The sequence below is a fragment of the Cucurbita pepo genome, chromosome 9, assembly GCF_057944985.1.
Source record: "Cucurbita pepo subsp. pepo isolate OVF chromosome 9, ASM5794498v1, whole genome shotgun sequence".
NCBI lineage: Eukaryota > Viridiplantae > Streptophyta > Magnoliopsida > Cucurbitales > Cucurbitaceae > Cucurbita > Cucurbita pepo.
The window spans coordinates 11,267,703-11,339,791 of NC_141806.1; the positions used below are offsets into that span (position 1 = coordinate 11,267,703).

Here is a 72,089-nt window from a genome sequence, read left to right on the forward strand (position 1 = left end):
GGCCGAAATGCACAGGGCCCGCGTTCGTCCGTGGGCCGGTTCAAAGGCCGAAACCCAACCCGACTCTGCATCTTCTTCGCCCGAATCCTCACGAAAATCCTAATCTGATGTGCCGCCACTATCGACGACACAATCCCTTCCGTTTCCGACGACGGTCACGTGGCGTCCTCCTCCTTTGCTTCCGACGGTTTGTTTTCTTCGACGCAATGATTGTGACGTCGACACTAACTTCCACTCGACTCTTCCTCTAAAACAGCAACACAATCGATTTCGAGAACTCGCCGAACAAGAAAATTATCCAGCGAGCCAACCCACAAGTTTGGAGAGCAAAAGTCTTTTTCAAGGAAGGAGAAAGGTTGAATATAGGAACATAAAAGATTTCATAACATTTCCATTAAGGTAATAACTTACTTGTTGGAAATCTCACCTTTTCTGGCCCGAATAAATGCATAGAATAATATCTTGTCATTTATAGAAATAAAAATAAAATTCTTAACCAATTAAGACAAAAATGGAAAATCTGAATCGTTGCAAAATGCATGAGGTCCCTATAGTTTTCATCTTAAATCATTATTATGACACGACCCTATACATCATTCACATATTACTCGTAACATTTAGGGTTGTGTGTTGGAAAACTCTTCATCATATTGCAACGTTCTCGTACATGCACATCATCTTAATATATAGTATCATCATATTGAGTCATATCTTCATCATACATCTTATGGCATCATGCATCATCATATCATCATATAATCATCATCTTCATATCATCCTATCATCTTGTCATCATGTCATCATATCGTCAACATCATCATAATAATATAACATCACATCATATTAACTCACATCATCATAACATTATCATCATACATCATACCTCATCATATCATAAAAATTCACATCATCATCATCATAGTACATAAGCATAAATGACACGTGCAAGGGTCACTTGGCACGTGTCGTCATACATAAAGTAATTCTTCTGCCCGAGCCGATAGTAAGACCACTTACTTGGTTGGCCTTAGCCGACGTTCTCCCTAAACTCAAATACTTGATTTCGTCCCTAATTATCGTCGAGGTGTTTTGCCTTATTAGAATATTCGCTCAATAATTTTAGTGACCGTTTCTAATTTAATTTAATTCAAACTAATGAAATAGGTTTATACTAACCTTAATGGTCTTAAATAAGGTCAAATTCAACTATGGGAGGGTCCAATACGTAAAGAACAATGTCCAAAAAGTCGAACCAAGTCGAATAAGCCATATTTGAGCGGAGTCGAGGGAACCGCCAACTAAAAAAAGGACATGTGTCAGTGAGGGGGAGCTGAAGCATTCGCGGGCCACAATTTGGGTTGAGGCACGGGTTCGGGGTCAGTCACACGGGCGTGCGGGTTGGGATGTTGGGTTGTGCATGGTTGTCGGGCCGAGGCTACGATGGGCCAAGTGAAGGGTTGCTGTAGGTGAGTAGCTAACCGTGGGATTTTGGGCTTGTGTGGTGGGCTGCTGCAGATGGGTATCCGAATCCGACTCGAAGTGCTGTCTTCTTCGCCTAACTTCATCGAAAAAACCTGGTGGCAATTCTCTCTCTTTCTGAGAGTTTTTATGCCTCTTTCCATCGTTCTTCCCTCCAGATCTCGGTTTCTTTGAGGCTCTGACTGCCTTCCCTTCACCTTCGCGAGTTTTCTAACATTATCATTCCTCCATAACCAACACCTTCGCCGACGATGTTTTAAACGGTAAAGCAGCCACAATATACGTTTGTAGACTTCCACTCCGTGTGCCACTCTAGTCCATTGATACTCCTTTGTTCGCCGATGATCTTTGTAGACTTCCACTCAATATGCGGTCAAAGGTTCAAGCTCTTCTCCTAGCTCGTTTAGAAATTTTTAAATAATGGAGGCTGGAATAGCTCGGTTGGTTAGAGCGTGTGGCTGTTAACCACAAGGTCGAAGGTTCAACCCCTTCTTCTAGCGTAATCAATATAGTTTTATCAAGTAGCTCTTCTAGCGTACTCATTAATCGCAAGGTCAAAGGTTCAAGCTCTTCTCCTAGCTCGTTTAGAAATTTTTAAATATTGGAGGCTGGAATAGCTCAGTTGGTTAGAGCGTGTGGCTGTTAATCACAAGGTTGAAGGTTCAACCCCTTCTTCTAGCGTAATCAATATAGTTTTATCAAGTAGCTCGAATAGCTTAGTTGGTAAGGTCGAAGGTTCAAATCCTTTTTCTAGCATTAATATGTTTTGAATTCAACAATTCATGGATGAATTATCGAATAGCTTAGTTGGTAAGGTCGAAGGTTCAAATCCTTTTTCTAGCATTAATATGTTTTGAATTCAACAATTCATGGATGAATTATATAATAGTCTATCAAAGAAAGACCACTACGTCTGGATTTAGAATGTGTGGCAGGAGTGTGTGGTTGTTAATTACTAGGTCGAATATTCAAACCCTTCTTCTAGCATCAATTTATTTGTTAGAGGGTGTGGTTGTTAACCATAAGTGTGAAGGTTTAAACCCTTCTTCTAGCGTTCATTTGTTTTGAAGACCCCAATTCTAGCGTGTTATATCATAGTCTATCAAAGAAAGACGACTAGGTCATCGACTACCCTTTGAAAGTGTTGAAGGGCGGCTAAACATACCATAGTTATATCGTTTCATAAACATATCATGGCCACTTACATGCTTGGCCTAGCCGGCGTTCTCCCTAAACTCGAGTACATTTGAATTATGTCCCTCAAAGTTGTTTGAAGTCGGGAGTCTTTTTTTTTTTTAAATAGGACCTTATAATGACCTTAAGTGCCTTAAACAACGTCAATTTCAACTTTGGGATGGTCAAAACCGTGGAATTTGGTAAAAATTCTTATACTCAGTCGTGAAGCTAAGTTTTAAGCTATTAGAGCCGTCGAACCGAAGCCAAAGTGAAGTCGAGCCGAATGAACTATGTAACCCAAAGGAGTCGGCGTCTGCATGCGTGCTGGGAATGAGCTAATGCGTGCGCTAGTTGTCACAATCGCACTTTTGATGGCAACGGACTTGTGATTGTGCGACACTCACTTTCCAACGACAAGTGAGCTAAGCCAATTCGTTCTTGCGTCACTTACGGCCAAGCGATGTATGCTCGAGCCTCTGGCCTCGGTTTTAAGAGAAGGTTTTAGAAAGCGAGGGCAGAGAGAGATTTTCGAAAGAGAGATTTTTGAAAGAGACGTTATATAAGCAAGGAAGAGAGAAATAACAACAGCTTACACATGACTTTGACCATCTAGGATTTGGACCCTCAACGTCAATTCAAGCACACCAAATGTCCCCAGTAAATTCTCATGTCGGGAGTTAATGATTGATAAGGCAACCATAATCCTTAACCAAACGATCCAAGCTTTTGTTAAAGCAAGAACTCTTGAATCAAAGGAATTAATACCTCATACAAAATACGTATCAGCCAAGAGACTAAACTATAATTAGATTACCTTTTAAGATCAAAGATTTAGAAGCAAGATTTGGAACATTGCTTTAAATTAAGTCACTTCAAAATCGAACTTGATCAAGCATTGATTGAATGACTCAAATGCAATCAACCACAAGAATTACATGAAACTTCGAAATAGCAAAGACGATGCTCGTATTTCTAAGGGTGAAAGTCTCAATTTGTGAACAAGGCTTGGTTGAATGGCTCAATGCAATCTACCACAAGAATTACATGAATCTTATAAATGACAAAGATGATGCTCGAATTTCTAAGGGTGAAAGTCTCTATTTGAGATCTCAATTTCATTCCTTTGATTTCTAGGTAATAATTTGTTGGTATTTATAGTCTCACCACAAAAGAAACTTTTAATTCTTCAAATGTTCACTAAAAAAGTTAGTGGACATGATTTAGTCTCGATCCCCTTAAATGTACACAGATGAAGTCAATTTGACAAATAAAAACAATAAATAAAGTTTTGTAACAACTCATGAAATGATGCTTGCAACTTCATCCACTAACCGTGCAAATATTCACTTATGGAGCTCCAAATAGTCATTCCACAATTGAATCAGCTTGTAACACATGAAATGATGGTTGAACTGAGCCTACCCAATTTTGTAGATGAAGAATGAATGCTTGTTGAATCTTGTTGGCCTTAGATCATGTAATAGGTTCGGTTGGAATATTTGGAACACCGTGATCCTTATCATCTTCCCCATTTCAAAAGGTTTCGTCCTCAAATTAGAAAAATCACCACCTATATAAAAAGAACTCAAGTAAGCAACATTGAAGTAGAATATACTGAAAATTCTCCGGGAAGATCAATTTTATATGCATTGTTATTAATTCTCTCAAGGACTTGAAAGGGTCATCACCACTTGGATGTAATTTTTTCTTCCTTTGAGATGAGTTCGCTCCTTGCGAAAATGTATCCGAACTCACTCACCGGGATGAAAAAGGATTTCCTTTCGTCCTTTGTTAATTCTTGAAGCAACTTTGAAATTTTGTTTCTCAATTCTCTCCTTCACCTATTTGTGCAATGTTTCTGATCAAATCTGTATTACTTGTGGTTGTGTCACTATTTCTTTGCTTCATAATTCATGTTGATTCCAATGAATCTGAAATGAAATAATCGAAAGGCCACTAATCCTTTTTTTAGCATTCAAAAGAAGTAATTGATTGAGCAATTGACAGATGATCCAGGGGTTCGGTTCCGTAGGAACTTTTTATCTTCGGATTTCGAAAAGAATTAGTAAACCCATAAACAACTTTAGGAGAACAATGAATGGTACTATGAATTGCTCTATTATATGCAAATTCTACAAATGATAAAAATTTGTCCCAAGACTTAATATTTTTAGAAATAATAACCCTAAGCAATGCTACTAATGTTCTATTAACCACCTTTGTTTGTCCATCTATTTTAGGATGACATGGAGTTGAAAACAACTATTTGGTACCCAATTTACCCCACAATACTTTCCAATAGTGACTTAAAAATTTATCATCCCTGTCACTAACCATTATTCTAGAGATTCCATGTAATCTTGTACTTTCCTAGAGAACAAGTTAACATGTTTTGCATCATCCGTCTTATTGCATGCAATAAAATGAGCCAATTTACTAAATTTGTCTGCCACAACAAAAATACTATCTTTACCTTTTTTTAGTGTGCCGCAACCCAATAACAAAATCCATGGATATATTAGTCCAAGGTACATTCAAGGAGCATACAATTCATTTGGTTTAATGTAGATTTAGCTTCTTTGTATTTAAAACATTAGCTACAAAACTTATGAACATCGTGTTTCATCTTTAGTCAAAAGAAGTGTTCATGCAACATATTATAAGTTTTATTAATCCCAAAATCTCTCATTAAGCCACTACCACGTGCTTCTTTTACAAGCAAATCTCTTATAAAGCATTTAGGAATACATAACAAACACATAATAACCATCCATAGCTTTTTTTTTAATTTTTTAATTTTTTATTTTTTATAAGACAATATGCATAAATAGTTATAAAGTCTTGGTCATCTCTATATAATTCTTTAATATGCTCAAATCTAAGAGGAGTAAAAAGATGGAACGTTTTAGATAATGCATCAACTACCACATTATCCTTACCTTTCTTATATTTGATAACATACGAAAATATTTCAATAAACTCCACCCAATTTGCATGCCTACGGTTCAGTTTGCTTTGATCCTTAAGATACTTCAAGCTTTCATAATGATCACAAATTCTCTAGGCCATAAGTAGTGTTGCCACACCGACAATGTGCAAACTAAAGCAAACAATTCTTTATCATAAATAGGATAGTTCAATGCTGTCACATTTAGTTTTTCACTAAAATATATTAGTTTTCCATCTTGCATCAAAACATCACCTATGCCCAAACCACTTGCATCACACTCAATTTCAAAAGTTTTATCAAAGTTAGGTAAGACAAGTAATGATGGTTAATTTCTTTTCAAGCTTATTGAATGCATTCTCTTACATATCCCCCATTTAAAAATAATATTCTTTTTCACTAAGTCATTCAATGATGCACTAAAATATTTTATAAATCTCATGTTCCACGTGCTCATGCAAAGTCTTTAAATAAAATAAAATATCATCAAAATACACAACAACATGTTTTCCCAACTATTCTCTCAAAATAGGATTCATTAACCCCATAAATATACTACAAGCATTGATTAACCCAAAAGTCATAACAAGCCATTCATACCATCCAAACTTAGTTTTGAAAGTTGTTTGATCTTAGCATTGATCAACCCCAATATATAACTCAGAACCAGCCGTCCAACTCCCCCAAAGGTGGGGGAAGTGACAAACTTGGAGGTAGAGGAGGGGAATACGAGTCCTCCAACGGAGAGGTAGAACTCCATAGCGGAGACCTCAAAACCAGAAATATCACAATAAAAGTCAAGGTCCCTCGTCTTGCTTCATATACAAGGAGGCTCACTGAGAAACCAAGTGCCCACAAAAGGCGACACTCTATGCCTTCCAAATAAAATTTGGAATGAAATCAGAAGCTAAGTATGAGACAGTGAAAGTTGAAATACCGCTAGTCGAAAACGTGGAAAACCCCTTGCATGGTGGCCCTAAAGTATTTATTTGTCATCTAGAAGAGAGTGAATGAGATAGAAAAGGTAGTGGAATGCGGTCTTATGTATTTTAAGGCCTTGGTCAACCATAGAGTAACCAAGAACACTATTGTCGACTCTAAAGCCACCCACAACTTTATGTCAGAGACCAAAGTGAAAACACTTGAACATCCTATGACATTGAGATATACTGAACGGATGAAAGTTGCCAATTCAGCAGTCCTACCTGTTTGAAGGGTTGCAAAGAGAACTCTAATCAAGATAAAGAGTTGGATGGATAAATTGATTTTGTGATTGTCAAGATGGACGACTTCGACATCATGTTAGGGATGGATTTTCTGCTTGAGCACAAAGTCATTCCCATGCCCTTAGCAAAATTTTAGTAGTAACGGAGTCCAACCCGACAGTCATTCAGGCTATCACCCGTCAGCCAAAAGTGGTGAAGATGATGTAGGCGCTACAGTTGAGAAGGGATCTCTAGTAAACCATGCATCCTAAGATTGTGAGCTGCAATCAGAAGCCTACCCCTAGTGCCCAAACCTAGGTAGCCTTGATGAGCTAGTTTAATGAGTCGAGTTCGAGTTTTAAGTCGTTTAGATGACTTAAAAACCTAATTAACCTCCATGACACCTAGGGATGACTAAGGTAACTTACCAAGCCTAACTAGAGTGTGAATAGTCTTCTTTAGTAGGGATGTGAATGTTTTTAGATTCACCTCAATACCACTCTCGCAAATACATTAATACTAAAGAATTCTTAATATATTTTTATTTGGCTTGGGTCAACTCGAAGGTTTTGCTCACGAACCCGAAACCGAACCGATTCAGTTCGGGTTCAGAAAAATGAACCCAACCCTACCTAAAATGCTTATCCAACCCAACCCGACCCTTATAATTCGGATTGGGTTGGTCCGAGTTGTCGGATTATCGAGTTGAATGTACACCCCTATTCTTTAGTACACCATTAGTGTTATTATCAACCTAGATCAAACCATATATTTATTTTCTTTACATTTTTCTTAAGTTCCTCAGATTTTTTTAAGTATTTTTCTCTTTTAACTTATTTTGAAATTCTGCATCTAAGGTTCTCAATAAAAAAAATTCCAGAAATTCGATTTTAAAAGAAAACATTGAATTTTTAATTCCTCACCGGGGTCAGGTGTTACACATACATTGATTCTGTCTAATAACATTAGGCTCAAATTTCATTCCCGAGTGAGTTTGGATGCAGAATACTAGATAGAATAATCCTTTTTTTATAAACCTTAAACCCTCATCTGCACATGCACTCTCACGTAGCCAAACCTCCAGAAGGCATAAGACTCGAAATCATTGTTATAAGTATGCATCTATATCAACATATGAAGAGAAGTAATCCGTGTTTGAGTGCATGAGTTCCCACATAAAAGATCATGACTTAATGCAATGATGCATATAATACTTATCATAATATCATTAACATGATCGGTCTTTTAGTCATATTTTATAACACCAATTTAATTCATGGTATTTTGAGAGATACACGTGGTCTTATCATTATGGTCATGAGATGTATTAAATAAAATATACATAGTCATATCAATATAATAACACGTGGTAAACAACAATAAAGTATGTGTTCCTACAACACAATATCATCAAACTGGCTTGTAAACATTCCAACGGCACTTATAGTTTTTGGTTTAGCCTAGTACTCCTAAACTCTCCCTACCTCATTATTCATAAGTTCATATCAATTGAAATTTAATTTCACTTTTGATATTCAATCTAACTTACCGTCCTAAACAAATTTTTTATTTACAATTTTTTTTTTAAAAAAATGTAAAATATAATAATATTTTTATAGAAAATATTTTTTTTTTGTAAGGTATTTTAAACGGACCCATAAATTTTTCCTATAATTTTATCATACAATTATAGAGTGTGTTAGATATAAATAACAAACATTTGAATTAATTATTTAATTAATTATGGTGAGATTTGAAAGCTATTTAAAATATTGTCTTTATATTTATTAAATTCTTTTACTCTTACCAACAGTCACGGTAATGTTTGCTAGGACATGTTGCTTGTATACGTGACTAACATGTGACACCCGAGTAAAGGAGGATGAAGTCACATATGTTAGGTGATCTCTTGAGATTTTTCTTAGGATGCATGTGAGAGAGGACAAGACATGTTAAAAAGATTCATATTGGTCTATTGTAATAGTTTTCACATAAAAGCGACAAGTAACATGACCATGTTGGAGGGGATGTAGAGGAATGCCGGTACACATAGGTGGCAAATTCGAATTTTGAATCTTGATCTGTATCTTGGGTATGGGTCGTTACATGATATCATAGTCATGCTTGTCTAGGATGTGTTACCTCTGGTTACATGATGTTACCCAGGTCGTTACATGATGTCCATTCCAAACTTTTTTTTTTTCTTTGCACATGTTAGCTATTCCTTTCTTATTTAATTATTACGTTTTATGGGGATGACCATTCGTCAAAATCATAGCTATACCTATCAAATTAAAATACATCAAAATGTATTATAGGGATTTAGGGTTTAGGGGTTTAATTGATCTTTTGTAGTCGTTTTGCTTTAATTAATATCATCAAAATGATGGATTTAAGGTTGAATTGGACCGTGAGGAGAAGCTTCAGACTAGTACCAAAAATAATTAGTCACTCCGGCTTAGGACGACTTACTTGGTTGGATGAATTGTACTATGTATGATAACACGTGCCTCGTGACTCCTGCATGTGTCATATGTTAATCTATGTTGTGTTGTTCGATGTCATACTATGTTATGTTATGTCATGATGTGCTATGTCATGTTATGATAAGTTATGTCATATAATAAAGTTATGTTATTTTGTGATCATATCAGGTTGTATAAAGTTATTATATAGTCGATAATCAATAATGTGTAAACCATTGTAGACCATGCAATGAAAGTTATGTTATGTATGAAGCAATTTACATGAAGCATAATTCACAAACTTAATAGGTTATAAAGAAATAAAGGTCTGTCTTGCATCATAAACAATGTCATGATTATAAGCTAAGGAGATCTCGTGCGTATTTATGTGTCACATGCATCGGGATACTTCCCCATTATGATATATATGAGCACGTATATTATGACTTATAATTTGCGACATTCACGATATTATGAGAGCCCTTTTCCTCCATGGTGTTTAGCAAGAGTCAATTAGCAAGTGCTATTCATAGAGACAAGTCGACGGGGTGTACAAGCCCGTTTGGTTGGCCCATGCTTACACACGTGGGCCCATATGTAGAGAAGTACTACACATCTAACCTGTCTAAAGTAAAAAGTTACCTAGGTCATGCTATGATATGTTAAAAGAATAGATCCCACCTTATTGCATATGTTTGCATTTCCTGACTTTAATAGTAGGTTCCTGGGTGAATATTTCTTAAAATACTCAAGCGAGGTGATATTCTTACATTTCAAGTAAAGGTAAGACACCCTTGTAAGGATTACAACTACATCGCTATAAATACCATAAAACCAGTATTAAGACAGTTGCATTTTGTCTGTTTTGTAACGGTTAGATTAGATCAAAGCATGATTTTATTCTTTTCTTTATTTCATTTAAATTCTACGTTATTTATTATAGCAATTTTGTTTTAAAAGTTTTATAACGATCTTTAAGTCCACCATACTATCCCAACTAAGCAATAAAGACCCTTTCCCATATTTGCTATTTTAAATTATTTTCTTTGGTTTTATTTTTAATTTACTCTCATATCGTTTTAAGACCGGTTCGTAAGCAATAAGCTCATGACATCATTTTATTAAATTGTTTTAAATGAATATTCCCACAGTTATATTATATATGTAGTAGCGACTCTAGGTCAGGAAAAAACTAAAGTAGTTACAATAGTCTTATCCATATAAGACATTAAAAAATATTCATATTTTTTTGAAAAGTTGTAATATTACTTTTTTTTAGATCATTAAATTAAATGTTAGGTGAGAACATTAAAAGGTCTAACTTCTAAGGAGACTTATAATATTTTGTTATTTTCATAAATTTATTATCTAAAGTTTTCTTCCAAATCAAGGGTCAACGCTTTGAAATTTCTTCAAAATCTATTAAAATCTTTTATCTCTCAATTTTAATTAAATTTTGTCAATCATTTTTTTTTCAACGTGGAAAATGTGTAAGAAATAGTCAAATTTCATTATGGTATTTGGATCTCTTCTTACCAAAAAAAAAAAACAAAAAAAAAAAATCTAATATATTTTTTTTGTAAATTACATAACTTTACTACTCTCGTTGGAGTTCTTTGTTCGATATTTGAGGATTACTCCTTTGGAATCTTAGTCATTTTTTATTGCCTTCGAGGAGGCTTGGCTCCTTTTCTTACCTCCCCTCAAACAAAGTGCGCCTCCCCTTAATCGAGGCTCGACTCCTTTGGAGTCTTAGTCATTTTTTACTGCCTTCGAGGAAGCTTGACTCCTTTTCTTTTGAAGTTATTTGTTCTTAGTCATTTTTTACTGCCTTCGAGGAGGCTTGGCTCCGTTTCTTTTGGAGTTCTTTGTTCAATATTTGAGAATTTACCAATCTATTGGCACGAATAAGTTTAGGGCATGACTCTGATACCATGTTAGACGAACACGACCCTCCATAATAGTATGATATTGTCCACTTTGAGTATAAGCTCTCATGGCTTTGCTTTGGACTTCCCCAAAAAGTCTCACACCAATAGAGTTAATATTTCTCACTTATAAACCTATAATCATTTCCTAAATTAGCGGGACTTCCATATCATCCAACACCAAATACCCTTTAGAAGGGTGTGAAAATCTTTTCTTAATAGACTCGTTTCAAGTTAATCATTTTTAAATTTATGGTATTATCGTATAAAGACTAAATGGATAATGATGCATTTGTTTTGAACAATAATATAATCAATTATATAATTTTTCAAATTTCAGAGTTAAATATATGAAAATATTTATAATATGGAATGTTGCTATCCGCATGAAATTATTTTCATACATTATGATATTAAAAAAAATTGTCCCCACTATTTTAATTATTAAATTCTATGTTTTATTCTATTTTAATGTTGAGTGTTTCAAACTCTCCCCTTTGTTTTTAATCTTAAATTAAATTAGAATTTTTAATATTTAATTTGTAATTAAAAATATAGATATGATTAAATAATTCAATGGAATTGATCCTTACAAGTAATCCTATACATTTCATAAACATTTCAAACAAGAATCCATTAAAATATTTGACAAAAAAAATCTTGACAAAAAAAATCTTCTACTCGTCTAGAAATATTTTGAAAACGTGGGTATAACTAAGACACTGATATAAATTAAATGTGAATCGAGAATATTTGTTAAAACCACCCGCTTAAACAAGGGTGAAATTCTCTATTTATAATCAGAGCTAAATATGATATATATGGTAAATTATAATTGAGGCTAAATATTCTTACAAAAACAACATTCAGATGTATTAATTTTTCATTCAATATTCTGACCTGTTTTTGTAACAACTCTATTTTTAAATCGCCTCTTTAGAAAACAAAACTTGTTTTAAAATTGTAAAATTAACGGTAAGACATAACGGACTAAAACAAACTATATCTACTAACAGTGGACTCGAACTGTTACACTAATTTTGAAACATTAAAACACTTATTCTGGTTGATTTCTAGTACTAATAAGGCAGCTCAAACCCACCATTAGCAGATATTATCCTTTTTGGGTTTTGCCTTTCGTTCAAGGTTTTTAAAACGCATCTCCTAGGAAAAATTTCCATACCCTTTAGAGTGTTTCGTTCTTCTCCCCAACCAATGTAATATATCACAATCCACCCCCTTCAGAGTCCAGCATCGTCGTTGGCACTCGTTCTTTTCTCTAATCAATATGGGATCTCCACCAAATCCACCCCCTTCGAGACCCAGCGTTCTTACTGGTACACCGCCACGTGTCTACCCCCTTCTAGGAACAACCTCCTCGCTGGCACATTGCCAGGTAGACGCTATGATACCATCTGTAACAGCCCAAGCCTACCGCTAGCCGATATTGTCCTCTTTGGAGTTTACCGTTCGCACTTTCCCTCAAGATTTTTAAAACGCGTCTGCTCGGAAAAGGTTTCCACACCCTTACAAAGGGTGTCTTGTTCTCCTCCCCAACCAATGCATTTTTATATTTAGTAGACTATTTCAAATATGATATTGAATTTTTAAGTCATCAAATTCAACTAATCCAAACTTAAATTAATGGCAAAATAACACTTTGGTCAAAAACTCATTTGATTTTTGTATGTCTTTATCCATTATTTCCACCATAAATAGAGAAACTTTCAATCACAAAAATGTCAAATTCAGCCATGAATTCTTCTCCATTACTCCCTCTTTCTCTTACCCTTCTTGTTTTATGTTCATGTTCATCATGGGTTTCATCTAATTTTGTCAAACCCCATCAAAGTTTCCTCCAATGTCTCTCCCATTATTCCCAAGATGCCTCCTCCATTTCAGACGTCCTTTACACTCCCTTCAATTCCTCTTATTCTTCCGTCTTGAACATCACCCTTAGAAACCTTAGATTCTCAACCCCTCATACCCCAAAGCCACTCCTCATCATAACACCATTACATGTTTCCCACATTCAAGCAGCCGTCCTTTGTTCCAAATCCCACGGCCTTCAAATCCGAACACGAAGTGGCGGCCATGATTTCGAGGGTCTTTCTTACGTCGCATTGTTACCCTTCATTATCGTTGACCTAATTAACCTAAACTCGATCTCTATCGATGTCGAAAGTAAGACGGCGTGGGTTCAGTCCGGTGCTACACTTGGTGAGCTTTATTATAGTATTGCTAAGAAAAGTCAAACCTTGGCCTTTCCGGCGGGTATTTGTCCGACCGTTGGGGTTGGTGGACACTTTAGTGGTGGTGGGTATGGGATGTTGCTAAGGAAATATGGTCTTGCGGCTGATAATGTAATAGACGCTCAATTGGTTGATGCAAATGGGAAATTTGTTAATAGAAAGTCGATGGGAGAAGATTTGTTTTGGGCCATTAGAGGCGGCGGCGGAGGGAGCTTTGGAATAGTGGTGGCTTGGAAGGTGAAGTTGGTTCCGGTTCCGGCGAGTGTGACACTATGCATGGCTAATAAAACCTCGGAGGATGGTGCCACCAAGCTCATTCATCAATGGCAATATGTGGCTCACAAATTGGAAAATAATGCCTTTCTTGGCATTCTTTTGGCAGGTATGTTCTCCCTAACACCGTCAACCATGTCTAAAAAAATATCTCTAACATTTTTTAAAGTTTAGGCTTATTACCACGTTTTGAAAATACTCATAAACTTTTCGAAATAACACATAAAACGTGTGTAGATAATCTATTAAGTATCAATAGACAATTTTTGTTCAATAATTTTTTTTTAAACTTCTTTTTACAAATATAAAGAGTGTTAATATTAATTTTAAAATTTTATAGGTATTTTTATACTGTAAAATAATTTTGAATGTTTTAAAAAATGTAAGGATATTTTTGAAATACTATTAAACGTTTAAAGATATTTTTAAAGGTAAGTACTAACCGTTCTTATCCAAAACTGATGATAACATATTTTTTTTATTATCAAAATTAGTGCCGGAAAGGTATTTTTATTAATTTAGTAAAATAATAATAATAATAATTTTGCTTTCAATTGCCGTCCACATTTTTATAGCTATATTTAAATATTTTTGTCATACGATTGGGTTTAAGGTTGATCGATGAAAAGTTAATTTTGAACAAATTTATATGTCTAGATTTGAAGAGATTTGAACCCCGATTTTATTTAGTCTCTAAATTTTTAAAATCAATCGTTTTTATATTTGAAATTTTAAATTATTTTCTATTTGATCTTTAGGGTTTCAAGATTGATATGTTATGTTCTCGGAATATAAATTTTAATTTCTAATTAGTCCTTTAGCGAGAATATTTGTTAGTAATTAAATTGATTAAAAAATACCGATTACCAAACTAGTAAATTCGAGTGAACATATGTTTATTGTCGCATCATTTTTGTTACGTCATAATTAAAAATTAATCTTAAATTTCTCTTTCCAAACTTGAAAGACAAGATAGAAAAGACAAAAATGATTAATAATAGATTTATAAATTAGATTTTAATTTAAACGACGCCGTGTTTTATAATACATTTTATACTATAGAATTAGTCGTAATTACCAAATTAAATATTAGATAGAATATGAACCATTATCTATTAATATATAAATAATTTTTTTTTTTTTTTTTTTTTTTTTGTATATAATTACTATTTTATAATATCATACATGAATTTACAAAATGACATTTCTAAATTTTAAATAAAATTATTTTTAAAATTTTAACTATTTTCTTTTCATAATCTAGAAACAAAAAATTTAGAAACCCATCCATAAAATGCATATTTAGTTAAACATAACTCATATTATCAAACAAATCTTAAATTATTGTAAAATCTCACGTTAGTTGTAAAGAAAAATGAAACATTCTTTATAAGGGTATGAAAACCTCTCTGTAATAGACGCGTTTTAAACTTTGGGAGGAATCCTGGAAAAGAAAGTTCAAAGAGAACAATATATGCTAGCGGTGGGCTTGAACTATTACAATTGAAGATTATTGGGAGGGAGTCCACGTTGGCTAATTTAGGGAATGATTATGAATTTATAAGTATGGACATACGAACTATCTGATAACTCAATTATTGATGACAGGAGGAAATTTTACGAGACAAGGAGGCAAGATAAACCCATTAGCTCTATTCTTCTCATTGTATCTTGGCAAGGCAGACGAGCTTTTGACAATCCTCAACACGACATTTCCTGAACTGGGTTTGTCAAAGAAAGATTGCATGGAAACGAGTTGGGTCGAAACAGCGCTCATCATGGGCACCGGGCTTCAATTTGGGAGCAAGCTAGAAGATCTACTAAGTAAGGCAACACTCGTCAATGGAAGCACCAAAATCAAATCCGACTACATCAAGGAGCCCATTCCTATGGCTGCAATCGAGGGCATATGGGAAAGATTAAGATATGAAGACATAGAAATGCCACAACATATATTTGTTCCTTATGGAGGGAAAATGGGTCAAATTCCAGAGTTCGAAACTCCATTTTCACATAGAGGTGAGTATTTATACAAAATTGGTTACATTGTTAATTGGGCAGAACAAGGTATTGAGGCAGAGAAAAGGCACATAGATTGGATACGAGAGCTTTATAGTTACATGACTCCTTTCGTTTCGAAGTCACCTAGAGCGGCGTATCTCAATTATAGAGACCTTGATATTGGATCGAACAACAAGTATGGAAGAACAGGCTATGAACAAGCTAGCATTTGGGGTTATAAGTATTTTGGGAAAGAGAATTTTGATAGATTGGTTCATGTTAAGACCAAAGTTGATCCTTATGACTTCTTTAGGCATGAGCAAAGTATCCCTACTCTCCCATCCAAATAGTTGTTACTCTTTAAGTGTTATATGATTTGATATATGTGTTTAAACTATGCCTCAAACCCTATTTGTGTGTAGCAAAATAAGGGGCATACATGAGTATTATTGTTTGTTGTTCATTTGTGGTTGACTTTAGTAGTGTGATGAAGTCCTTTTCTTTGAATGAAACTAAGAGCATATTGTTTTGGACGGTTGAAAGTAACATAACTCGGGAAAGCGATCTTAATTACCAAATTTAAGTGTATCATCGATTTTGTCGATTTTGTAACAGCCCTAGAGTTCTGTTAACCTAAAGTCGTTACCATCTTCGTAACCTAACTTCTTATGTAGAAATGAGCATTTAAAACATCTTTGTAAAACAATGGACTTACATGTTTTAAAAAGTTTTTAAAGCAACGTGAACCAAATATTAAATAAAACAAAGTAAATATTAAAATTGACAACACCTTATATTAACATAAGGTCTAGGAATTTAAGTACAAGTATTCTATGCATGTGTCGTAGTCTTTACTTGCGATGTTGTTAGTTGTAAAGGGGTGCATTGCCTTTACTTGAAAAATAGAAGTAGCACACGACTTGAGTATTTTAAGAAATACTCAGTAAGTGACTCCACTATCGGAGTCTCGGAATGCAAACACATTCAACTCATAATTAAGGACCTATCATTAAAACCATCATAGAGGATGTGTATTACTTTCCTACACACGACCTACACACGACCCACACATGCGAGCGTGAGTCCATCAGGAGGTTCGTAGCCCCCTGGGCCCATCATAATCTAGCTAGTTTGGCTTTAGTCAGATGTCTGGAGGTATAACAAACCCTCAAATATCACGCAAGTCATGATGATGGTCATCATTATTATAGTGTACACATCCATACTCATAATCATAAATGGGGAAGTAACCCGATGTAAATGTACACTAAGTATGCATGAGGTCCCTATAATTTTCATCTTAAATCATTCTTATGACACAACCCTATACATCATTCACATGTTACTCTAGGTAACATACATTCATTGACCTTCATACATTCATCATCATTAACATCATTTAGGGTTGTGTATCGGAAAATTTTTCATCATAATGCAACGTGACATCTTATACATGCACATCATCTTAATATATAGTATCATCATATTTAGTCATATCGTCACCATACATTTTATGACATCATCATCATCATCATCATCATCATATCATCATATAATCATCATCTTCATATCATCATATCATCATATTATCATGTTGTCATATCATCATATCATCATGTCGTCATCATCATATCATCAGAATATAACATCACACCATACTAACTCACATCATCATAACATCATAACATTGTAAGAAATACTGTAAAGGGGTGCATTGCCTTTACTTGAAAAGTAGAAGTAGCACACGGCTTGAGTATTTTAAGAAATACTCAATAAGTGACTCCACTATTGGGGCATGAGAATGCAAACACATTAAACTCATAATTAGGGACCTATCGTTAAAACCATCATAGAGGTGGCTTTTAGTCTGGACAAAATTGGATGTATAGTACTTTCCTATACACGACCCACACATGCAAGTGTGAGTCCACCAAGAGGTTCGTAGCCCCCTAGGCCCATCATAATCTAGCTAGTTGGCTATAGTCAGACGTCTGGAGGTATAACAAACCCTCGAATATCACGTGATAACTCTCTAAAAGTAGAGTCATATCAAGTCTTTTTGTATTTAATATGACACTCTTATTCACCATTTTTTCATTATTTACCCCATTTATTCTACTTAGTGAGCATGAAATCGTTTATTGTGGTCCAACAGGAAAAAAAATATTATTTGGCATAAATCGATCTTAATTATAAATTTAATTGAGTTATGTGGTAAAATTTCAGACATTTATGCTGAACCATGAGGGAGTAGCAAATCTGTAAATAAATGGGGGATGACATGAAAATTTTAAATCCACATCAGCATGCAAGTGGGTCATTAACTACCCAATGAGAAACATCCTATGTGGACAACTTGTTCCTTTTCAACCCTAAAAGGGAACCCATGCTCAATATAATAGGAAAAGGAAAACCAAGAGGAGAGACTGACTTTGGGAGAAAAATCAAATTACACAGTAGCAGCCTCTACTGTAGTGAACTGCTGTGAAACCAGAGAAGAAAAAGAAAACCATAATTCAGCAGCTGTTGACAGTAGAAGGAAAATGAGACCAACAAGGATTGATTAGGGCAAAGAGGTGGACGTGAGAGCTCAAGAGAAGGGAACTTCCATTGACGAACGACAACAAACCGAGATAACTCTCTATTTCCTTATTCTCTTTTCTTATTCCATCAATTTTACATGATGAAGATGCGGATTCCTCTGTTTAATTCAGTTTGTATGGAGAGCTAAACTTTATAGGGGAGGTGAGAGAGTTTTATATAGTTTAAGTATGTTGACGGTATGATTTTAGTTTATTAAAGAGTTGTTGTTAATGATTTACATGTGTGTTTAATTAGCTACTTTACATACATAGTTGTTCTCTTGTTTGGGAGAAGAGAGGGAGCAAGTTCTATAGCAAGAAAACTTGAAGGGTAATAGAAAGGTTAGGAATAATTCTTCTCCTATAGCCTTGTTAATAGAAATTACAACGATTATAGAAATAATCACCATTCATAACCCTCGGAAGTGGGTTTGGGAATCTATTAAAAGGAACTAAAATCTACCACAAAACTCAACAACTTATCTATTTAATCTCTCTTGGCCGAACCTTTCTCATTATAGTTGATTTTTCTCATCATTTTCAGTTTTTCGACAACAGTGGCACTCTGTTTTAATTTTGTTTTAGTAGTTAAAATTACCAACACTCATTTGAATGTTACCCAAAAACTCACTTAATTTCCAGCGATAAAATTAACCAAAAAGATAGGTTCTCTGTGGAATCGATAATTTACTTATTACTTGCTACTTGTGATAGTGTATACTTGCTACTTGTGATAGTGTATACTTGCACTTATTCTTGTGAATTTTACATCATTTTATTATATACATCCCACAAGCGATTATCACGCAAGGCATGATGATGGTCATCATTATCATAGTGTACGCGTCCGTACTCATCACATAAATGGGAAAGTAACCCGATGTAAATGTACACTAAGTATGCATGAGGTCCCTATGGTTTTCATCTTGAATCATTCTTATGACACGATTCTATACATCATTCACTACTCTTGGTAACATATATGCATTGACCTTCCTACATTCATCATCATTAATATCATTTAGGGTGGTGCGTTGGAAAACTCTTCATCATATTGCAACGTGGCATCTCGTACATGCACATCATCTTAATATATAGTATCATCATATTGAGTCATATCTTCATCATGCATCATCATATCATCATATAATCATCATCTTCATATCATCATATCATCTTGTCATCATGTCATCATATCATCATCATAATATAACATTACATGATATTAACTCACATCATCATAACATTATCATCATACATCATCATATCATATAAATTCACATCATTATCATCACAGTACATAAGCATAAATGACACGTGCAAGGGTCACTTGACACATGTCGTCATACATAAAGTAATTCTTTCAACCGAGCCGATATTAAGACCACTTACTTGGTTGGCCTTAGACGACGTTCTTCTTAAACTCAAATACTTGATTTCGTCCCTAATTATCGTCGAGGTGTTTTGCCTTATTAGAATATTCGCTCAATAGTCTTACTAACGTCGAATTCCTAATTTAATTTAATTCAAACTAAGGAAGTAGGTTTATACTAACCTTAATTGCCTTAAATAAGGTCAAATTCAACTATGGGAGGGTCCAATACGTAAAGAACAATGTCCAAAAAGTCAAACCAAGTCGAATAAGCCATATTTGAGCCGAGTCGAGGGAACCGACAAACAAAAAAAGAACATGTGTCAGTGAGGGGAGCTGAAGCGTTCGCGGGCCACAATTTGGGTCGAGGACGGGTTCGGGGTCAGTCACATGGGCGTGCGGGTTGGGATGTTGGGTTGTGCATGGTTGTCGGGTCGAGGCTACGATGGGTCGAGTGAAGGGTTGCTGTAGGTGGGTAGCTAACCGTGGGATTTTGGGCTTGAGTGATGGTCTGCTGCAGATGGGTATCCGAATCCGACTCAAAGTACTGTCTTCTTCGCCTAACTTCATCGTAAAAACCTGGTGGCAATTCTCTCCATCGTTCTTCCCATCGTTCTTCCCTCCATATCTGAGAGTTTTTATGCCTCTTTCCATCGTTCTTCCCTCCAGATCTCGGTTTCTTTGAGGCTCTGACTACCTTCCCTTCACGTACACGATGTCGTAGTGTCCATACGTACTTGTAAACACGAGTTTTCTAACATTATTGTTAAGGATATTTAGTAATAAATTATAGTTTACCATATATATCATATTTGATATTTTATTATAAAGCAAATATCTAGATATTTGCCCTTTTACCTTAGGTATCTTTCCATTTATTCCTCTTTCCATATCTTTGTAATTTATTTTATTATAAATAAGATAACTTTCACCCCATTTAGGTGTGATGGATTAATCGAACATTCTTATGGTATGAGAGCCCTTTCGGTCCCTTATTTTCAATGACTTTTGAATTCCCTACTCATCTTCTTCTCCACCACCCCTGTTGGCTTTGATTCTGCAGGGGCAGTCTCCATGACTGCCACATGCAGAGCCGATTGATTACTCTTCGGCTCCACCCTTTTGACCTTCAAATCACCCTTCACCACACTTTGTACATACAACTTCACCTTTTCCAACACAATCGATTTTCCCTCAACCAACATAGTTTCTTTCATTTTTCTTCCCAATCTTCCCTTCATCCTTCATAGAAACCTTAACCTAAACCTACCAACCTTCTGCAGAGATTTTCCTTTGGAATCTGGGCGCCGCACTGGCCTCTTCGCCAATCAAGTCGTCGCCGCCCTTCTAGCCAAAATTGGCTCCTTCGCCCACTGTGGCGACTCTTCCGACTTCAACATTGTCTTTGTCCCTTGCTCTGGGCTTCCCCTTCTACTTCTTGAGTTGACATATTCTCACCAGAGCCAAGGCAACATTGTCGGTAAGCGACGATCCCTCTTCATGGGTTAGACATATTCTCGCCGAAGTCAAGGCAGCATCGCCGCTGAGCGATGATCCCTCTGCAGTTTTCGATGGCCAAGAAAGTGTTTCTCTACACCTCTTCTGAACCAGGTTGTTGATATCTTCACGAAAAGTGTTTCTCAACCTCTTTTTGAATTTTTCATATCCAAGCTTCACGTTCGTTCAAATCCGACACTCAGCTTGCGGTGGGGTGTTAAGGATATTTAGTAATATATTTGCCCTCTTACCTTAGGTATCTTTCCATTTATTTCTCTTTCCATATCCTTGTAATTTATTTTATTATAAATAAGATAACTTTCACACCATTTAGGTGTGGTGGATTAATCGAACATTCTTAATTATTATGCCTCCATAACCCACACCTTCGCCGATGATGTTTGAAATGGTAAAGCAGCCACAATATACAACGTACTTACCACTGGAATTCTGAGAATCGTTTGTAGACTTTCGCTCCGTGTGCAACGCTAGTCCATTGATACTCCTTTGTTCGCCGATGATGTTTGTAGACTTCCACTCAATATGCGGTCAAAGGTTTAAGCTCTTCTTCTAGCACGTTTAGAAATTTTTAAATAGTGGAGGCTGGAATAGTTCAGTTAGTTAGAGCGTGTGGCTGTTAACCACAAGGTCAAGTAGCTGGAATAGGTCAAATAATCACAAGGTCAAAGGTTCAAGCTCTTCTCCTATGTCGTTTAGAAGTTTTTAAATAGTGGAGGCTGGAATAGCTCAGTTGGTAGTGTGTGGCTGTTAACCACAAGGTCGAAGGTTCAACCCCTTCTTCTAGCGTACTTAATATAGTTTTTCCTAACTCGTTTGGTTAGAGCTGTTAACCACAAGGTAGAAATTTTTAAATAGTGGAGGCTGGAATAAGCTCAGTTGGTTAGAGCGGTTAACCACAAGGTAGAAATTTTTAAATAGTGGAGGCTGGAATAAGCTCAGTTGGTTAGAGCGGTTAACCACAAGGTAGAAATTTTTAAATAGTGGAGGCTGGAATAAGCTCAGTTGGTTAGAGCGGTTAACCACAAGGTAGAAATTTTTAAATAGTGGAGGCTGGAATAAGCTCAGTTGGTTAGAGCGGTTAACCACAAGGTAGAAATTTTTAAATAGTGGAGGCTGGAATAAGCTCAGTTGGTTAGAGCGGTTAACCACAAGGTAGAAATTTTTAAATAGTGGAGGCTGGAATAAGCTCAGTTGGTTAGAGCGGTTAACCACAAGGTAGAAATTTTTAAATAGTGGAGGCTGGAATAAGCTCAGTTGGTTAGAGCGGTTAACCACAAGGTAGAAATTTTTAAATAGTGGAGGCTATTAGTGGAGGCTGGAATAGCTTAGTTGGTTAGAGCTGTTAACCACAAGGTTGAAGGTTCAACCCCTTCTTCTAGACTAATCAATATAGTTTTATCAAGTAGTTGGAATTAGTTGGTTAGAGCTGTTAACCACAAGGTTGAAGGTTCAACCCCTTCTTCTAGACTAATCAATATAGTTTTATCAAGTAGTTGGAATAGGTTAGTGAATCGCGAGGTTGAAGGTTCAATCTCTTCTCCTAGCTCGTTTAGAAAATTTTAAATTGTCGAGGAGTAGCGTACTCGATATAGCTTTATCAAGTAGCTTTAATCGCAAGGTCGAAGGTTCAAGTTCTTCTCCTAGCTCGTTTAGAAATTTTAAATAGTGGAGGCTGGAATAGCTTAGTTGGTTAGAGGTCAAAGGTTCAGGTTCAATCTCTTCTCCTAGCTCATTTAGAAATTTTTAAATAGTCGAGGCTGGAATAGCTCAATTGGTTAAAGGTTCAAACTATAATCTAATTTTTCAATTATTCAACCATTTCATTTTACCAAGTTCAATGTTAGTTAGAATAGTCAACATTTCTATGTTTCGATGCAACAACAAGATGTTATTTGTAACAAGCAGTTTTGTTGGTTGGTTAATTGGTCACATTTTATTCATGAAATGGGTTGGATTGATTTTAGTCGGGATACAACAAAAGAATTCTATTAGATCTAATAAGTACCGTGTGTCAGAATTCAGAAATTCTATGGCTCAAATCTTTAGTATTCTCTTATTTATTACCTGTGTCTACTATTTAGGCAGAATACTGTCACCCATTCTTATTAAGAAACTGAAAGAAATGGACGGAACTAAACACGAACAAGAGGGATCCACCGAAGAAGATACTTCTCCTTCCCTTTTTTCGGAAGAAAAGAAGGATCCGAGCTCGTTTAGAGGTCGAAGATTCAAACTTCTCCTTTCTCGTTTAGAAATGATAATGGAGGCTGGAATAGCTAAGTTGGTTAGAGCATATGGTTGTTAACCACAAGGTCAAAGGTTCAACCCCTTCTTCTTGTGTACTCAATAGTTTTATCTTCTCTGCTCCTTTAGAAATTTTTAAATAGTGGAGGCTGGAATAGCTCAGTTGGTTAGAGCGTGTGGACCTTAACCACAAGGTTGGATAGTGTAATAGCTCAGTTGGTTAGAGCGTGTGACCACAAGGTTGGATGGTGTAATAGCTTAGTTGGTTAGAGCGTGTGGCTGTTAACCACAAGGTCGAAGGTTCAACCCCTTCTTCTAGCGTTTAGAAATTTTTAAATAGTGGAGGCTCGAATAGCTCAGTTGGTTAGAGCGTGTGTGTGGATGTTAACCACAAAGGTTCATAGAATTTTTTTTAATAATGGAGGCTGGAATAGCTGAGTTGGTTAGCTCGTTTAAGATTCAACCCCTTCTTCTAGCGTGTTTAGAAATTATTAAATAGTGGAGGCTGGAATAGCTCAGTTGGTTAGAGCGTGTGGCTGTTAACCACAAGGTCGAAGGTTCGACCCCTTCTTCTAGCGTTTAGAAATTTTTAAATAGTGGAGGCTCGAATAGCTCCATTGGTTAGAGCGTGTGACCACAAGGTTGGATGGTGTAATAGCTCAGTTGGTTAGAGCGTGGCTGTTAACCACAAGGTCGAAGGTTTTACCCCTTCTTCTAGGGTTTAGAAATTTTTAAATAGTGGAGGCTCGAATAGCTCAGTTGGTTAGTGCGTGTGACCACAACGTTGGATGGTGTAATAGCTCAGTTGGTTAGAGCGGGTGGATGTTAACCACAAGGTTGGATGGTGTAATAGCTCATTTGGTTAGAGCAGGTCAAAAGTTCAAGCTAAGTTAACCACAAGGTCAAAGGTTCATAGAAGTTTTTTTAATAATGGAGGCTGGAATAGCTGAGTTGGTTAGCTCGTTTAAGATTCAACCCCTTCTTCTAGGGTGTTTAGAAATTATTAAATAGTGGAGGCTGGAATAGCTCTTCTTCTAGGGTGTTTAGAAATTATTAAATAGTGGAGGCTGGAATAGCTCAATTGGTTAGAGCGTGTGGCTGTTAACCACAAGGTCGAAGTTTCAACCCCTTCTTCTAGGGTTTAGAAATTTTTAAATAATGGAGGCTTGAATAGCTCAGTTGGTTAGAGCGTGTGGATGTTAACGGCAAGGTTGGATGGTGTAATAGCTTGTGGATGTTAACGGCAAGAGCTCGTGGATGTTAACGGCAAGGTTGGATGGTGTAATAGCTCGTGTAAATAGCTCAGGCTTGAATAGCTTAGTTGGTTAGAGCGTGTGGATGTTAATGGCAAGGTTGGATGGTGTAATAGCTCGTGTAAATAGCTCAGTTGGTTAGAGCATGTGGCTGTTAACCACAAGGTTGAAGGGTTCAACCCCTTCTTCTAGGGTTTAGAAATTTTTAAATAGGTGGAGGCTTGAATAGCTCAGTTGGTTAGAGCCTTAACCACAAGGTCATTTGGTTAGAGCCTTAACCACAAGGTGTTAAGTAGCTCAGTTGGTTAGAGCCTTAACCACAAGGTCATTTGGTTAGAGCCTTAACCACAAGGTGTTAAGTTAACCACAAGGTCATTTGGTTAGAGCAGCTCGTTTAGAAATTTTTAAATAGTGGAGCCTGGAATAGCTCAGTTGGTTAGAGCGTGTGGTTGTTAACCACAAGGTCAAAGATTCAACCCCTTCTTCTAGCATGTTTAGAAATTATTAAATAGTGGAGGCTGGAATAGCTCAGTTGGTTAGAGCGTGTGGCCCTTAACCACAAGGTCGAAGGTTCTGGAATAGGTCAATTAATCAAATTAGTGAAATTAGTGGAGGTTGGAATAGCTCAGTTGGTTAGAGCGTGTGGTGGCCCTTAACCACAAGGTCGAAGGTTCTGGAATAGGTCAATTAATCAAATTAGTGGAGGCTGGAATAGCTCAGTTGGTTAGAGCGTGTGGTTGTGGCCCTTAACCACAAGGTCGAAGGTTCTGGAATAGGTCAATTAATCAAATTAGTGGAGGCTGGAATAGCTCAGTTGGTTAGAGCGTGTGGTTGTTAACCACAAGGTCGAAGATTCAACCCCTTCTTCTAGCGGTGTTTAGAAATTATTAAATAGTGGAGGCTGGAATAGCTCAGTTGGTTAGAGCGTGTGGTTGTTAACCACAAGGACGAAGATTCAACCCCTTCTTCTAGCGTGTTTAGAAATTATTAAATAGTGGAGGCTGGACTAGCTCAGTTTGTTAGAGCGTGTGGTTGTTAACCACAAGGTCGAAGATTCAACCCCTTCTTCTAGCGTGTTTAGAAATGATTAAATAGTGGAGGCTGGACTAGCTCAGTTTGTTAGAGCGTGTGGCCCTTAACCAGCTAAGTTGGTTAGAACATATGGTTGTTAATCACAAGGTTGAAGGTTCAAGCTCTTCTTCTTTCTCGTTTAGAAATGATTAATTAGTGGAAGCTGGAATAGCTCAGTTGGTTAGAGCGTGTGGCCTTTAACCACAAGGCCCTTCTTCATAGTTTTATCAAGTAGCTGGAATAGGTCAATTAATCGCAAGGTCAAGGTTCAAGCTCTTCTCCTAGCTCGTTTAGAAATTTTTAAATAGTGGAGGCTGGAATAGCTCAGTTGGTTAGAGCGTGTGGCTTTTAACCACAAGGTCGAAGGTTCAACCCCTTCTTCTAGCGTGTTTAGAAATTATTAAATAGTGGAGGTTGGAATAGCTCAGTTGGTTAGAGCGCGTGGCTATTAACCACAAGGTCGAAGGTTCAACCACAAGGACGAAGATTCAACCCCTTCTTCTAGCGTGTTTAGAAATTTTTAAATAAATAGTGGGTGGAGGCTGGAATAGCTCAGTTCTAGCTCGCTCTTAACCTGAAGGTCGAAGGTTCAATCCCTTCTTCTAAATGTTCAAACAACTGAATGAATTATATCATGGTCTATCAAGGAAAGACGACTAGGTGCATCGCCTACACTTAGATAGTGTTGAAGCACCGCTCACTAGTTTACCAATTTCATGGTCCTCTAAAAGGAAGGTGGTTGGTTAGAGCGACTCTTAACCACTTCGAGAGGCTCGCCAATTGGTATCGGAATGTGTTAAGAGTGTGTGGGCCAATTTACCAACTAGGTGCATCAACTACCCTTGTTGAAGCGCGGCCCACCAATTTACCAATTTCATGGTCCTCTCGAATATGTTAAAAGCGTGTGGCTCGAATAGCTTAGTTGAATGAAGACCCAATTCAATTCAGGGATGAATTATATAATAGTCTACCAAAGAAAGACCACTAGGACTAGGTCGCCGACTACCCTTTGAAGGTGTTGAAGCACGGCAATTGCATTATCCCCTTGAAGGTGTTAGAATGTGTGGCAGGAGCGCCAACGACCCTTTGAAGGTGTTGAAGCGCGGCAATTGCATGATCCACTCGAAGGTGTTAGATAGAATGTGTGGCAGGAGCGTGTGGCTCGAAGGTGTGTTAGAATGTGTGGCAGGAGCGTGTGGTTATTAATTACAAGGCCGAATGTTCAAATGGAGCGTGTGATTGTTAATTACAAGGTCGAATGTTCAAATGTTCAAACCCTTCTTCTAGCATTAATTTATTTGTTAGAGGGTGTCCTTCTAGAAAGACGACTAGGGGCATCAACTACCCTTAGAACATGTTGAAGCGCAACTCACCAATTAACCACAAGTTTAAAGGTTTAAACCCTTCTTCTAGCGTTAATTTGTTTTGAAGACCCCAATTCAATTCACTAAATGGATTATATCATAGTCTATCAAAGAAAGACGACTAGGTCGTCGACTACCCTTGGAAACTGTTGAAGGGCGGCTAAACATACTATAGTTATATCGTTTCATAAACATATCAGGGCCACTTACAAAATTGGCCTAGACGGCGTTCTCCCTAAACTCGAGTACGTTTGAATTATGTCCCTCAAAGTTGTTTGAAGTCGGGAGTCTTTTTCTTTTAAAATAGGACCTTATAGTGACCTTAAATGCCTTGAACAAGGTCAATTTCAACTTCGGGATGGTCAGAACGGTGAAATTTTGTAAAAATCCTCATAATGAGTCGTGAAGCTAAGTTTTGAGCTGTTAGAGCCATCGAACCGAAGCCAAAGTGAAGTCGAGCCGAATGAGCTATATAAGCCAAAGGAGTTGGCATCTGTCTAGCACTAGTCGCATTTTGGGTCGAGGCGCAGACTTCATGTCAACTACACGGGCGTGTGGGTCTGCGCAAGGGTCGTGGGTTGAGTGTGTTAGACAACACTCATACAAGGAAGAGACAACACACAGAGACAACAGACAGAGACAACAAGCAAAAACCAACTTCGGTTATCTTTCTTCAACTTGCTGTACACCTATATAGACAGCAGAAAAAAAACTAAAACAGGAGAAAAATAACTACTGATAACCTACACAACAACCGATAATAACCTACACTAACTACCCTTGCTATTTATCCACAAATACTAAAACTGTAATACAAGATTAAATAAACTAACAGAGTGTGTCGTTATCGGGTCGAGGTGCAACGCTAATGGGCTTTGAATCGCGGGCTACTGGACTTGGGGAATTTTGTATGGTTTGATGCGGGTCCGGGTCGGCTGACGCGGGTTACAATGTTGGGAGTTGTGGGCTTAAGCTGTGTCTATCTGTCGCGGCTGACGCGGGTTGTTACTGCCTTGTCCCTACATACGTCTCATTTTACGTAACATACCCCAAAGGGTTCTTGTGTTTTGTTGGCATCGTGCTCGTCTTAAAACAGTCATTTGTCTTTCCTCGTCCTTCCTCTTGGTACCTCCTTTCTTTAACATTTTCTGTTTACTGATAAAGTGTGGAGAGAAAGATGATGGTAGGGATGCTGATTCGTGGTCGGTTGAAGATACGAAAATTCTAGCGCCTCACCAGAATTTTCACGTCTTTTCTACTGAATAGACTTTTTTTTTTTTTTTTTTTTTTTTGTAACCGTTAAAATTGTGATGAGTAAATTTGATGATGAGATCGAGCGCTAAAACGTTCTAGAACAAACTGTCCAAGAAAATGAAAAATCGTGTTTTCTGGTGAGTTGCAGACTGGGGAGATGTTTTCAAAATTAAGATCACACACTTTAAATACATTCGTCCAAAACAATTCCTTTAGCTAGAGGAAAGAACAATGAAGAAATTCCATGAAAAAATCAGGTCCTTAAAATTCTCTAAAATCAGCTGCCCGATAGAAAATTTCTTGGTTGAGCTCCAGCAAGGAAAACGTTTACTAGCGAACTTTGGTGGCAAATAAATTAGGCTACAAAACACGAGAAGTATGAAATCAATTCCTACCTCTTCCTTTTAACATCATCTTTAAATTTCATGAAGAAATCGAGGGTAGAGATGTAGCAATTAGAGTTGGAGGAATGATTTTCAGGCAGCATCCACATCGACCCCGCGAGTCTTCTTTCTTCCAGAGGAAGAAGACGATGATGTGGCCAGTTCAGTTGAACCTGCCATGACAATCCAAAACTTGACCCTCCCTTGATATATATATATATATATATATATATATATATATATATATTTTAATTCTAATTCTATTCTAAATTGGTTCTCATGAAAAAAATTTATGGTTCCAGAAATAGATACTCTAAAGATTCTAACAAAGAAAAATTTGAAGTAATTTGGACATCGAAAGCTTGAGAACATAGGTCCCGAACGTCGACGACGAAGTAAGTAGCCATCTTGGACTTTTCTTAAGAAATACTCGGAATCGCTTGGATTTCAGTACGAACTTTAAACAAGTATAAATAAAAGGAATATGAAAGAATAACACCAAGAACCGTGAGTTAAAACCGTAAAACGATTGAATTGCTCGTTATTTAATTAACATTAAAATGACCCACTAATGAAGCTGCCCTTGAAATTTTAATGTTGAGCATATTATAGCATATTAAGATTATATATGAAATTTAGTAGTCATTAGGAAACGTTAAGTAGCTAAACCAAGTAACGGTGTAAAATGACCATAAAGCCCCCAAGGTAACTTATCTCCCATGCATGATCTAAATGATCTCTGAATTCTATGAAACTTTTTCATAGCTCTTATCTTATGATCATTGATAACTTGGTAAAGTTTAAAAGTTATAGGAACACGTTTAGATGTTAAACCAAGAATTAGGGGGTAAAATGACCAAAATGCCCCTACTACTCTTTATATAAGGTCTATTCCTAATGAAGCAAAGATAGGTTCATGATTTCAAGTTGATTAGAGGAAGTTTGAAACCTAAATCAAGTCAGGGCATAAAAAACACTTAAAGGAAATAATTCAATGACTCTTACCCATGATTCAAGATTTTTCTAGAATTGTCTAAAGAACACCTTATGGTTTCATGAAATTTTGAGTGACTCATGCATGTTACTATAATTTATGTGGAGCTTATGGTTGGTATCACTCAGGAATAAGAGACCAAGGTCCTCAAACTCAGAAACTCAAGAAACTGTTAGGACCTCCCACGGTACAACATGTTTATGACTTATACTACATCACTTGAAACGTAAGAAGCCTTGGATTTAGGTTTTCAGACTACTCTACTTGGAACATACGAAGCTTCGAGCATAGGTATTCAGACTATGCCACTTGGAACGTATGAAGCCTTGGACATAGGTATTCAAAATGTATCGTAGGAAACGCATGAAGCTCTAGATATATGATCAAACTACATCGCTTGGAATGTAAGAAGCCTTGGATGTAGGTTTTCAGACTATGTTTTTTTGAATGTAAGAAACCTTGATTTTCAGACTACGCTGCTTGAAATGTAAGATGCCTTGAGCATAGGTATTAATACTATGCTGCTTGGAATGCATGAAACCTTAGGCATAGTTGTTTAGACTATATCGCAAGGAACGCATAAAGCCCTAGATGCAGATCTATGTTCCGAAGACAAAAACACAGAACCATAATACTAAAGCAATTAGATTAGAACCAAGGTTGAGACCATAGAATCCAAGGACTGAGGTCCTCAGAATAGTTCAGGATAAGAACTCTCTCCAGGGTAGAACTAAAGGAACCTAGTACTTGCAACAAGAACCAAAGCAAGATAAGTAGGAGTGTGGTACCCTAGCATATCAATGACATGATCAAGAGCCTACAAGTAAGCTACTTACTGAATATTTGTACCCACTCCATGTTTTTCATATTTTTCAGGTAAATAAAGAGCTGGTCAAGATCGAGAGCTGACTCTAAAGCAGGTGTGATAGACAAGCCTCATCCGTCGTCCACAACCTCTTTCGTTTTATATATTTTGTGTTTTAAACTACGAACTCTATTTTGATATGATATAAATATAATGTACATTATCTTTTAAATTCTCTTTGTTTTATTTTGTAAAAAAATGGTCTCTCTTGTTACACCCTCGAGTCAACCCAAAGTCTTTCCAAACACTAGAACTTCATTCCTAGAGTTGACCAAGTATATGCTTTAAGTTTCCTTGGAAGAAAAGAAGGAATTCATTACATGATGTTAAGACAACCACAAATGAAAGTCAAAACATTAAAACTCATGTATGCCCATTATTTTGCTACATACAAAAAGGGTTTGAGGCATAGTTTAAACACATATATCAAATCACAGAACACTTAGAGAGTAACAACTATTTGGATGAGAGAGTAGGGATACTTTGCTCATGCCTAAAGAAGTCATAAGGATCAACTTTGGTCTTAACATGAACCAATCTATCAAAATTCTCTTTCCCAAAATACTTATAACCCCAAATGCTAGCTTGTTCATAGTTTGTTCTTCCATACTTGTTGTTCGATCCAATATCAAGGTCTCTATAATTGAGATACGCCGCTCTAGGTGACTTCGAAACGAAAGGAGTCATGTAACTATAAAGCTCTTGTATCCAATCTATGTGCCTTTTCTCTGCATCAATACCTCCTTCTACCCAGCCAACGGTGTATCCAATTTTATACATATACTCACCTCTATGTGAAAATGGAGTTTCGGACTCTGAAATTTGACCCATTCTCCCTCCATAAGGAACAAATATATATTGTGGCAGTTCTATATCTTGAGATCTTAATCTTTCCCATATGCCCTCGATTGCAGCCATGGGAATGGGCTCCTTGACATAGTCGGATTTGACTTTGGTGCTTGCAATAACGGTAGTTGTTTTACTTAGTAGATCTTCCAGCTTACTTCCTGGTTGAAGCCCCGGTTGAAGGCCAGTGCCCATGATGATTGCTGTTTCGATCCAACTCGTTTCCATGCACTCTTTCTTTGACAAACCCAATTCAGGGAATGTTGTGTTAAGGATTGCCACAAGCTCATCTGCCTTCCCAAGATACAATGAGAAGAATAGAGCTATTGGGTTTATTTTGTCACCTTGTCGTGTAAAATTCCCTCCTGTCACCCGTAATTGAGTTGAGTTGTCGGGATAATTTTTTCTTAAAGGGTACTAATTCTAAAGATATATTTTTTTTATTTAATTTTTAAAAATTTAAGAGTATTATCAAAATATTTAGAACACTTCTAAAAGTTAAAACGACATTTCTTAAACTATTTTAAAAGTTCAAAGATATTTTTTATACAAAGAATTGACGGTTTCTATCGAAAAATAATAAGGGTATTTTTGAAATTTTTTTTTAAATTTAAAGATGTTATTGAAACGGTTAACGTTTTAGGAATGAGAAAGTTGTTTGCCGACCCGAGTTAGAAAAACATACCTCCCAAAAGGATGCCAAGAAATATATCATTTTCCAATTTATGAGCCACATATTGCCATTGATGAATGAGCTTGGTGGCACCATCCTCCAAGGTTTTATTAGCCATGCATAGTGTCACACTCGCCGGAACCGGAACCAACTTCACCTTCCAAGCCACCACTATTCCAAAGCTCCCTCCGCCGCCGCCTCTAATGGCCCAAAACAAATCTTCTCCCATCGACTTTCTATTAACAAATTTCCCATTTGCATCAACCAATTGAGCGTCAATTACATTATCAGCCGCAAGACCATATTTCCTTAGCAACCTCCCATACCCACCACCACTAAAGTGTCCACCAACCCCAACGGTCGGACAAATACCAGCCGGAAAGGTCAAGGTTTGACTTTTTTTAGCAATACTATAATAAAGCTCACCAAGAGTAGCACCCGACTGAACCCACGCCGTCTTACTTTCGACATCGATAGAGATCGAGTTTAGGTTAATTAGGTCAACGATAATGAAGGGTAACGATGCGACGTAAGAAAGACCCTCGAAATCATGGCCGCCGCTTCGTGTTCGGATTTGAAGGCCGTGGGATTTGGAACAAAGGACGGCTGCTTGAATGTGGGAAACATGTAATGGTGTTATGATGAGGAGTGGCTTTGGGGTATGAGGGGTTGAGAATCTATGGTTTCTAAGGGTGAAATTCAAGACATTAGAATATGAGGAATTGAAGGGAGTGTAAAGGACATTTGAAATGGAGGAGCCATCTTGAGAATAATGGGAGAGACATTGAAGAAAGTTTTGATGGGGTTTGCCAAAATTGGTTGAAACCCATGATGAACATGAACATAAAACAAGAAGGGTAAGAGAAAGAGGGAGTAATGAAGAAGAATTCATGGCTGAATTTGACATTTTTGTGATTGAAAGTTTCTCTATTTATGGTGGAAATAATGGATAAAGACATACAAAAATCAAATCATCTATTGACCAAAGTATTATTTAGTCATTAATTTAAGTTTGGATTAGTTGAATTTGATGAATTAAAAATTCAATATCAAATTTCAAATTGTCTACTAGTTACAAAATGGATCATTGGTACTAGAAATCTATAATTGCATTAACAAGAAAGTGTTTTAATGTTTCAAAATAAATTACAATCGCTGGAAGATAATCGCTACTAGAAATTGTTCGTTTTAGCTCATTTCGTGTCGGCGTGTGTCAGTTACACGATTTTAAAACTCGTCAAATAGAGTTGGTCAAAATGTCAAATGAAAAAGTCAACGTATCTGAATGTCGTTATTACCAGGTCATTTCAAAATATCGTAAGAGATTTTTTATCAAATATTCTAATGAATGGTTATTTTAGTAATAGTGGGTTGAAATGTATTATATTGCAAATGTTAAATATTATAATGCAACTTTAGAAATAATATGAATATTTTTTAAGCGTAAAATTTAGCATTTTTATGATAAAATTGTTATATTATGAACAATTTCTAATGATCAACTAAAAAACTAGGATAACTTCTAATGATCAATTCCTTATTTTTAATTATGTAATCATTTCTATATTTTAATTACAAATTAAACATAAAAAAATTCTAATTTAATTTACAAAAATATATTGATTTTTTTTTTTTTTTGGTAAGAAAATATCCGAATGCCGTAATGAAATTTGACTATTTCTTACGCATTTTCCACGTTGAAATAAACAATTGATTGAGAAAATTTAATTAAAATTGAGAGATAAAAGATTTGTAATAGTTTTTGAAGAAATTTGAAAGCGTTGACCATTGATTTGAAAGAAAACTTTAGATATTAAATTTATGAAATTAATGATCTAAGCAAAATAAATTAATAATATGTGTCATGGTCTTTAGAGGTAGCACGAGTATTTTAAAAAATATTCATTAAGTGACCCCACTATCGGTTGACAACCCCAGATTTTTATCAATAATAGCTCTAAGCATAATAGTCATGATTCCGCTAACAACCTTGGTTTGTCCATCCTTTGACCATGACAAGTAGTTAAATATACTAACTTAGTTCCCAACTTACCCCACGAAACAAGCCAGAAGTGGCTTAAAATTTTAACATCACGATCACTAACTATGCTTTTAGGAATGTCATGCAATTGTACAACTTTCCTAAAGAATAAAACAACAATATGTTTTGCATCGTCATTTTATGAAAAGGAATCAAATGACCCATTTTACTAAATGGACCAACCACGGTAAAGATCCTATGATAAGCTTTCCTAGTCTTAGGTAAACCCAAAACAAAATCCATTGATATATTAATCCAACGACCATTAAAAATAGGTAAGGGAGGATATAAATCGTGTGGTTGAAGCCTAGACTTAGCTTGTTTACATGCGGTACAAAGAGGCACAAACTTTATTAACATTATATCTTATTTTAGGCGCAAAAAAAAAAAAAATAAAATAAAATAAAATAATAATAATAACAACAACAACAAGCATATTATAAGTTTTAGGAACTCCATGGTTTGCCATTAAACCATCTCCATGAACTCTCTTACAAGTTACAAGAAACTGACGTATGAAACAAGATAGTATGCAAAATTAAGTATTGAGGATGACATACCTTCATGCTAAGGCATCTGCAACAATGTTCTCCTTACCTCGTTTATATTTTATGACGTAAGGGAATGTTTCAATAAATTCCAACCACTTTGCATGTCGCCTACTGAGTTTATTTTGTTGCCTCAAATGATTTAAACTTTCATGGTCCGTATGAATAATGAAATCGTTAGCCCAAAGATAATGTTGCCATGTTTTCAATGTATGAACCAAAACATAAAACTCTTTGTCATGAGTTAAATACCTCAAAGATGCACCTGCCATCTTTTCGCTAAAGAACATTAATGGTCTTTGATTTTGCATTAATGTAACACCTATCCTTACTCTGCTAGAATCACATTCAATTTCAAAAGTTCACTCAAAATTAGATAATGCAAGCAAGGGAGCATAACTCAATTTTTCTTTCAAAGTGTTAAAAGCAAGTTCTTGATCTTTTTCCTGTCCAAGGGAAATATTTTTCTTAACAAGTTCATTCATGGGTGAAGCAATTGTACTAAAATCCTTAATGAACCTATAGTAGAAGCTTGCAAGACCACAAAAACTTCTTACCACACTTACACTTTTAGGTATAGACTAATCTTTTATAGTTTCACTTTCTCTTCATCAACCTCAACACCATTAAATTAAACTACCAATCTAAGAAAGTTAAACTTTTTCCATGCAAAAGTTACATTTCTTTAAATTTACATACAAACATTCATTTCTCGAAGTAATCAAAATATTATTACGGTACATGTGTATCATGATCATACATGCTTATCATGATCATCTAAGAATTTAGAGTAAACACGAATGTAGTCATTAAGCTTGACTTAGTAAAAATAGTTATTAACTTGAATAATTATAGAAAATAGTTAGTGATTTATTTAGGAGAATTGTTCGTAGTTTTAACTTGAGAGAATTGTTAGGATCGCACAACAACGTACACACTTATCAGAGGAAGAATATTGGCTAAAGGATTTATTTTGATGACGTATGTACACCAATAGAGAATATAGAGAAAGAAGAATGTACATCTTCAAAGTAGCTAGACATATATATATATATATATATATATATATATATATATATATAGTTTCGATTTACTATATATAGATATAACCACCCACTATATATACATATCTATCAAATATATGTGTACGAGATTTTCACCCTATGTAGGCATCAGACTCCATAACCCAAAAATTCTCCCAACAATTCTCATTGTAGACTAATCCAGTCAATCAAGAATTTCATTAAGTATCAACATCTTCACTGCACCATACCAACTGAGGTTTTGCACAACCTCAATCTTCCAACATCAACACATTTTGTCAACATGTTTGTTCGATTCTTTGCACCCTCTATCTTCTCCAAACACGTTACCATTTTCCACTAACCTGTGAGTGAAATGGTATCGTCTTCTATGTTTTGTCTTTGAATGATAGACTAGGTTCCTCACCAATTGTACGACACTATGACTATCTGTATAAAGAATCTTCTTGTGCTCCTTTGGTTATGATCTTGTTTTTATTTTTTTTTAAATTTCTTTTGATGTTATAGGCTTGGACTAAAAATAGCTGTTAGCATTTATTTTATTTGATGTTTATTCTTCCATAAAATAGGAAAAATTTGTTAATGAGTTGAACTAGCTTTTACAATGTGAAATGAGTGGAAGTAGTAGTAGCTGATTTGTAGCAAGAACAATATTACTTTTCATTATATAAGAAAAATAGTTACCATGGTAACACACACCACCACAAACAAACAAACAAAAAAAAAAAAATAATAATTTGTGTGTATTTGCTCCTTCTCAAAATATGTTATTGCTTACATTTGGTATCAAAGCTTCAAGATCCAGGCCGGTTTTCAATCATGTCTCACCTAGAGATGGAGCGGTCAAGAAGAGAGCAAAGAGAGAGAGATCAAAAAAAGAGAGAGGAATCGAGTGGCAAGGGCCAAAGCACCTGTGAAATAGAAGATGATGCCTCAAACGAAGTGAGTGCACGAATTCAAGAAAAGGAGGGATCTGTTACACTCAAATACCCGATGTTGACAAGATGCAACTATGCAGCTTGGGTGATTAAGATGGAGGTATTTACGATGACACAAGGTGTTTGGGAGGCAATTGAATCACCCAAAACAGTAGATAACCGCAAAGATAAGATGACTTTAGCAACTATTTATCAAAGTATTGGAGAAGATACGTTGCTACAGTTGGGTGCCAAGAAAACGGCCAAGGAAGATTGGATTATGTTGAAAAATATGAATCTAGGTGTGGAAAAAGTGAAAGAAGTTAGAACATAGACTCTTTGGCGGGAGTTTGAAGTGCTGAGGATGGGTGATTCAGAAAATATTGATGAGTATTCTGGAAAACTCAACATTATTGTCAACAAATTGAGAGACCTCGACAATACTGTGGATGATATCCAAGTAGTTAAGAAGCTTCTACGATCCACCTCTGCAAAGTTTCTTCAAATCACTTCAACGATTGAGGAGTTCAGTGATCTCAAAACGAAATCTGTTGATGAGATTATTGGATCAGTCAAGGCACATAAAGAAAGGTTGCAAGGGTTTGGAGAAAAAGATGAAACCATTCTCCTCAGTCGTGCAGAATGGAAGGATGAGAGAATGCCAAATCCTCAAAGAAAGAAGGGAAGGGTCAAGGCAGTTCCAGAGGAGGCAGGGGACGGGATCGTGGAAGAGGGAGAGGTCGTGGGCGAAGTGACTCGCATCGAGGAGATAAAGGAGGGTCACAAACTCAGAAGAATAAGTTCGACAAAAGTAAAATAAAGTTATACAGTTGTTAGCAGATGGGACACTTCGCATCAAAGTGTTCCACAAAAGATGAACAACTCAACTTGATAGAGATGTAGAAGGATGAGAAGTCTTCATTGCTGATGATAGAGGCATGTGAAATTAAAACCCCATGTGACAAAGAGCCTAATTTTGTGATGCTGAATGAAACTATAGTGCCGCCACTAGCAAATATTGGAGTTGAAAATTCCTGGTACCTAGGTACTGGAGCAATCATCCACATGTCAGGAGAAAGGAGGGTGTTTCGTGAGCTCGACACATCTTTTGTTGGAAAGGTACGTTTCAGTGATAACTCTGTGGTCGAGGAATAGTGCTCTTCAAATGCAAAATCGATGAGCACTTGATCTTATCACAAGCTTATTACATACCCAAACTCAAAAGCAACATAATAAGTTTGGGACAACTGGACAAGAGTGGAAATAAAACTGTCATAGAGGACACTGTGATGAAGATATATGGCAATGCCAGAAGCTTGATTATTATGGTGACCAAACAATCCAACAAATTGTATGTAGCAAAGCTGAAGCTTGAGGATCACGTGTGTTTAATGACAAATATCAGTAACGATGGTCGGCTCTGGCATGCGAGGTATGGACACCTGAATTTTCACTCTTTAAAGCAATTAACTGACAAAAGAATGGTTGAAGGTTTGCGAAAATCACCCAAGTCAATCAATTCTATGATGGGTGTTTAATTGGAAAGCAGCATAGGACTCCTTTTCTACGAACAACAACATATCATGCAAAGGAGCCATTGGATCTCGTCCATGGAGATCTATGTGGACCTATTTCGCCAATGACTTATGGAGGTAACATATATTTTATATTATTGGTGGGTGATTTTTCACGATTTATGTGGGTGTTTTTGTTGAAAAACAAGAATGAAACACTGGTGGTATTTAAAAAATTGAAGATCAGTGTGGAGGTAGAGAAAGACAAGAAGATTAAGAACTTTAGGACTGCGGAGGAGAGTTCATATCTACTGCTTTTAAAGACTATTACGAGAATGAAGGCATGAAGAGATTTCTTACTGCACCATTTTCACTGCAACAAAATGATATAGTAGAAAGGCGTAATCGAACTATTGTAGAGATGGCCAGATGTATGCTAAAGAGCAAAGAGATGTCTGTTTTGACTGAGCAATTTGACGAGGAAATTGTGGGAGGAAAAACTGCCTATCGTTTCAAGAAGAAAAAATAGGAAAAACACTCGGAGAGAGACAGACGTATTTAGGGATATTTAAATAACAATATATCCTAAAAATGAAAAGGAGAGTAGACTTCATTAAAGCCAATCCACTCGACTTCATATCCTACTAACTTGAATTGTGGGGCTTTAAATATTAACTCAAAATAGTAATTAAAAATCAGGAATGACTTTTAACCTAAAACAAGTATTTATCTAACAATCTTCTCCTAAAGACATGAGGTATATACCTACCTTATTTTTTGAACTCCGATTTGAGTCCTATTGCTCGGTGTCCCAGCGGCATGTCCTCTAGACTCCACGTCTTGTTCTCAATGATGGACGTCATCTCTTCTTCAAGCTCGCGCGCTGCCAGTCCAAGTGGTTCACCTCCTTCCAGTAGGTCTTCCATCCTTCGGTACCTGGCCATTAGATCATCATCGTGATCAACATCCAATGTCAAATCCGCAATACGTTGGCATAGGCGTACAACCAGAGTGGTGTTGCGAACTCTAATGGTTCAAGGGGTACAACCAGAGTTGTGGTTGGGGTTGGCATAGGCGTGCCCGATGCAGCTGCTGGCGGTGGTGACGGTTCGCGATGCTGCGTTCCTCCTTCTCCCAGCTCGGTGACGAGGTACTCCACCGTGAATTAATTTGGATTTTGGTCCACCTCGGTCACGTCGTTCTACTGCCAAAACGTGCTCTCGTCGAAGACAACGTCGCGCGACACGTGAGCTCGCCCCCCACAGGATCATAGAGCCTGTACGCCTTGCTCCCGGGTTCGTAGCCTATGAAGACGACCTTCAGCCCCCTAGGATCGAGCTTGGCGAGGTGTGGACGCGTGTCCTTCATGTATGCAACGTAGCCGAACACTCAGAGATGATGTACCGTTGGCTTCTTGTTGTACCAGGCCTCATGTGGCGTCTTCTCGTTGAGGTTTCGTGTTGGCGATCGATTGAGGAGGTAGGCGACCATCATTACCGCCTCTCCCAAGAACCTCTCGGGCATCCCGGCTGTCTTCAGCAACGACCTTGTTGTCTCGACGATGGTCTGATTTTAGCGTTCCACCACTCCGTTTTGTTGGGGGTCTGTGTATTAGCCCAAAAATAAATAAAGAAATAAACAAATACAAAAAATTATAAAAAAAAAATAGTTAAAATAATAATAATAATAAATTAATTAATCAATTAAAATTAAAATTAAAAAAAAAATAAAATAAAATCTTTCTCCACCTTTCTCCACTCACCTCTCATCCCTTCCCACAATTATCCCTCCTTGACCCATCTTAGGCCAACTGCGAAAGAAACAGAAAAACAACAATGGTCATATTTGAGAAGTACAACAATGGTCATATTTCAGAAGTAAAATGGCTTCAACAGATTGCAGATTCAGAATTTGTCAGTTATTATGGTAAAATCCTATCTCAAATTTCCTTTTCCTTTATACTTATGGTTATAAGAAATTAATTTAGTTATGGTTATAAGAAATTAATTTAGGATCAAATCTTCTTTCCTATCTTATCTATGTAATAATCACATCCCATATACAATTATTAGATTTTTTTTTTTTAGCATTTTAGTTATGTTATAAGGTTAGATTCAATAAAATTTTAGGTGACAGATCTATAAACTAAAAGATGGTAGCCTACTTAAAATTGGTTAGTAATATTGTTTACACCATTGAAAAACCTATTTACAGAATAAGAGAGAGAGGGAGGGAGATAAGGAAAGATTTGTTAAACAGTATTTAACAATAATAAAAGGAAATATTAGAGGGCAGTGAGCTCTCCTTCAAATTTTGTCTGACAGAAAAGATCAGAATTTTTATTAGAGGGTAGTGAGCTTCTCTAAATTTTGTCTAACAGAAAAGATCAAAATTTTAAGATGACCAATTAAATTAGGGACATAATTTTATAGAGTTCAAACTTGAAACTGATGTCATGAGCTCATATAGGTTGACTTGGATTTCAAAGGACGGAATCGAACTTCCATTAAAGATATATTTGTGACAATGACTTAAGCGAGCCAGGTAAGTGACCTTACTATCGGCATGGTTATTTTTTATGTTGACAGGTGTCCTGTGGTTCTGCACGTGTCATATATATTGATATGTGTGAATTGTCTGTGGATCGATATGCTTTCTATATGTTATGTTATGTTATAATATGTGGATTGTATGATAATAATTATGGTACGATGTGCTCTAGGAGATGTTTGAGATAGGATACGAGAAGGATGCACAAAACGAAATGTAACGATAGGAGTAAGATACGTTCATGAAATGTTAAGGTTAGGTTACATACCGGAGTGCTATGGATAGGAGAGATTGATGAAAGAATACAGTTAGGTTATGGGTAGAAAGGGATAGGTTTGTGATAGATTGATAGAACGATGGCGTTAGGTTACGTTCTGGTGATGATATGACTAAGGTACGTTACGTAATGATATGTCTATGATAGGTATAAGAACGTTAAGGCTATGGTAAGTTAGAGAACGATATGACTATGAAGTGTTTACGTTATGACTTGTTTATGATATGATGCATTGTATGCTAGATTATTGTGCTTAAGTACGTAGTTATGTGAACGTGAATGTATGCTTTTAGTCTGATATGATGTGTAATACATGTAACGATGTGTGGTCCTTGAACGATTATGGCTTGTTTGTATGAATATTTGAATGTAACGGCATGAATTGTATGACATGAAATATGGTAAATTGCATGAAACATAACCCCGTTAGGAATATGTATGATATGTAAAGAAATGAGAATGAGAATGACATGTAAGCATGAAAACGTGACAGGGGGTTATGTTCATTAATGATAACTGTAGGACTAGTGGGACCTCATGCATATGGGGGGATATCCCTATCCCATCACGAGGGTACGGACGCGTACATCCAATGGCAGGACAACGATCGTTATGCTTTGCATAGCGCTGCCGTGAAGGTTCTAGTTTTAACGGGTCCCGGTATAAGGGCTCCCATATCATGCCCACCGGCTAGGGACAGTGGCCCAGTGGTGTGCGAACTAGCTGGTGAGCTCATACTCGCACGTATGGGCTGCGTGTAGAGTATATGGTACACGTCCACGATTACCTGTTAGGATTACACCGTAGGGAAAACGAAACGAAACGAAACGAAATGAAAGATAGGTCCCATCATTTCATTGCATGTGATTGTTGCATAACCCCGATAGGGGGTCACTTACTGAGTATTCTAGAAATACTCAAGCCTCGTGCTACTTTACTTTTTCAGGTTAAGGCAAGGCATTCCTGTACGACTGACGACGACATCGCAACTCGAGACCATGACGCATGCATAGGGTAGTGGTATTTATTTTCTTAGTCTTAGGCTAGAATAGGATGTTTTTTAAACTTAAACTCTTATTCATTTTATTTAGTCTTTTGTTGTGTCGTTTTAAAGATGTTTTCGAAACACGTAAGTCCATGGCTGTGTTTTAAGATAAAGGTTATGTTTTATGAAATTTAAATGAAGCCTTCCGCATTCAATGTTTATGGTATGTATACAGTAGCGACCTTAAATTAAGTAGAAAATTTCGGGTCGTTACAGTCTGATTCGGCCTCCACTCGCGCTTGAATGTGCTTAATTGCCTCTACCGCCTAATTTTTCGCTTGCAGTAGGATCAGCCACATGATGTGGCTTTTTTATCATCAGCCAGCAGGAGGAAGAGGGTCTTGCTGCCTAGGGTCGCCAGCTTGATGGGCCCACAGATATCACCGTGCACGAGCTCCAATGGCTCACTGGTGCGGTAGGATGCCTGAGATGGAAAGGGGGTGCGCCTCTGCTTGCCGATGAGACATCCATCGCACAGCCTGTTCACGCCTTCAATTGCCAGCAAGCCGTGCACCATCTCCTCCTTGTGTAGTTTTTGTAGAGCAAGAAAGCTCAGGTGCCCATACCTTGCATGTCACCTCCAAGATACTTCTTCGATCCTAGCCGATCGGCTGATCGGTTGCTCTATCTCCAACTCCAGATGTAAAGGCAGTTTGTCATGCACCTAACTTGTGTGAGCCGCCGTCATCGATCATCGCGGATCTGAGTAGCCCGCGCTCAATGGAAATGTGGCAGCCGACCTTATCGAGTTGACCTAGGCTCACAAGGTTAGACTTGAGCATCGGGATGAAGTAGACGCCGGTCAGCTTGTGGTGTTCACCTCCCTTGTCGATGAACAGGATGGTGCCGCGCCCCCTTCGATCTCGACGATGGAGCCGTCGCCGAACTTAACCGTCCCACGAATCCTCGATTCGAGCTCGGAGAATGCAGACCTGGCCCTGGTCATATGGTTTGTTGCACCTGTGTCGAGGACCCATCGCTGGTGCTCTTGCTACTCGTCTCTTTCATCGATTTGAGCAAACACTCACTTCTCTTTCAGCTGAATTGGCTCCCCAGTCGGTGCCTTTGTTACACCCAACTAGAGCTCTTCCTCGGGTTCGACGCTCACCGGAGCAGTTACGACGTCGTCGATTACCTCCGTAGATTTGGAATCGGAGTTGGGGGCATCGGGTAGGATTGATTCACTCACCATGAAAAGCGCTGGCTTTTCCTCCTCGGATCGAGCCACATGGGCCTTCTCCTTGTTCCTGAGCTTACTCCAGCAATTCTTGCTCAGGTGCCCGCAGTTCGAGCACTATATTGACCGGCCATCAGTCGACTCCTTCTTTTGATCCCCTTCTTTCCCAATGGTTTAGAGAAAAAACAAGAAAAAAATTCTCATATCGAATTCAAATTGCCATGCTATTATTACTTAATATTCATATTTTCTATGGCGAAGACATAGTTTTTCTTTTTTGTCTAAAAAAAACTCATTGGTGCCGAGCGTGAGGGAATGCTAGACATTTGGTAATTTCTCCTCCAACCAGAATAAAAGATCCCATTGAAGCGGCTAATCCCATGCATATTTTATGTATATCTGGTTTCATAAAAGAAAGCCGCTATGGTGAAATCGGTTGACATGCTGCTCTTAGGAAGCAGTGCTAGAGCATCTCGATTTGAGTATGAGTAGTGGCATGCCATTTTATATCATAAAATAAGTTCTATAATATAATTAATTCACATCCCCAATATTAATTCAAATAATTAAATTGAGGGACCTTTTTATATTTTTTTAATGATATTTTCAACTTTAGGGCATATAGTAACTCATATATCTTTTTCGGTCATTTCAACTATCATTACAACTTTAGACATGCTCGAGGTGATTGGGGGCGATGCAGCATCTTCTTCACGATTTCTATCTTGCACTCGATGTTGCTCGTATATTAACTCATATATTCACGATTTCTTCACGATGTGTGATGAGTCATGTTACTATGTTTCAACAATCCAAAAAGTATATGCTTTAAGTTTCCTTTGAAGAAACAAAGGAATTCATCAAGCCAACCACAAATGAAAGTCAAAACATTAAAACTCATGTATGCCCATTATTTTGCTACATACAAATAGGGTTGAAACATAGCTTAAACACATGTATCAATCATGTAATAGTTAAGAGTAAGAACTATTTGGATGAGAGAGTAGGGATACTTTGCTCATGCCTAAAGAAGTCATAAGGATCAACTTTGGACTTAACATGAACCAATCTATCAAAATTCTCTTTCCCAAAATACTTATAACCCCAAATGCTAGCTTGTTCATAGCTTGTTCTTCCATACTTGTTGTTTGATCCAATATCAAGGTCTCTATAATTGAGATATGCCGCTCTTGGTGACTTTGAAACGAAAGGAGCCATGTAACTATAAAGCTCTCGTATCCAATTTAGGTGCTTATTCTCTGCATCAATACCTCCTTCTACCCAGTTCGTGGTGTAACCAATTTTGTATGAATATTCACCTCTATGTGAAAAGGGAGTCTCCAACTCTGAAATTTGACTCATTTTCCCTCCATAAGGAATGAATATAATTTGTGGCGTTTCTATATCTCCGGATCTTAATCTTTGCCATATGCCCTCGATTGCAGCCATGGGAATGGGTTCCTTGACGTAGTCGGATTTCATTTTCGTCCTTACAGTCATGAGAGGTGTCTTACTTAGTAGATCTTCTAGCTTACTTCCAGGTTGAAGGCCAGTGCCCATGATGAGTGCTGTTTCGACCCAACTCGTTTCCATGCAGTCTTTCTTTGACAAACCCAATTCAGGGAATGTAGTGTTGAGGATTGTCAAAAGTTCATCTGCCTTGCCAAGATACAATGAGAAGAATAGTGCTAATGGGTTTATTTTGCTTCCTTGTCTTGTAAAATTCCCTCCTGTCATCAATAGTTGAGTTATACAATATTAACCAAAAATTAATTTCGAATTTTAGGGGCTAATAAATTTAAATTTTGTAATTTAATCATGAATATTGCGATTTATGTGAGATCTCACATTGGTTAGGAGAAGAACGAAACATTCTTTATAAGAGTGTAGAAATATCTAATTAGTTTTAAAAACCTTGAGTGGAAACCTGGAAGGGAAAGTTTAAAGATGACAATATCAGCCAACGGTAAGCTTGAGCTATTACAAATGGTATGAGAGCCAAACACTGGATGATATGTCAATGAGGAGGTTGAGCCCCGAAGGAGGGTGGACACGAGGCGGTGTGACAATGAGGACACTAGACCCCAGCACGTCGGTTGGGGAGGAGAACGAATCGACGCGGTGTGCCAATGAGGACACTGGACCCCGAAGCGGATGGATTGTGAGCTAACATGTCGGTTGGGGAGGAGAACGAATGATTCTTTATATGGGTGTGGAAACTACTCCCTAACCAACCGTTTTAAAAACATTGAGGGGAAGTCTGAAAGGGAAAGCACAAAAGAGACAATATCTGCTAACGGTGAGTTTGGACTATTACAAATGGTATCAAAGCCAAACACTAGGCAATATGCCAATGAGGAGGCTAAGCCCCAAAATGAGGTGGACACGAGGCGGTGTGCCAGCAAGGACGCTAGGCTCCGAATGGGGTGGATTGTGAGATCTCCATTCATAGGGTAGGAAAAAGAAACATTCTTTATAAGCGTCTAGGTACCTCTCCCTAACAAACGCATTTTAAAAACCTCGAGTGGAAGTCTAAAAGTAAATGCTCAAAGAAAACAATATCTCAATATTTGTTAGCGGTGGGTTTAGAGTTACTGTTTATTAAAATGATTTCACATCCCGATAAGAGTAAAAAAAATACCTTCCAAAAGAATGCTAAGAAATAGATTATTTTCCAATTTGTGAGCCACATATTGCCACTGATGAATTAGCTTGGTGGCACCGTCCTCCAAAGTTCTAGTCACTACGCAAAGTGTCACTTTTGCCGGAACCGAAACCAACTTCACCTTCCAAGCCACCACAATTCCAAAGCTCCCTCCACCGCCGCCTCTAATAGCCCAAAACAAATCCTCTCCCATCAACTTTCTATCAAAAAACTTCCCATTCGCATCAACCAATTGAGCGTCTATCACATTATCAGCCGCAAGACCATATTTCCTTAACAACAGCCCATACCCACCACCACTAAAGTGTCCACCAACCCCAACCGTCGGACAAATCCCAGCCGGAAAGGCCAAGGTTCGACTTTTATCAGCAATTCTATAGTAAAGCTCACCAAGAGTAGCACCCGACTGAACCCAAGCCGTCTTACTTTCGACATCGATAGAGATCGAGTTCAGGTTAATCAGGTCAACGATAATGAACGGTAACGATGCAACGTAAGAAAGACCCTCGATATCATGGCCGCCGCTTCGAGTTCGAATTTGAAGGCCATAAGATTTGGAACAAAGGATGGCTGCTTGAATGTGGGAAACATGTAATGGTGTTATGATGAGGAGTGGCTTTGGGGTATGAGGGGTTGAGAATCTAAGGTTTCTAAGGGTGAAATTCAAGACATTAGAATAAGAGGAATTGAAGGGAGTGTAAAGGATTTTTGAAATGGAGGAGGCATCTTGGGAATAATGGGAGAGACATTGCAGAAAGTTTTGATGGGGTTTGCCAAAATTGGCTGAAACCCATGATGAACATGAACATAAAACAAGAAGGGTAAGAGAAAGAGGGAGTAATGGAGAAGAATTCATGGCTGAGTTTGACATTTTTGTGATTGAAATCTCCTCTATTTATGGTGGTTTGCAGGGAAAGAAATGGAAAAAGACATGCAAAAAATTAATCTAGCAAGGTTGCATGATTTTTATTAGCCTTTGACCAAATTATAATTTCACTATTAATTTAAGTTTGGATAAGTTGATTTCGATGAAATTAAGGATTCTATATCCAACTTGACATTGTCAACTAATTATATAATGTATAATTGGTAATAGAAATCCACCGTACATAATAGTTTTATTAAAACAGTTGCATTCATGACGAGAACAAGCGTTTTAATTAGTTTTTCCTTAAAAAAAAAAAAAAAAAAAAAAAAAAAAAAAAAAAAAAAAAAAAAAAGATTTCTTCATCAATAAGGAAATAAACAAAGTTAGCCAATTATTTTGTCACCTTTTCTTTTTTTTTTTTTTTTTTTCTAAATTATATATTAAAAAATATAAGAAGTTGCAATATTATCGGTACTAATGTTGGGGTGAGAACCGGTGGCAGTTCACCCTCAGAATCTTTTGACCACGTCATCCGAGCCCGCACATTCTTCGGCCTGACACAAAAAACTTCCATTATCTCAATAAAGAGTCAAGTAGAATTACGACACAAACCACTACTAAAATATAAAGGTTAAAAATCCGCCGTACTCTTTCCCAATCAAACAAAGCTATGTATGACATCTTGTGTAAAAAGACACCAGCAGCTTCAAGTTGGAGCACGAATTATTTCGATCGACTAATGACATTCCATAGATATTTCAAGACTATTTTTGGTACCGAAATAAATAGGGCTTGAACAAAAAAAAATGACATTGTGAGTCTAGTTCCAAGGGTTTCAAGACTATTCTAGTCGTACGAGACTCTTAAGATTCATTTGCCCTACTTACTCTACTTCCAAGGTGTAAGTCACTCATCAGGGTTTATTCAGGTTTCTAAGTGTAATTAGCCTCTCATTTCCTACTATCCATAGTTTAATTAGTCATCACATTTTCTACGCCTAAGTTAAGGTGTCCTCATTTGTCATGGACTCTAGGATGAGTTTAATGCACGGAGGAGTCGTCACTCGCGATAGGTAACCTTTCAATCGACCTAGAACTCTATATGTGTCTACTATTAGGCACTAGTTGAAAGCTGCCAGAATGGCGCCTAACAAACTCCCTGTCCTCAAGCCATTCCAAGATCTTAGATAGTAAAATAGAGGCTCCCCACAAACACTAGTGGACCTATCGTGACTTTAACTTTTGATCTCTTACCGACTGTAATTAGAACAATAGTAAATGGTAAATCTACTTTGAGTGGAGCCGTGATATCACCTAGGTTGACTTAGTAGCTGACCAGTACATGGTTGCACACTCCCTCGGATGAATTTATGGTCTGTGGATGACGAGAAGGCTAGTACATAATATACTGTTGCCACTAGATAGAGTCCTATGAGGTAGAGCGTCATCCTAGGAGACACCAGACATTTACTATGCAACCAAAAAGAAACTACCCAAGTCAAAGAGTAGAAAGGGCATATAGAATAACCCAAAAATTAGGGAAAAAAAGGAAAGAGAAATTGTCCCACTTCGATTAAGTCGTGGGAACTTGGCCTTCACTACAAAGGGAAGGTCTTTACTTTATTTAATCATCCCACCCAAAAAGTTTGAAGCTAGTCGGAGAGTATATTTTCTGACAGCTCTAGGCCTGTATTTTGGTTGATCTGACTTGGGTCTAATATGCTCGGACCCAGACCCTTTCCTAATAATTCTAACTCTTCGTGAGCGTTTATGGTTATGACTACCTTTTAGCTCGTTAAAATTTTTGAACTCTAGTTTAAATTATTTTATGCAAAATTAGGTTTAGATAGTTTAATTATTAGGAGTAAGTTTAAATTATTTTATGCCAAATTAGATCAGTCAATTCCTACGGTAAAATGCTAATTTATGATTGTGGAATCCCTTAGGTAGAATTAAATTTCATAGAGCAACATTAAGCTAGCATCAACGGGTTGTAGTAGCTTCGGCCTATGTTAACCAAGTAAGTGACCCTACTATCGACTCGGTACGAAGACTTGTCTTATGTACGATGAACAAGTGCTTAGTGGCCCTTGCAAGTGTCATGTATGTTGATATGATGTATTATAATGATTTCATATGTTATAATAATGTGATTTGCTAAGATATTATGATGTGTTATGATGATGCATTGATCATGTGATGTATTATGATGCTATGATACGTTATGTGATGCATTATGATATGATGGCATGAGATGTATAATGATGATATGACATAGTATGATTGTATCTCATGTAACGATGATGTGCATATATGATATGTCATGTTGTATTATGATACTGAAGAGTTTTCTGATACACAACCTCTAAGTAATATTATGTATGATGAGAGTATGAAAGCTTATGCATGCATGTTACCTAGGGTATAATGTAAGGATATGTGGGTTGTGTAGCTTGAATGATGGTCATTTACATTTGGATACTTCCCCTTTTATGTTGAGTATGGACACGTACATGATGATGATCATCATCATCATCATGCTTTGCATGATATACAAGTGTTTGTTGTACCTCTAGACATTCGACTATAGCCAACTAGCCCAACCATGCGGGACCAAGGGGTGTGTAGGAAAATACTACATATCTAATTTATTTGGACTGGAGGCCACCTCTATGATGTCTTTAAATGATAGGTGTATAATCATGATTGCATGTGTTTACATTCTCTGACCTCAATAGTGGGTCACTTACTGAGTATTTCTTAAAATATTCAAGTCATGTGCTGCTTCTATATTTTCGGTAAAGGCAAGGCACCCTTGGATGGTTAATAGCGGCATCACAATTAAACATATAGAACTTGGATAGAGTAGTTGCATTTAATTTCGTAGATCTTAGGTTATTATAGGGCGTTGCTATTTTAAACATGCAAGTCCTTGGCATTGTTTTATGAAGTCGTTTTAAATTAATATTTCCGCCTAAGAAGTTACGTCATGCATATAATAGCGACTTTAGGTTAGTAGAAAACTAGAGTCATTACATTATAGAACCTGTATAGATCCCTGAGAGGTAAGATTCCGTTAAAAGTGTTATACAACACATTGAGGCACCCTAAATGTTCAAATAACAAGTGAGACTAGGCCTAAACTTCCTAGAGCTCATAGTAAAGCACTTGAATACCACTAAGTTAATAATGCAATGAGAGCGTACAAATAAGTTGTTTCCTCATTATTTTTATACTCACCTCTTTTTGCTTTCCTTTTCAAGTTTTCACAGACTACCGGTCGAGATGGAGGGACGTCTGAAAACTATATTTTTTAGTCTTTTGTATTGTGTTTCGTAATTTTATATCAAACCTTTTAGTCCTTTTTCAACTTCTTTTTTTTTTTTTCTTGACGTTCTTTGTCATGGTCTAAAATTTGAAACCTTGAAAATAAGTTCGTGACAAAGGATGATCCCTAATTAATAGAAACAATGAGTTAGTTTTCCTTTAGAAGTAGAAAAAAGAACAAAAATAGTGAGAATCTCATTCTTGTTGGTTGTAGTACATAAAAGATAAAATCAAATTTGGTTTTTTTTTTTCCCTATATTTACCATAAAAAAAATAAAAAAAAAAACCTTTTGCTATTTACTAAGAAGTAAACTTAAGACAAAGTGAGGGACAAAATTATTTAATTTAATGTTGTCACGAATTTTATTCTATCTTGAAAATAGTTTGTTATCTCATTTACAAAATATTATAAGATTACATTTTTTTATATATATGAAAGCATCCCAATACTCTTAGATGCCAAGTAATTTGAATATTTCATACGCATTTTCCTTGTTCAATTAAACAATCGGGTACATCAAATCCTTTTGACATTGATTGAGAATTTTATTTTAATGTGAAGACTTGGGAATAAAACAAACAAAGAGAGAAGATTTTTAATGCTTTGGAGCTAAAAACTTTATATTAAAATGTAGGAAAGTAACTCCATGTGTTAAGCAACATTGTATCTTATAAGAGATGACAAATTTTTTAAGTGCCAACCCGAGTTTATCTTTTCTTAGAAGTTGAACGTTTAAATCTTTTAATAAAAGATTTTAAATAACATGACTTGTTTGGAATCCCGTCACAATTAGTTCATTAATTCAAATTCTATCTATTTATACCTACATTAGTCATGGTGTTGTGCCCCATTAAGGCCACAACCTTCAAGCTCTACCATTTGTTGTGCCTAAAATACCACAACTTTCAATTTTTTTGATACCATTTGTAGTGCCTAAATGCCACAACCAAAGAGCTTCTGATACCCAATTGTTGTAGTGGAATGCCACAACAAAAAATGCTTTGATATCGAATTGTTGAGGCGGAAGCGGAAGCGGAAGCAAGATCGATCGCACTGACACAACAACAAATAGAAATTAAACCATGAGACACAAAAATTTACGTGGTTCCCCTACATCCAGTGGTAGCCAATCACTATAACCAAAGTGTTTACAAGTGTATTTCTCACACTCACACTAAAAAGTTTTTCTAACAAAGTTCTTCTCAATTGTCTCTACTCAAATCAAAATGACAATAACTCCACATGACTCCACACTTTAAAATAATGTTAGACAAGTCTTTATATAGGCATAACAATACTGATTCTCATACCTAAACTAAATAAAGAAAAATATTAATGAAAATGGTTATAAACTAAATGAGAGTTAATAAGCAAAAGAAATAAGAATATTAATCAAAATAGTTGTAAACTAAATGAGATTTAATAACAAACAATAACTAAAATAAATGAAAATTATGACAATTTACAATATAAGGTTTATGGAGTCATCCTGAACCCTAACGGAAGAAATTCTCCAACACTTCTCGACTTCCTTACGAGTTCTCTTGGACGAAAAGTCTAAAGTGGAAGAAAGTAGCTCTTTTACTTTTTAGGGAGTAATTTTGTAAATTTTTTCACACAATCTAACTTTTGTCTCCTTGGATAGGTTTACTTGCTTTGTCTGATTAGACTTTAGTGTTCTCGCAGCTTTGTCGGGTTAGACTTTAGTGTTCTCGCAGCTTTGCTAGAGTTTGTTTGTATGATTGGTTGTGAAAGCTTATGAGAAACATTGTATTTTTCTTATACCTTAACCAACCTCTTTTATAAATGTTTTGAAACTATCTTTAGAATAGATAAACGATGGAATGTTGAATGAAAAAGCTACTTGTCTAATGTTCATTTTTAGACTTAATTTAGACAAACATCATACTGACAACCACAATAGTGTTGGTTTCGACACTGGATCGAAGTACGCCGAAACAAATAACTAAAGTAAAAAAAAAAAAAAAAAAAAAAAAAAAAAAAAAAAAAACTTAAATGAAAAGGTTTTCTTTGAACTAAAAGTACCTTAATCACTATCTTTTTAAATTTTTTTGTTGTTTTAAATGAAACCTAGGTCATAAAACTATTTTGATGAGAGAAATCACTAACAATTTTCCTAAACTTTCTCCACCCATTAATAATTACTTACCATTCTCTTAACACTTCTACTAAAGTTACTTCACAAATAACTTCTTTTACTAACTTAAGACTCATAATTATCCTCTTAAGCTTGACTTTGAAAAATTAATCCTTGGTAGAGATTTAGTGAGAATATTCATTGGTGAGAATATTCATGTTGCTCTCTAGTGTCAACATTGCTTGGTTCTTGATCAACTCTGTCTTCTTCATAAAAAAAATTTAATTCTGCAATATGTAATTTCTTTCGCTCCTCTCTTCTAGGCAAAATATCATCATTAGAATTGTATGGTGACGTTGAGCTAGACGTGAGGCCGCTTAGGGATATGTGACTTGATAGTTTGTTGGATTACCTTACATGATAGATTCATCCTACAGGAGGGCGTGGATCATGCGGGTAGTGAGTGGTTACCCTGTATAGTAGATCAATCCTATGGAAGGGCATAGATCATGCGGGTAGTTAGTGGAGCTGGTATGTACCAGGTGGTTGTGCCCCCCAACTTTAGGCGATTACATGGCCGGTAGGATAGGTTTGCCGGCTAACCTCCCATGTATAATGAGCAAGCTAACACTCGACATATTGTCCCCGCCTGATTGAGAGTTCTTTGAAGTAGCACCTCAATTTTGAATACCAGTGTAACGACCCTAAATTTCCACATATCTAGAGTCGCCACTAACGTCTCATGCTCATCTATAAAGCGGAAATATAACTCTTACATGAACATCATTTATAATGTAAACTTCAAAAACGTTTAAAACAACTTCTTCTCTGGAAAACACAGTCATGGTCTTACGTGTTTAAATACAAAATACTAAAGTTTAGAGAAAATAAAAACAAATACAAGGTAATTTAAAACAATGGAATGCAAAACACCCTATTCTAACTTAAAACTAAGAATTTAAATATGAATCTATCCTATGCCCGTGCCACAGTCTCTACTCGCGATGCTGCCGTCCTCCGTACAAGTGCGCCTTACCCTTTACCTGAAAAATGATGTGTCACATAGCCTGAGTATTTCAAAGAATACTCAGTAAGTGGCCCCACTATAGGGGCCATGCAAATGCAAACACATGCAATCATGATTTAGGGACCTATCTCTAATCATCTTAGGGGTGGCCTCCAGTCTCGGACAAATTGGATGTGTAATACTTCCCTACACACGACTCACACGTGCGAGTGTGAATCCCCAGGGCGCTCGCACACCCCCTGGACCCTCTGGTCAAGCTAATCTGTAGCAACGTCCGGAGGTCAACGGAACCCCATAGTGTCATGCACCTCATGAACACCCTCATCTGTGTGCTTTCGCACCTATGCGCATACGTGCTCATCATACGGTGCGCGTCCGCACTCATCATCTCTAGGGGAAGTAGCCCTATGCTTATGAACATACAATATGCATGAGGTCCCTTTAAATCCATCATAATGTCTCCTCTGACACAACCCTCTCGTCTCATCTCTTTGTTACTCTAGGTAACACATACTCGTGGATATTTATATTAATATCATTTTCACGCTCTTAGGGTTGTGTCCTATGTCGATCTAACGACATGATGCAATATGGCACTCATCATCATATAGCATGCTCAATAAGGAAAACATCATCATATTAAGGTAAACGTCACGCAATCATCATACTCATCATATTGCCACAAAGTGCATCAAACATATCAAGTACGACATTCTTCAAAATATATATATACTGAGCACATCATCAGGTATCATAATCCACACATCATCATAAGTCATACATCATCACAACTCATATACCGCATCGTACGACATAGTTCATACAACATCGTAACTCATACAATTTTTAGCCTATCCTATAGTAACGCCACTTACCTGATTAGCTTATAAGGGTGTCACCAATTTATCCTTAACGAAAGTTTGATTTTTCCCTTTGTATCCAAGCCAACCTATAAGAATCCATGACATCAATTTCATGTTCAATTCTCTAATTCTTACAATGGTTGCGAGCATTAAAGACTTTGCATGGATAAAGTTTTGAAACGTTATAATATACATCTAAATATATATACATATTCTATTTATATTAAGATTTCATTTTCTATTTTTTATCGAGTGACTACTTTCTTGTCTTCTAATATTATTTTTGTACTCTACTTTCTCTAATCTTATCATATTATTGGTAATTTCATTGATTCTTACTCCTAAATCTTCCCTTTTATTTTTCTCTTCCTTCTCTATTTCCTCCTCTCTTTCTTTCTTTCCTCTTTATTTTTTTTTTCTTTTAGGTATTTCCTCTTTTTCTTTTCTTTTTTTCTTTTGAGTTTATTAACAGTATTCTTTCTTTTGAGTTTATTAACAGTATTCTGGCTTTTATCTAGTCTTCTCTTGTATTTTTCTTCCTTCCAAAATCTTTCTTTTATCTTGTTTTTATTTTCTTTCATTCTGTTATCATTAATTCTTCCTTTCAAATCTTTTTTTTATCTTGATTTCTTTTTTTTTATTTCATTCATCATTAATTCTTCCTTCCAAATCTTTCTTTTATTTTGTTTTTTTTTTTTTTCTTTCATTTGGTTATCATTAATTCTTCCTTCCAAATCTTTCTTTTATCTTGTTTTTCTTTCTTTTTTTCCTTTAATTTTGTTATCATTTAAATTCTGTTATCATTTAAATTCACAGATATCATACATAAATTTTTCTTACCAAATCTTTCTTTCTTATTTACTTTTAATTTTTTTTTAAACAGAATCTTTTCTTTCTCTCTATCCTGTATTTACTTCTTTATCTTCCCTCTTTTCCCCTCTATTTCTGTATTTTTTTATAAACAGATATTAGCCTCAATTATGGTTAAAACATAATCTTTTCTTTCTCTCTATCTTGTATTTACTTCTTATCTTCCATTTTTTTCCTCTGTTCTGTATTTTTTTATGAACAGATATTAGCCTCAATGGGCAGGGAACAAGAGATCTTATTCTGATTAATTAGATAAAGGAAAAGGAAATCTGATTGTGATAAATGAAAAAGAGATCTGAAATATGACTTACGGTAATAACAAAGCAAGATCTCTCTCCAATAATTAAATCTTCAGCTCTCCTTTTCTGGTTGTTGGTATTTTTTTTTTCATTATAGGAACCTCCCATGCATACAGTATTCTGGTTTAAGTTATAGTTGGGAGAGAGAGGGGTTAGTGGAGAGTAGTTTAGGGGAAATTATTATTTTAATTATTTAATTATTAATTTTTTTTTGGTCGTTACAATCCGTTACCATTGCATAGGCTAAGCTAACTACCCAAATCTGTGAGCAATAAGGGCTATACCCCTAAAGCTAGATAAAAGTATGTGGTTTCCTACTAGGTTAAGTATTTGATGAGAACGACTTACTGGGTATATTTATATATTCATTCTTTTTTTACACTTTCTTTTTCAGATGCATGTTGATGCTGGTCGAGGCGAGAGGGTGCTCAGGAGCTTAATAGTCACAAAGAGACGTTCACCTAGGGTGTTTGTCTTGTCCACATTTTTTTTTTTTTTGTAGCCTATATTTCATTTACATATTTTGTATCCCGATCCCATTTTCCTCTTTAATGAACAAACTAAACATAGGTATATGTATTCAAATTTACATTGGTTTTCGGAAATGTTGTTGAATAACTTAAAAGTGCACGAAATTTTATGGCAATTTTTCATTATTTTCTCATATATTCATCTTGCATTGTATAGTTTGTTAGTCCTATCCTGTTTTTCATTACTTCAAAATTTTGATTGTGACATTTCTTCTTGCACATCACAATTTTACTGATGCTTTGTGTTGGAATACAATTCCACTTTCTATCCATTAATTTTTGTACTATCCATTATGATTTGATCATAAAATTTTGATAGATTTACCAAATGAATTTCAACTTTAGTCTCATTTTCTTTAATTAAAAAAAAAAAAAAAAACTTTTGTTATATTTGGTAAAAATACTTAAATATTGAATAGTCATCAATCTCGTGAATGAAATATTCACCATGTTCTTTAGCTTTTAGTGTAACATCCCAAAGTGAATGTAATTTACTCCAATAGGATTTAAGTCGCCCACATAAGACCCAAAGGATTCTATAGGAATTAAGTAGCCCATGTAAGACCCAAAGGATTCTATAGGAATTAAGCCGCCCATGTAAGACCCAAAGAATTCTATAAGAATTAAGCCGCCTATGTAAGACTTAAAGGATTCTATAGGAATTAAGCCGCCCATGTATGACCCAAAGAATTCAAGAAGAAGAATTAAGCAATTTAAACTAGGACAATTGTCTTAACGAAGTCATTTCTATATCATAACAAGTGATTTTAAGCCTTTTAAGGCCTTTGGAAAATAATTGGAAAATAATTGGAAAAAAAAGTAAGTGTAATGGACAAAAACTTGGTATTTCTAATTTTTAAGGAAATTTTTGGATTTTAAATTTTGATCGAAAGGAATTTCAAGATTCTTTTGGAGTGCGGAGAAAATAATAATAAAATATTTTAAAAAAATAGAAAATTACCAAAATACCCTTGAACTTCGAGATATTTACGAAAATGACACAAATCAGAAAATCAGATTCTCGACAATGAGCAATGATCAGAAAATCCCTTGAATCTCCATTTTCATGTTGGATCTTCACTAAATTTGAGTATGCTATAGAGGACACACAACTCACTACATCCAACGTCTAGAATTCAAATTGGAGGTCGGTTGCTCATTGATCGGAGACGATATTTCCAATGAGAAATCTAGAAAAACCATTCTCCAAATTATAATGGTTCTAGAGGTTTCGACGTCGGTTTAAACTTCTCCTATAAAGTATGAAGTTGGAGCATTCATATAGAACAAGAATTGAGTTGAGTCGAGCTCCCAATCGCAAGTAATAACCATTTAGATTTTGAGTTTCTACTCTCAGATATTTTCCAAATTCGAGGAAAATTATCAGCCATTTCCCTTCAAACTTGTTACTATAGTTTCTAAACAAGATTACCCATAAGTTTTATGAAGAAAACAAGAGCTAAAAGAACCTAGAACCTATTCCCCCAATAGTGGCCGCCATTGAAGAACTTCAAGGAAGCTTGAAAATCTAAGTACCGTTCGAGGTAGAGAGGTGCTCAGGAATTGAACCGTCATAGAGGAGTGTCAACCCGAGGCATAGTGTTAATTTGTATTCCTTTCTTTTGGGTTTTCATTTGTTTTCTTTTAGATTTCCCCACGTGTTCCTCCCTTGTAAATAACTAAAATAGTATTTGTTTTGTATACATATTGATTTAGATATTGGTTTTCATCTATGGTATTTTATGATTTTAAATCATGAGAAATTTTACCTTATTTTCGGCACTTTTATTTGTTTGTTTTATTTTACTTTTATTTTATTTGTTTATGCTTTCATCTTTTTATCGCGGTCTAATTTCTCGAAAGCCTAGAAAATCAGGTTGTGATATCAAGAATTAGAGTCCTATATATCTAAATCCATTAAGCCGAGTTCACAAAAGCTTATAAAAACAATACCCATCTAAAACATACCAAAATAGACCTTAATCGTCGTTGAATGGTGCTCAACGTGTCCAGAGAGTGTTTAAACGACAACTATTGGAATTGAAACTACAAAAAGAGACTTTTCAATGGTTAGAAATGTAACTGCAACACTTTAAAAGTAATTTTCAATATCTGAAATTTCACGTTTGTTGGGTCGGTGACCGAAGCAACTTGAATAGAGTTCACAATCCAACCCAACCTAACCTTCTATGTTCATATTGGGTTTGGTTCTTTTGTCCCATTGTTCTTTCTTAATTGTTTTTTTTTTTTAAATCTACTTATCTACCGTGTTACATTAATAACTAAAATTTTATAAAACTCAAATATTAAACGTTTACAAGTCACAATCCATACTAACTTTGGTTACAAATGTAAAATAACATTAATCTTTATAAAATCTTAAAAGTAGGGTACTAGTCACAATCCATACTAACTTTGGTTACAAATGTAAAATAACATTAATCTTTATAAAATCTTAAAAGTAGGGTAGGTTAGGTTGGGTTATAACTGTTAAGGATAGTTGACCGTTCATTATAAGGAAAATATCTAGATATTTGCCTTACATTACGGGTTACCATATTTGCCCTTTTATTAAAAGCAAATATATTGTATTCATTTATAATTCTTTCCTTTTATCGCTATTTTCATATTATTTGTAATTTAACATATTTCTGTATTCTGTAAAGGATTATAAATAAGAGAACTCTCACTACCATTTAGGTGTGGTGGATTCAACAAACATTCACATGGTATCAGAGCATAGAACTCTCACCACCTATTTTCGAGTTTTTTAGGTTGACTAGACCAAAAAAAAAATGTCAACTTGCGAATCTACTCGAATTTTCAAATTTTCAAAAATTCAAACCAATTCAAATTGAAATTAGTCGAATTTTCAAGTCATATGAACACTATCACACGAACTTTATGCATGCCAAAGAATACATATGCACATGCAATTGACTATATTTGATATCCCATCTATGTGAACAAAAAGTTGGGAGTCGGACGAATGAAAGCAATATTGACCTTTAAAATGGGTATCTATTTTCCTCATTCAACAACCAATAATAATTTCTTGTTCTTGTTAGGAATGGAGAATTTGTTGAATTCACAATTTCAATATTATCTATTTATTAATTACGACAATAATAACAAAATATTAACTTAGCCACCACACAAATTGAACAAACAAATTTCAAAGCTTTGATTCCCATGAACTTTCCCCCAAGTTTTTTTCAATATCGTGTTTGATTGGATGATCTCAAAACCATATGCAATCCATTACTCATTATATACGTCATCATCTTATTCTTTAAAATTTGTATATTTATAAATTTATATATTTCGACCCGTTAGAATATTTTGAAGTGTTTATGCGTTTAATTGGATTGGATTAAGACATTTTTTAGATTCAACTCAATCAATCGAACCCAATTGTTCGAGTAATTAAATAAATCTTAATAAATAATGAAGTTAACTAAACCATACCATAAAAACATTAGCTTAAACGGTCAGGATTTAGTGTAACTTATTGCTAGTTGAATTAGTCCAGATATTAATAATCAGTTAATATTTTGAGAATATATTAGTTAGGGAAGATATGTAATCAGTTAATATTTTTCCTTTTATGATTTGATTAGCAGTATATTTTATTTTATTCTCAAGATTTAGTTTGTTCATATTTTCAGTAGGTATTAGTTGGTAGCTCGTATCCTATTTAAACGTTGTTGTGAATATCAATGAAGATTGAACGTTCGGATCCCAATTCTATTTCTCATTCTTAACTCTGTATAGTTTTGAGTAATAATATTTTCAGATCTATTCACACTTTTGAGTGGTAGATATTGTGTCATGAATCGGATTGTTTGAGTCATTTATTCAAATTTTTGTTATAGAAGTAAAATGACAATAACTAAAATAATTTAATTTTAGAACAACATATGAATCAATATAACTCACAAAATTTAAATAAGCTAATAATCAAACTTGTTGAATTGATTAGGTTATTCATTTTGAGTTTTTATTAATATTCGTATAAATATTATATCATCGACACAGATCAAGAATTTAAATCTAACGCAACATTTTGTTCAACTAAAAAGAACGAAAGCATTACCACGTGCATTGCTCCAAACCACTCATTCAACTCGGGTATTTGTTAGTCGAGTAATGTCAAAAAAAAAAAAAAAAAAAAAAAAAAAAAAAAAAAAAAACTTAGGTCTATGTTAGATTTTGATCAAATTATTTTATTAGGAAATAATTTATTTATTAAATTGATGAACTTAAAATGAAATAACATAAAAATTAAACATATGAAATAAATAAAATAAAGATTTGAACCATAAAATAAAATAATGTATCTCTAAATTGACATCATGGAAAATAATTTAAATTAATGTCTATAGTATGGTGACGATAGATAATAATAATTTTTGTTTGAATTAAAACATTGACCTTATTATAATATATGTTTGATTTTGACAAAGATATATAATCCTCAATTAATTATACGACGATGTTATCTTCATTTAAATTTTCTCCTCTCATCTCACTTTCAATCTATGAAAATCAACAGAGATTGCAAACCCCCCCAAAAATGGTAGTTAGGGCAAAATTACCATTTTGCCCCCTCGGTTGCCTTTGACCAACATTTTCGATTTTTTCCGCCATTCATTTTGTATTTTTTTCTACGTTTTCAGGATTATCTCGAGATTTTTTTTTTCTCTTCTAACATATCCCAAATTAAATCTCTAAGGCCTACAGTGACTTAAAAGGAAAAATTGGGTATTTAATACCTCGTTCGGTTTCGGATGTTACAAATTCTCTTTTCCTTAAAAACTTTCATTCTCGAAAGTTTCTTATTCTCGAATCTCCAAGTAGGTCAGCCTTATATCCACCTATTACGCTCAAATTTCTACGTCATTTTGACGCTTGCACCACTGGATCATAGCCTTAGTCATTTACTTACCTCGCATCCTCCCATGGACAAAGAGGTTGTAGTAATCCTTAAGTCCTTGTTCATGAGTTCCATGACAATTAGTGTTAGTATAATACTTAGGGTACATCTAGGGCTACCCTACCCTTGTACATGACGGACTCCCTTGCCGGGTATCCAGAGGTTACTCTGTGGGCATCTTAGTCATTAAGGTCATGGTACACAAAGGTTCTAAAGGTTCTAAGTCTAGTGAACATGCTCATCAATCATTTCTATCATACATGAATGCCTAGCATTAGGGTCAAGCAGCAAAAGGTTAAACAATTAAGGATAAGGAGAGTACTTGTAACTGTTATTCAGACTCATCGTCCTCCCTGGCCACCCCGGTGCGGTCCTGTACTTCCATGATGGTTTTACTATGCAGGCAGATTAACATCATAGTCATATCTGGGAGCTGAGGATGTTCATTAGATTTCTAGGGCAGCTAGGTGGCTTAACACAGACTTCTTACATCTCGAGTATTTCTTAGTCTCTGAGAGCATTGGGATCTAGACCCTCTGGTCATCGCTCACGATTCTAAGGTGCTTAGTCTACTTGAGCATCCTAATGTAGGTCATCATGTAGCCAACCTAACTCTAATGCTCTACCTCTGTGGAGATAAACACGCTCTACAAGAAGAATTTGTCAAACCCCTAGAGCTAAAACATACTATACATACCATGTACACATACAAGCAAATAAGTTCAACAGAGATAATATAAATCAATCACTCATAACATAGATCACAATAGTCCATCCTCCCTTGTAACACAGCTGAAAGCATATAAAACAATATTTATCACAAATATCACATAGGGGCAGTTTGGTAATGCCTTATATCATCATAACATACTCATCTATATTTCCAAACTCATACTATAGTCATGCATATTCTCTTTCTATCTCTGGATAATATATAAAATGGCATGCTTCTAAAAAATCTCAACTGAGGGGCATAACCATAATTTTACCATAACATACTACAATACATACTCATCCAAAAGCGTCGTTCCAAAGTCCGTAACATGCATTTCCCAACTACCTAAGATAAGAAAAGCTCCCATGCTAGCATATCCTAACGATCACTAAAAGTATTACTTGCCTATAATCTACATAGTAATTTACTTCTGTGAAGCATGCCTTTTCGATATAGATTTTCTGCGTGTTAAGGGCTCTAAAATTTTTGAAATTTATTTGGTAGGTTCTAATTCAAATAAAATTAGGGTTAGTATTGAAATCAGGATAAAAAATGATAAACGAATGTCAAATGGGGCGAACATAGTCTTACACGTGTGTATCACGCACCCTACATGAGCTTGGAAGGCCTACCATGCGCTGCCATCATGCACGAGTACCACATACCAGGGTCAAAAGAGTCACGCCAACTATATGACACGTGGCAGGCGCTGACTGGTTAGTTTAAGCACCGCAGTGCGCGTTCAATCCTTAGTCACGTAAGAATTTTTTGTGATTTACATCGTGTGACACGTGGAGCAAGTGAGTTGGACTTTTGTGATGGGTCGAGTCAAGCGGCCATTCAGGTGGCAGGTGCTGAATCGAGTCGTGTCTCGGATCTAGCGCAATGTGTCACGGTCCTACTTTTTTTACCGCGCAGCGTCGTGATCTTGACACGCTCACGACCGGCCTTAAGAGGAATTATGTCCCATATATATTTTTCGTCCCGACTTTGTGGCTTCGTTGGACCTTAGGCGAGGTTTGTCTTCGTCAATCAAACATCGCTTGTGCAGAATCCAAGCTTGTTCAACCACACACGTCGTCTGCGCGTGTATGTTCAATCGTCTGCGACACATCCGACTTGCCTCTACACTACGCCAAGTCATTCGGCTCGACCTTGCCTCTGCTCGATGCGAAGGTCTCTCAATACAACGTTGTGGCTCTTCTTGTTATCTCGATCTCCATCGACATGTCCCATATGTCTTGATGCCATCTCAAGTCTTGGAGTGTCATCGGCCATCGCAACTCGCTCGGTCATGCTATCGAGAACGGGCTCGCGTGTCGCTCATCTCATCGGGACGTCCCAAACATCCATCCATCCGAGTTCTATCGAGGCATTGGCCCTCCTGTGCTCGTGTCATGTCATTTACGGATATCGTATCGGATAGCGGGTGTATGTAGCAACCACCAACACGCGGGCTGGGGCGCAATACCGGCACACCCATGTTGCCCCGTACTGTCCTTGAAAAACCCATTTCAAAGGAGGTCGCTTGAGACACTCGTCTCAGCACGCTCGCCCATGTTGTGATGCACGCATGTGCCACAAGGTAGCTCACTTAGGCCACAAGGCCCTGGGTGGTGGAGAGCTGACACCATGGTACCCCTTGAAGACAACCGCACCTCAAATTGTTGAGTTCAAAGAAATGAGACGGTTGATAGGGACATCAACCAATTAAGTGGGGGAGAATGTCACGATCATGCTTGTCCAAGGCATGTTGCCCATGGCCGCATGCTCGTGACATTCATAAACCCTTGCCTTGTACTAGTTTATTGCTTTATTTGACTGCTTTCATGTTGTATTATTTCTTTCTTGTTTTCTTTAAGAGTATGACGTTTCGGAGAAGTCATGGCTACGCCTGGTAGATATGAAATGCCTCAAAATGTACTATAAGGGGATGCGACTAGTTGTCAAATTCTTCCTACCCGAAAAGTTATATACTGTCAAAATGTACTATAAGGGGATACGACTAGTTGTCAAATTCTTCCTACCCGAAAAGTTATATACTGTTTAAGTCGTTGTTGTTGCCTTTTTGCTTGCATGCTATGTAACACCTCTCTCTCTCTTGCTTTCAAAACTCTTTTTCCAAAACCTCTCTCCCCCACTCTTGAAATCGAGACCTGAGGTTTGTATTCAAGTTACCTGACCATAAGCAATGTGACTCGAAGTAGGCTTAACTCACTCAGTGCTGAGAGTGAGTGCCGCACAATCACGAAATCCGCTGCCTAGAAACCACGATTGTGACACAATGTATCACCCCAATCGTCAGACACATTGAACCATTCACAGTGCAACATGTATCACTCACTAGGACGGTCGTGCTCTGCCTCTCGTCGTCAGACACGTGTTGCCTCCCTTTTATCTCTTTCACTCGTGCAATTGAAAAACCCAAATTTCATCTATTCTTACTATTTTCTTTTTATTTTCATAACTTCTCATTATAAAATTTATTCAACTTGGATTCTTTCACTAAAATTTTATAGTTTTAGTTCATCTACATGTAGGTATTGTTTTTCTTAATTTATTTTCAACTACAGACTAAAATAAAATCAAAGTTTGTCTTACAATTTTGCATATTCTAGGGTTCGCCAGAACACAGTCCATTCATCATAAACTTCTCTCTCTAACTCTCTCTTAACAAACCTAAACCCACATTTTTAATCTCTCTTTTTTTTTTTTTTTTTTTTTTTTTTTTTTTTTTTCATCCTTAGAAATCTGTTAGGGCTAATCCACACCCCTAATTAAGAATAGAGGGTCAAAATGACCATTTACCCCTCATAGTTGATTTTAACAATTTTTTCTAATTTTTTTAATTTGAGATATTCTAAGAATTTTCTTTTGAATTTATCTTAAAATTTGGTCTTTTAAGGCTCTTAATAAAACTATGAAAATTCAAATTTAAAGAAAAAATCAAATATTTAATACATCATTGGGATTCGAGTATTACATAAATCGTGACCCTAAACCCTAAACAATGTGTTAGGACACATTAACAGGAGTTACGAAGGATAGACATGGCCAACCCCATAGCTCGTTCACAAACCTTCATGTCTATCCTCGTGAGCTAAGGATTGACTTCGACCCCTAGGGGCAACTCCACGGTAGTTAGCTAAGGGTTCACATAGCCAACTCCTTGGGTGTTGGCCAAGAGCAATATGACTAGTCTCACAACGTTCGCGGTTGAGAAGGATAAAGCCCGACTCTTGGCTATCGTTAGTATATTTCTATTTGAGAAACGATTTGAACGAATAATGATCCGATCTTACTTAACACGCCATTATGATAACAATTTCTAAATTACAATATAAGTACAACAAGTTAGCAAATGGAAATATATGTCCAAAACACTCACCTATTGCTCTCTACCCCTATTATTGACTAGATCATCAGAATTCAGTGGTTTAGCTTCACGTTCTCGTGCATCTTTGTCTATTTTGCACCCAACACAATTTTCAAACATACAAATTTACCATTGATCCATTGGCCAAATATTAGCACGAAGATATCCGTCCATTTATCTTTATAAGAAAAAATCGAGATGTCGTAAGTATCTAAAACATTAAACTTTATTTTTTATTAGCTTAAAAGATAATATTTGTTCATTAACACAAAAATTCTCGAAGAGCAATTAAAATTTGATCGATGAGTTCTAAGACGTGAGAGGTACAATTTTCAATTATGAACGTCAAGACTTATCATTTGAACCTCCAAAGTTGAAAATTAATCCTCATAGATGTGATAGCATAATTCATAACCTACAAAGTTCTATTAATATCGACATGTTCACACATGTTTCCATTAAATTGGTATCTATTAAATTTTGAAACTTCTCCCATTCCTTAAAGTTTTCAAAAATCCTTTTTCTTAAAAGAAAAAATTAATAATAATAATAAAAATTAAATTGCTATAGCTTGCACAAAATTAAAAATATATATATATATATATTCGAGTATTATTATTATTATTTTTCAATTGACTTGACTCATTCATTTTTTTGATAATTATATGAAGAAAAAATGAACTCTTGACCAATCCATTGCATGGAATTTTCTTTGTTCAATAATTCAAAACAAAGCTGCCTTTTTTGTACTATAAATAATGGAGGCCGATCCATTGCCAAACACAAAACCAAACATGAAATCTCCAATTACTTTGTTTGTTTATACTTTTGTTGTCTTGTCGTTTGCATGGGCAGCTTCTGCTCACAACCATGAAGATTTTCTCCATTGTCTTTCTCTTCATTCCCCAAATAGCTCTTCAATTTCAAAGACTATATACACTCCCAATGATTCTTCATACTCTTCGGTTTTGAACTTCTCAATCCACAATCTTCGATTTGCAACTCCTCGAACCCCGAAGCCTCAGGTCATCGTCACACCATTACAAGTTACCGAAATCAAAGCATCCATCATTTGTGCCAAAACTACCGGGTTTCAAATTAGAACACGAAGTGGTGGCCATGACTACGAGGGTCTTTCTTATGTATCTGATGTCCCATTCATCGTCGTCGATTTAATAAACTTACGTTCAATTAACGTCGACGCAAAAAATAACGTTGCATGGGTGCAATCAGGAGCTACAATTGGCGAACTCTATTATAGAATCGCCGAGAAAAGCAAAACCCTAGGGTTCCCAGCCGGGGTTTGTCCAACTGTTGGCGTCGGTGGACACTTTAGTGGCGGTGGCTATGGCTTGATGCTACGAAAATTCGGGCTTGCCGTCGATAACGTGATCGACGCTTACTTCATCGACGTGAATGGCAACCTCCATGATCGAAAATCAATGGGGGAAGATGTTTTTTGGGCTCTTAGAGGAGGTGGAGGAGCAAGCTTTGGAATTGTTGTTGCATGGAAAATAAAGCTCCTCCAAGTTCCACCAATTGTGACTGTTTTCACAGTTACAAGAAACTTGGAACAAAACGCCACAAACCTAATCCACCGGTGGCAATACATTGCTAGCAAACAAGACGACAGACTTTTCATTAGAATCATAATAAGAGGTGTAAATTCAACAAATCCACAGCATGGAAGTCAAAGAACATTGGAAGCTGCTTTCAACTCCATGTTCCTAGGAAAATCCGAAGAGCTTCTTCCAATAATGCAAAACACTTTCCCTGAATTAGGGTTAACAAAAGAAGATTGCATTGAAATGAGTTGGATTGAATCAATTCTCTATTTTGCTGGCTTCCCAAGTGGGCAGCCATTAAATGTTCTTCTTGATAGAACACCATTATTCCCCAAAAGATTCTTCAAAGCCAAATCCGATTATGTAAACGAGCCAATCCCAAAAGCTGCCCTTGAGGGCACATGGGAATTGTTCAAGGAAGAAGAAGCTGAAGCTGCTGAGATGATCTTGAGCCCTTATGGTGGAATAATGGACGAAATTTCAGAGTCAGAGACTCCATTTCCACATAGAGCTGGAAATCTTTACAAGATTCAACATTTGGTGTATTGGGAAGAAGAAGGTGAAGATATTGCTGAAAGGCATATTAATTGGATTAGAAAGCTATATAGCTATGTGGGTCCTTATGTTTCGAAGAATCCAAGAGCTGCGTATATCAATTATAGAGATTTGGACATTGGGATGAACAATAAGAAGGGAAAGACGAGCTATGAGGAAGCAAGTGTATGGGGAGTTAAATACTTCAAGGGTAATTTTAAGAGGTTGGTGAGTATCAAAACTAAGGTTGATCCTTCTAATTTCTTCATGAATGAGCAAAGTATTCCTTCTATTTTGCCTTCGTGGAAGAAGAGGGGTCATTAGATGTTTGGAAATATGATTGTTTGTTGAAGAAAACCCGGTTGATTTAATGTATATGAGAGAATAAAGGGGTTTTCTAATTTGAATTATACGTCTCTTTATATTTGTATTTGTCAACAACACGAGAAGAGAGTTTCTAGGATAAGTAAAACCTTAACCACTATGCTTTTCAATTATCCTTGTTGTTGTGGATAGAGTATTTATATATAGTGAATATTTACGGTGAAGGAAGCACTAACAAATTTTCTAAACTTTCAAAGTTAAAACTACACAATTTGGCAACTACTAACCATTCTTCTAAAGTTGTTAAAGTTACTAACATTTTTTTTATTAAGTCAAACTTATTGGCTCACAATCTCCCCCATAAGCTTAACTTTGTTCAAGATTCTCCACTCACAACAATTTCCACATTTATGCAAATTTAACTCTTGCTAGGGCCTTAGTTAGAATATCCGCACGTTGCTCTCTAGTGCATATGAACTCCAAAACGACCTGTCTCTTCTCGACACACTCACGAATGAAGTGGAAGCGAGTTGTCAATGTGTTTTCTGCCTTTGTGAAACATCAAATTCTTCAATGCAATCGCAGATTTGTTGTTGAAGTAGAGAGTTACCTGTTTTAGTTCACTTCCGTCACTTCACTTAACAAAATTTTCAGCCAACCGCAGTTGCTGCCATAAACTCAGCCTTACGGGAAGATAGTGTCACAATTCGTTACTTTTGAGATTGTCAAGAGATCAAATTTCCATTGACATAAAACGTCATTCTTTTGGTGCTTTTTCTATTGTTAATATTTCTAGCTAAATCATTATCGGTAAAATTGACTAGTTCTTTCGGATCTCACCCTCTTTGATACTTCAACCCGTAGCTCGATGTTCCCTTCACATAGTGGAGAATGTACTTAACCGCTTGATTATGCATCATAATATACTTTTCCATATACTTAACTTACCATTCCAACAACATATGAAAGGTTCGGATGAGTATGAGTCAAGTATCTCAAACATTCAATGACGCATGGAATACACCAAGCTTTCTTAATCATCTTTCCTGAGTTGTAACTTTGCTTCCATGGGATACTTGGTCTGAGTTGCACTCTACTATCTTAAATTGTTGCAACACCTTCTTAGCATAGGTCAATTGCTTTAGTATGATGCAATCTTTCCTTTAGAACACTTCAATACCGAAGTAATATGTGAGTAACCCGAGATTAGTAATTTCAAATTCTTTTATCATTTGCTACTTGAACTTTTTGACATCTCCACACTTGCACTAGTGACAATCAAGTCATCAAAATACACGTCCACTATAAGCGTTTAAGCTCCATTGTTTCTTGTATACACTACTTGTTCTTGCGAGCACTTCATTTATTTTAGACTCTTTAAGCTCTTGTCCAAACGTATGTTCCATGCCCTTGGTGCTTGTAGTAAACCGTAAGGGCCTTTGACAACTTGGACACTTTGTGCTTTTCGATTTTGGTGATGAAGCCTTCAGGTTAGGTAATGTACACTTCTTCTTGGAGGTTACCATTTAAAAACACTGATTTGATATCCAAGTGATGACCTCCCACCCATGTTGAGTTGCAAGGGCAAGAATAAGCCTTACAAGGCCGAGTCTAGCCACAGGTGCAAAAACCTCCACAAAATTAACTCATTGCTGCTGCAAGTATCCCTTTGCCACGAGTCTTGCTTTATGCTTGATGAAAACTCCGTCACTATTCTTCTTCAACTTAAACACCCAATTCAAACCAATGGGCTTGTGTTCGGGAGGTAAGTTAGCGATTGTCAGTGTCTTGTTCTTCACAATGGCTTCAAGCTCTTTTTGCATGACTTTCTGCCACATCGTCTCACTTGCTGTCTCACAGTAAGTTTTTTTGCTCCTTGGCCACGAGAAACACTAACTTGTCGAAAGACAATACTTCTTAAAGTGTATTTGAATAAATTTCACCAATAGAACGGAACTTCTCTAGTCTAACCTCTATTGAGGATCCTCTTGTGCTCTCTTGTTCTAGAAAATTCATCACGTCTTTTAGTGTCGTCAGTGATAGCATGTTTGAATTTGTTGGTGTAGCTGTCGGTGCACTTTCTAGGTTTTTCGCATTTCCTTCTTCTTCGAGAGTAGTGTGTTAAAATATCATCACTAGCCGAATAGGGTCCAGCCTAATAATTATATAAGCTCATTGTCTATATATATTTTGGGAAAATGATTAGTTATTTTAGGAATAAATATACCTAGATATTTTAGGAAAATTATTTGGGTATTTTAGAAATAAGGATACCTAATTACTTTAGGAAAAATATTTAGGTATTTTGGGGATAAATTGTCTAACCTCTCCTATACATACCCCTCCAACCTACAAAGGTTTTCATCCTAGGAAATTTCAATGACACCAAAATGTAGTGGTTTGTACAAGAGTGTTTCTTGATTTGGGTTAATAAATAGTATAAGTGTTTTTCACAAATAGTTGTGTTCAACACAGTGAGCTCTAGAACGGGTTGTTGCCAATGTAACACTAATCTCACTTCTTCTCTTCTTCGAATACGACATATTTACTTACATGAATTTTCTCATGTTGCGGATCATACAACCCGTGTGCCTTGGTCACATCCTCTACACCAAAGTACACCATCTTTTGGCTTCTATCATCAAGTTTTTTTATATATGGTTTTGCAGTCTTAATATGTGTTATACAACAGAAGACTCTTAAATGCTCAAATTGAGGTGTTTTATCGAACCATGCTTCGTAGAGGTGTGAGTGTTCATCATCGTTGATGGTAAACGGTTTAGAAGATAAACTACATGTCGTATTGCTTTGCCCCAAAAAATCGTTGGCACTTACATTCTCTTTAGTAAGCTTCTTGCGGTGTTTATTATGGTGTAGTTACTTCGCTTGACCACACTGTTCTGTTGTAGAGTGTAACTTTGAGAAGTTATGGGATAAGAACTCACTACCTTGGTCAGTGCTCAAGGCTTTTAGCTTGTGATCAGACTTGTTTTCAATGAGTCTTTTTAACTTCTTAAATGCATATAATGTCTCTCCTTTTCTCTGAGCATGTTCACCCACATCCAATGGTTATAATCGTCAACAAGCAATCGACGGTAGAGTGATCAGGCCACATAAATCTTCATGAACCAGTTGTAGTGGTCGCTCAACACGGAAACAAATTTGAGTTGGGAATGGTAGTCTTACTTGTTTAGAGACTAGGCAACTTTCACATATCTGGTTCAAGTGTACGATTTTGGTAGCCCTATAGTCATCTTCTTCTCTCCCATCATTTTGAGCGTCTGAAAGTTCACGTGCCCAAGTCTTGCATGTTATAGCCAAGTTGGGTCTATGAGTGCCATCAATAGAGAGATGAGTCGATTGGTCTCCAATAATATCTTATACAGGCAGTTATGCGATCGTTTTACCTTCTTCAGCAAAGCTCCATTTCTTTTGAACATCTTGAGGAATGAGCCAATTAACTCCACTTTATTGCCTTCTTTCGTCATCTTATCAAGGCTGATTGATATGAACCAAGAGACATCCATCATACAATATACTTCAATGAAGATGTGAAGAAAATATGGTTGAAATTATCAAAAGATATTTCAATTCATGCCACATTGAAGAAGAATGAAGTTTCATGTTATAAATTTTGGGTGGATTTCAATTTAGAATTATTGTATTTCATTAATGTATTTTAAGACTTTTTATTCACTTTAGGTTACAATTACATAATAGTTAATTATGGCAATAAAGTATGAAGGTTACAATTCTTGGAATGTCTTTAATAGTTTCATTTTGAGGCTATATAAAACCATGTATGTTGTATTGGTAAGAAGACTTGGAAAATATAGTAAAAGAAGCATTTGTGCTTTTCTTTAGCCAATGACTAAGTTTCTTTGCAATTCTATATAGTTTAGGTTGCATGTAGAATTATTCAAGCTCGACATGATCAATTTTGCTTGTGGAGTGATTCGAATCTCAAGCAAGTGTTCTTGCCTTGAGATATTTGATCAACAAGAATCATTCAAGCTAGACATGATCGATTTTACTTGTGGAGTGACTTGAATCTCAAACAATGTTCTTACCTTGAGATATTCGATCAACAAGGTAATCCGAATCTTACTCCCCTTGTAGTGATTTGCACATATCATTTGGTATTAGAGCTTCAGGCTCAAGATCGGATATATGTTTCCTTTGCGTTTCTTCTCAATTTGATTTTTATTTATCTTTATCTTTTTAGTTTTTAATCGACCCAGAGTACAAAATTCAATCTTTGCGCTGTTTAAAATTTTGAGAGGTGAGAATGAGAGCTTCATTTGTGTAAATGAGTGTAAAAAGAGTGGCAAAAAATTCCTTGAGTGTATACTTGTGAGAGAGTGTTGTGAGGTCCTCCGTATTTTCATAACTTATTTTTTGCAGCAAAGTTTCACAAATAGATTCGAGGACGAATCCTCTTGAAGAAGTGGAGAATGATATGAACCAAGAGACATCAATTGTTATGAACCAAGAGACATTAATCATACAATATATTACAATGAAGATGTGAAGAAAATATTGTTGAAATTATCAAAAGATATTTCAATTCATATTGAAGAAGAATGAAGTTTCATGTTATAAATTTTGGGTGGATTACAATTTAGATTTATTGTATTTCATTAATGTATTTTAAGACTCTTAATTTACTTTAGGTTTCAATTACATAAAGGTTAATTATGGCCATTAAGTAAGAATGTTACAACTCTTGGAACACTACAAGGGGAGTAAGATTCGGATTACCTTGTTGATCGAATATCTCAAGGCAAGAACACTTGTTTGAGATTCGAATCACTCCACAAGCAAGATCGATCATG

General features: G+C 36.2%; 4 protein-coding genes and 7 non-coding genes across 11 annotated transcripts; 9 read left to right on the top strand and 2 right to left on the bottom strand.

Annotated features, from left to right (window-relative positions):
* The first annotated feature begins 1,905 nt into the window (after nucleotides 1–1,905).
* Nucleotides 1,906–1,979, top strand: TRNAN-GUU (transfer RNA asparagine (anticodon GUU)). Its single transcript has one exon. It is a non-coding gene; the product is annotated as a tRNA-Asn (tRNA).
* A 107-nt stretch (nucleotides 1,980–2,086) lies between these two features.
* Nucleotides 2,087–2,160, top strand: TRNAN-GUU (transfer RNA asparagine (anticodon GUU)). Its single transcript has one exon. It is a non-coding gene; the product is annotated as a tRNA-Asn (tRNA).
* Nucleotides 2,161–12,921: 10,761 nt separating this feature from the next.
* LOC111802406 (tetrahydroberberine oxidase-like) lies at nucleotides 12,922–16,242 on the top strand. Its single transcript, XM_087126724.1, has 2 exons — nucleotides 12,922–13,834; nucleotides 15,334–16,242. Exons 1-2 carry the CDS (start codon nucleotides 12,940–12,942, stop codon nucleotides 16,074–16,076), a joined length of 1,638 nt encoding a protein of 545 aa, XP_086982850.1. The 5' UTR covers nucleotides 12,922–12,939; the 3' UTR covers nucleotides 16,077–16,242.
* Nucleotides 16,243–23,946: 7,704 nt separating this feature from the next.
* TRNAN-GUU (transfer RNA asparagine (anticodon GUU)) lies at nucleotides 23,947–24,020 on the top strand. Its single transcript has one exon. It is a non-coding gene; the product is annotated as a tRNA-Asn (tRNA).
* A 1,474-nt stretch (nucleotides 24,021–25,494) lies between these two features.
* Nucleotides 25,495–25,568, top strand: TRNAN-GUU (transfer RNA asparagine (anticodon GUU)). Its single transcript has one exon. It is a non-coding gene; the product is annotated as a tRNA-Asn (tRNA).
* Nucleotides 25,569–25,595: 27 nt separating this feature from the next.
* Nucleotides 25,596–25,669, top strand: TRNAN-GUU (transfer RNA asparagine (anticodon GUU)). The gene has a single exon. It is a non-coding gene; the product is annotated as a tRNA-Asn (tRNA).
* A 410-nt stretch (nucleotides 25,670–26,079) lies between these two features.
* TRNAK-UUU (transfer RNA lysine (anticodon UUU)) lies at nucleotides 26,080–26,153 on the top strand. The gene has a single exon. It is a non-coding gene; the product is annotated as a tRNA-Lys (tRNA).
* Nucleotides 26,154–26,179: 26 nt separating this feature from the next.
* TRNAN-AUU (transfer RNA asparagine (anticodon AUU)) lies at nucleotides 26,180–26,273 on the top strand. Its single transcript has one exon. It is a non-coding gene; the product is annotated as a tRNA-Asn (tRNA).
* A 4,581-nt stretch (nucleotides 26,274–30,854) lies between these two features.
* LOC111802118 (tetrahydroberberine oxidase-like) lies at nucleotides 30,855–33,070 on the bottom strand. The gene is made up of 2 exons (XM_023686377.2): nucleotides 32,158–33,070; nucleotides 30,855–31,837 (listed from the first exon to the last, which is right to left on the bottom strand). The coding sequence occupies exons 1-2, from the start codon at nucleotides 33,050–33,052 to the stop codon at nucleotides 31,083–31,085; spliced, it is 1,650 nt and encodes a 549-aa protein (XP_023542145.2). The 5' UTR covers nucleotides 33,053–33,070; the 3' UTR covers nucleotides 30,855–31,082.
* Nucleotides 33,071–44,244: 11,174 nt separating this feature from the next.
* On the bottom strand, nucleotides 44,245–46,811 carry LOC111802658 (tetrahydroberberine oxidase-like). Its single transcript, XM_023687100.2, has 2 exons — nucleotides 45,899–46,811; nucleotides 44,245–44,987 (listed from the first exon to the last, which is right to left on the bottom strand). Exons 1-2 carry the CDS (start codon nucleotides 46,791–46,793, stop codon nucleotides 44,245–44,247), a joined length of 1,638 nt encoding a protein of 545 aa, XP_023542868.2. The 5' UTR covers nucleotides 46,794–46,811.
* Nucleotides 46,812–65,625: 18,814 nt separating this feature from the next.
* Nucleotides 65,626–67,478, top strand: LOC111802280 (tetrahydroberberine oxidase-like). The gene has a single exon (XM_023686583.2). The coding sequence runs from the start codon at nucleotides 65,626–65,628 to the stop codon at nucleotides 67,252–67,254; it is 1,629 nt and encodes a 542-aa protein (XP_023542351.1). The 3' UTR covers nucleotides 67,255–67,478.
* The last annotated feature ends 4,611 nt before the right edge of the window (nucleotides 67,479–72,089 follow it).

What these genes read in the sequence shown, in the direction of transcription:
- LOC111802406 (XM_087126724.1), top strand. Translation starts at nt 12,940, where the DNA reads ATGTCAAATTCAGCCATGAATTCTTCTCCATTACTCCCTCTTTCTCTT. An exon ending in TCTTGGCATTCTTTTGGCAG is followed by an intron (nt 13,835 to 15,333) that starts GTATGTTCTCCC and finishes TATTGATGACAG; the next exon opens with GAGGAAATTTTACGAGACAA.
- LOC111802118 (XM_023686377.2), bottom strand. Translation starts at nt 33,052, where the DNA reads ATGTCAAATTCAGCCATGAATTCTTCTTCATTACTCCCTCTTTCTCTT. An exon ending in TCTTGGCATCCTTTTGGGAG is followed by an intron (nt 31,838 to 32,157) that starts GTATGTTTTTCT and finishes TACGGGTGACAG; the next exon opens with GAGGGAATTTTACACGACAA.
- LOC111802658 (XM_023687100.2), bottom strand. Translation starts at nt 46,793, where the DNA reads ATGTCAAACTCAGCCATGAATTCTTCTCCATTACTCCCTCTTTCTCTT. An exon ending in TCTTAGCATTCTTTTGGAAG is followed by an intron (nt 44,988 to 45,898) that starts GTATTTTTTTTA and finishes TATTGATGACAG; the next exon opens with GAGGGAATTTTACAAGACAA.
- LOC111802280 (XM_023686583.2), top strand. Translation starts at nt 65,626, where the DNA reads ATGAAATCTCCAATTACTTTGTTTGTTTATACTTTTGTTGTCTTGTCG.